This window comes from Pecten maximus, chromosome 2 (genome assembly GCF_902652985.1).
Source record: "Pecten maximus chromosome 2, xPecMax1.1, whole genome shotgun sequence".
Classification (NCBI taxonomy): Eukaryota; Metazoa; Mollusca; class Bivalvia; order Pectinida; family Pectinidae; genus Pecten; species Pecten maximus.
In genome coordinates, this window is record NC_047016.1 from 32,284,511 (window position 1) to 32,356,599 (window position 72,089).

At 35.3% G+C, this 72,089-nt stretch overlaps 5 protein-coding genes and 1 long non-coding RNA gene across 7 annotated transcripts; 3 read left to right on the forward strand and 3 right to left on the reverse strand.

Moving 5' to 3' along the window:
- The first annotated feature begins 7,129 nt into the window (after positions 1-7,129).
- Positions 7,130-10,587, forward strand: LOC117321805. Its single transcript, XR_004531410.1, has 2 exons — positions 7,130-7,221; positions 7,761-10,587. It is a non-coding gene; the product is annotated as an uncharacterized LOC117321805 (long non-coding RNA).
- Positions 10,588-17,215: 6,628 nt separating this feature from the next.
- LOC117321806 (kelch-like protein 24) lies at positions 17,216-21,256 on the reverse strand. Its single transcript, XM_033876383.1, has 2 exons — positions 20,388-21,256; positions 17,216-19,132 (listed from the first exon to the last, which is right to left on the reverse strand). The coding sequence occupies exons 1-2, from the start codon at positions 20,388-20,390 to the stop codon at positions 17,279-17,281; spliced, it is 1,857 nt and encodes a 618-aa protein (XP_033732274.1). The 5' UTR covers positions 20,391-21,256; the 3' UTR covers positions 17,216-17,278.
- Positions 21,257-29,026: 7,770 nt separating this feature from the next.
- On the reverse strand, positions 29,027-32,984 carry LOC117321807 (neuronal acetylcholine receptor subunit alpha-3-like). The gene has a single exon (XM_033876384.1). The coding sequence runs from the start codon at positions 32,550-32,552 to the stop codon at positions 31,353-31,355; it is 1,200 nt and encodes a 399-aa protein (XP_033732275.1). The 5' UTR covers positions 32,553-32,984; the 3' UTR covers positions 29,027-31,352.
- Positions 32,985-49,832: 16,848 nt separating this feature from the next.
- LOC117321808 (glycine-rich cell wall structural protein-like) lies at positions 49,833-52,114 on the reverse strand. Of its 2 annotated transcripts, none has more exons than XM_033876386.1 (4): positions 51,984-52,114; positions 50,671-51,081; positions 50,315-50,412; positions 49,833-49,939 (listed from the first exon to the last, which is right to left on the reverse strand). In XM_033876386.1, the coding sequence occupies exons 2-3, from the start codon at positions 51,071-51,073 to the stop codon at positions 50,354-50,356; spliced, it is 462 nt and encodes a 153-aa protein (XP_033732277.1). In that variant the 5' UTR covers positions 51,074-51,081; positions 51,984-52,114; the 3' UTR covers positions 49,833-49,939; positions 50,315-50,353. The 2 variants fall into 2 exon arrangements, with proteins under 2 accessions (XP_033732277.1, XP_033732276.1); XM_033876385.1 differs by lacking the exon at positions 51,984-52,114 and adding an exon at positions 51,473-51,602.
- A 1,735-nt stretch (positions 52,115-53,849) lies between these two features.
- On the forward strand, positions 53,850-55,968 carry LOC117321809 (ctenidin-1-like). Its single transcript, XM_033876387.1, has 5 exons — positions 53,850-53,978; positions 54,232-54,334; positions 54,825-55,108; positions 55,355-55,430; positions 55,873-55,968. Exons 2-4 carry the CDS (start codon positions 54,240-54,242, stop codon positions 55,396-55,398), a joined length of 423 nt encoding a protein of 140 aa, XP_033732278.1. The 5' UTR covers positions 53,850-53,978; positions 54,232-54,239; the 3' UTR covers positions 55,399-55,430; positions 55,873-55,968.
- Positions 55,969-65,381: 9,413 nt separating this feature from the next.
- Positions 65,382-69,235, forward strand: LOC117321810 (heterogeneous nuclear ribonucleoprotein A3 homolog 2-like). Its single transcript, XM_033876388.1, has 4 exons — positions 65,382-65,636; positions 66,931-67,310; positions 67,686-67,759; positions 69,150-69,235. Coding segments are annotated over exons 1-3 (417 nt in total). The 5' UTR covers positions 65,382-65,634; the 3' UTR covers positions 67,721-67,759; positions 69,150-69,235.
- Positions 69,236-72,089: the final 2,854 nt, after the last annotated feature.

The following is a 72,089-nucleotide window of genomic DNA, read 5'->3' on the forward strand; positions in this document are numbered from 1 at the left end:
TGTATACGTCCAAGTGTGCTCTACTATTGCTGTCTCTTCAGTGTATTCATTCATGGGCACGTATCCTTGCACAGGAGGGAGATATGGAGAGTCGATTTACATCAGCAACGTGTTCCTTGGTAAAACATTTAGCCCCACCCCTCCCCCTCCCCAAGTTGTCGAAAGCCGCAGACTGCAGCAGTAACTCTATAAGAGGTTTTTTTTTTTTTTTTAAATATTCTCTTAGCCATGCCCTTACAATATCGCTTTTCCTCATTTAACAGGCATATGGACTCTCTGTTCCCTGGAACATACATCTTCCAAGGTTGCTGAGCAGAGCTGAGCTATAGACGTCTCCCTTTACTCCTCTAAGGTGTTACACAAGAGGTTGATCCGACCAAGCCATTCTCGGGAGTTTAGCAAAATCTTCATCCTGAAGCGTCCATTTAGAGACAGGAATGGTACGATCCGATCAATACCGTCTTTATGCCATTACTTTAGTATATACCGGTGAACTCTACACATGTCAGCGTTTCAAAATGTAGGGATGGACACCCACATCTACCTTCCAGGTTCTGTGTAGCTTGAAATCCACATCTGGATATAATCTCTCCAACAACGTACATTGGCATTCCCGGTTGTTCAGTTACAGCATTGGAATAGTTATAGACCAGCAACTCCTCAGCAATATGTCCACTATTTTCACCTCAGATAAATCGGTTAGAACGATCAATGTGGAAATAACTGCCGATGAGCTTAGGGACATTTGCCTTCGCTGGTACCGCTGGGTCTTCTTCGTCTGAAATACTCTCATCCACGACAAGGTACTCTTCCATATCTTCAGATAACAATGAAGTCCGGAGACTGACGATGCTGCCGTAGCCTCCTCGCCAACAAAACAACTTGTCATCCTGTGGAATCTTTCTTTGATAGGTGCGCATCACCTACTTTGAAGATTGTTCAATCAATCCGAAGTTTCCTGTGTCATATTGATGTGACGAAAACACGTCTGCATAGCTCATCAACAGCTGTCTTAAGCCAGCATGCTGTTTACGTCTACCCAGAACACGATTTTTGATGCAGGTTCTGCGGATGTTCTGGAACCTCTAGATTGTCCTCTTTTTTTTTTTAAAGTTTGACAGGTACGAAATGTGAGGTCAGATTTACCTCCGGCTGAAAAGAGTACATGTACAGTATGTGTTTTCCTCAAGTGGTTAGTCTGTGACACACTGTAACTGGAGGACTGATATCACAGGTACAGAAACCCGCTGGAAAGTTAGGATCTTTACAGCTGAGACAGCATGAACAGATGTCTCGGCTTTAAATGCCATTGTTCGGTCTTGAATATGGAAGGTATTCTCTTTCATATCAACAGTCGCTTTACATTTAGTCAATCCACAGGGGCATGTCTAGTTTTATATTACAAAAAGTAGTCAGAAATACCTATATATGTCAATATATATAGGTATTTCTGACTATTTTTTGTAATATAAAACTAGACATGCCCCTGTGGTCAATCCAATCAGCATAACATCATCCTCAATATGTGCAACATATTTGTTTAATTAAGAACATCAATCTCCTGGAATGTCAAATCAGATACCCTTTAATTTCCATCCGCGGAAAGTGTACCTACACTTGTATTACCTTCCCCTTAGACCAGACCTTAGTGGCACGGTGACACCCGAGGTTTCCCGAATGGTAATGACATTTCAACAGGAAAGACAACTCTAGCAGGTTGGATTCAAAAATTAAAATATTCCCAAAATCTGTAAAATATGTTGCACTTTTAGTAAGGATTTTATCGTTCATTTTTTCGAGACCAGCTTATTTTCGATGAGTTTTTAGTTGACATTAATCGACGTTCCGAAGTTATAAATATATTACACAGATCGTTAGTAATTCCTATGTTAAGCTTCAAATGTCAATTTGGTGAATATAAGCTTATACCTGAATCAGGACTTGCACATATCATATTAAACAATTCACATTCAATTGATATATGATCATGGTCACCTAATTTGTATCGTGCAAACTTGTCTTACGAATGGGCAAAAACTTTTCCGGCTTTAATATTTTAACGTGTTTCCCCTGTAAGGTATTAAAGCTGCCTTAATTCCTGTCCGGAATATTATTGAAAATTTAGGGTATGTCTCAAAATGAACATACTGAGTAGTATATTGTAGGTTTAAAATTCCGAGTAGGAGTTGATTTCATTTTCTGAATGCTACAAAACGCATGTACTTCCGTGAGAGTAATTTGTAACTGAGCCAATTAAAATAACTTTTATCAGTATTTCACATTATACATGTTGTTTTTTCATAAGCCTTATATATATAGAAGATATAGGGAATGTCCTTTAGGTGGATGGTATGTTTTATATAGAAGATATAGGGAATGTCCTTTAGGTGGATGGTACAAGAGTTTTTGGAGAAGTGGTTCACAGCAAGGCAGTGCAAGTTAACTCGATATCATCTCGCTACAAGTCTTTAGGCCTACCAGACAGAGACAGTTTCCAATCCCCTTTGCTTTAGGGGATCCCCCTTTGGCCGAATGTTTCTCGGTGGGGGTCAATTCTTGTATCCCGAGCCGAGCTCGAGCTTTTGACCCGAGCCCGAGCTTTGGATATTATCGTTTTTCTCCTTAACGGATGGACTGATTAAACCCATTTTTTTCTACATTCGTTTGTGTTGTTGTTTGTCACATAACCGTGTCAGCAAAATTCCATGACTTTTTAATAACCGAGCCGGACTGGCCAGCTGGCCATGGCTCGCCATGTTTACACCGAGCCCATGCTAAGCGCAGACAACTCAACCGAGCCCGAGCTTTAATTTGTATACATATATATATTATGTAGAACTCTTGGCCATAAAAAATGTTTTCAGACTCGAGGACGGGGACGTGGTTCTACAATGAGTCCACATAATTTTAATAGTTATTTAGATATTACAAACATTTTTTTTACATTTTATACATCAATTACATATTTCAACAAAGTATTATAGTGTTATACAAGGCATGATACTGGCTTACCATTTCTATACATATACATTGTATCATACTGTAAGTAAACTAGCCACAAGGGTGTGAACAATGTTCAAAGGTACGCAAAGCAGTCCCCATAATTGCACTCTTGTAGTCTAGCTCTAATACTCATTTATTTATAAAAGGGTAAGCAAGAAAAATTAAAGCAAAAATGTTTACCATCTGAACATTTATATACACAAATTAATTTCCAACTTATTTACAGTTTATTAATTAACTACCTACCTATTTAGTTTCAATTCATTAATAACATTTAATCTTAATCTTAGTTGATTAATAGTATAATTAGTAATGTATTTCGTACCAGCTAATTTTGGAACACTATAATGTAATGATCTACGAACACTTATAACAATGCCAAACGAAACTAACTCTTGGAAAATTGAAATATGACTAATCAATTACACATCTATTGTGAAACCACCCAATGTATTACAACCAGCATCACAAGTTAATTACCATATCATCGTAAACATTAGAAAGGCGGCACCCGTCTGACTCGCAATCGATAAAAATATCATATTTTAGATTTTCCTATTTTCTCCATATGATGAAGTTACCTGCATTTCTAACGACGCTGACAAATGATATTTCTGCTTAGTTTTACCTATCAAACTATCAAGAATAAATACCTCGCTATCATCTACCTCCCGTGCCGATACTACCCAATGGTCCTTACCTGTATGATGGATCTGGGCTGCTGGTGCTGTATTTGGTTTCATTCGTAAAGCATTATCCCATCTACCTTTTTTCAAAACTGGAGCGTAACCCGCGCGTATCCTGCATACCTTTTATATTTGGAAAATGTTTCTTTAAAATGTCCTGTAAAGACATCGTATTTCCACAAAGTTTTCTATCTTTTAGAATATCATCTTTTTCTTTAAAACTAAATGTACTCTTACCAAATACATTTCGTTTCTACTGGCTTACAAATTGACGGCCTATCGCCTGAAAGATCTTCTAATATATCACTTACCTTCGGTTTATGTCTTTTTTTGCAACGGGAGTCTTTTTCTATTAGGTTTAACCTTAGGACTAGTGGTCACAATAGACTCGTTTATACTTACAACATCATCACACGGGATACTTTCTCTTGACTGTTTTATGCTTACATCAGCGTTGTCATCATTTTGGATGTTTTCTTCTGACTGTTTAATACTCACCTCCTTGGATATATCTTCCTTCTCTTCCATAATATTTGATAACTTTCTATGTGATAACGATAATCTAGACTTAGGTTTGGGTTTTTTTGGTAGTCCCGATGTCTGAAATATCATGGAGGGGAGAGGGTTGATCCGACTACAACTTGTTATTTTCTAACTTCTAACAAAATTTTGATAAAAAAAAAGACCGTGTGGATTTTAATTACAAACAAGAATAGAATAATTTGCTTATATGTCGTCATTATAAACTTACATATATTTAGATACCTATCAAAATATATTAAAGAAATTTTAATTTAACTCATTGTCAGGTATTATTCGCGATAACTGACAATACACATATATTCTAGACTGTAGCTCGGTATCTGTTATACACAAAGCTCGTTGAGTTGTCTGCCCTTAGCACGGGCTCGCAATCGGAACTCCTCGGGTATTCTTCCGAGCTTGCCGGAAAGGCCCGAGGTTATCCGATTGCACGGGCTCGGTCAATCTCTCCCAGAGTGCATTGCTGTTCCCTTCATTACAAATATATATATAATTCTAGATCTATTGTAACGTGTAATGAAGGGAACTGCAGTGCACTCTGGGAGAGATTGGGGCTCGGTGTAAACATGGCGAGCCAGCTGCTAGTCCAGTGATCTTAGGCTAGGTTACTAAAAGTCACGATTTCCGATGAAATAAACCGATATTGATGTTGAAGTTGATATAGGTTATGTTTACTGTATATTTACATTTTCACTTCGCTCCGCCTCAATGAACATAGTAAACTCATTTCACTTCATTTCCCGTTGAAGATTTTGGGTCGCGTGCTTCTGTTCTGAGAGACGAATATCACTGTCTTGCCGGCGTGTGAATACATTCACTGAGTTTACAATGGCGATCGAGTTCTGTACCGCCTCAGACCTGAATGCACTTTCACTTTGTGAATTGTGTAACATTGTTATAAACGTATATTAACACAAGTGGAATAGCTGCTTTATGTGCTAATAAAAATGCCAGTATAATGCAGACAGTTTAGAAAACAGGATCTGACAGAACACGGACACTCTCGATAGCACCGAGCTCATGACCTACATATATATGTACGTAGCGCAGTAGGTCTAACGTTAGCTGTATCTCGAATGCCATGCTTAATACCTTTTCAGTGGTCACAGAAAATAAACCTCATTTAAACACTGTTTAACAACACAAAACAGACTGGTAGCAGAAGTATGCTATATCGAGAACAGGGACACATTATTGTCGTAATTTGACTCAATCTAAACATAAGGAGGACACAAGTTTCCGGCCGTCGAATACCGCCAATTTTCAAATCAATGTTTCTTTAGGCCTACTTACTATTATCAGAATTTACATCCCAAAACGCCAGTGTGACAATGAAATCCAATATTTCAAGAACACCATGTACATCACCAGCTAACCTGCGACTAAAATCCACACTTTTTCTCGAGCTCTGAATATCCCGGCTACAAGACTGCATCACATCATTTTTTTAACCGAGTCCCTGTGTCTCGAGTGACCAAATCACACACATACTATACTGTCAACACTGCACTTTAAATTCGTATTTATATGGGTATTGCTAAGTTTTTATTACACAATATCATAAATATTTGTTATAAATGAATATTTTACCTTGAAAATATCGTATCTATGTGTATCAACATCGCAGAGACCTATATACTATAGTAGTATAAATAGGTCTCTGAACATCGTAATAATCAAAACGTGTATGGCACTATATTTTGTGTTGCCTTGGCGACGAGAATAGTTGACTGTCTGCTGTTCCACTACTGTGCACACATGTACGATAAGTATAACAATGTTACAAAGTGACGCACTTACGTCACACTGTTGCGACCGAATTTTGCAATCTGGTGGCGAAGTTTTAAATTTGGTTAACGTAAATATAAGGATTGATTGTCAATTTTGTTGCTTGCATGGACTGATGAAGGGAAGTGAACCTCGTGCAAATGAAGTGAACTGCGAAGCTTAATTACATGCATGTAAGAATATCACCAAAATAAAGCATGAATTTTAAATAATTTACAAAAAACGTGAATAGTCACGCTTGGGATACACAAGAAATGGCCTCCTGAAAAATGAAAATCGGCGATTTCAAGAGTAATATTTATTTTCATGAAAATTTGCTGACACGGTTATGTGACAAACAACAACACAAACTAATGTAGAAAAAATGGGTTTAATCAGTCCATCTGGCTAGAAGTGGGCCCCTACCGGAGTCAAGCGTGTAATTGTGGGAGGAGGGACTTCCATGGCCAGCTTGGCAGCAATAAAAATAGCCTCACCCACTGTATTTGTAAACACAGACACATGCATGGCTGTGCATGGTCACTCAGCTGGGTCTGATGCTAGCTGATAGCTACAGACTATCACAGTGTAATAATATTTCATACCATATGTACAAATACATTATTTTATTTAACAAATAACTGATATGTACATATTCATAAATATATCATGATCATTTAATGATTTTCACATAAAGTAGTAATTATTCATCTTTAACTAGTTAACGAAGGAATAGCACATGTGTACAATAATTTGTAAAGATTTACATATGTAGTATCATTAATATAATAATATTGACACACTAGGTATGATCTTGTAAGGAATTTGATATACTGTTATATCCATTTATCTATTAATTAAATATCAAAGGGATAAATCATATTTCCACTGAGAATATTATGTACATTTACCTACAGTGTCCTCGAGATAAAACATAATTTAGTATGTTACTATAAATAATCATAACTCAATTACACAAATTTACTAAATGGATATAGAGATATAGATAATAAAACATCCATTGATGAGTATTAAGGAGAAAAACGAAAATATCCAAAGCTCGGGCTCGGCTCGGGATACAAGAAATGACCCCCACCTTGTTTCTCTACACATGCGCATTACATGTAACCAAGTCATCGCTATATTCGTATCACATATATATATTTAGCTCCCACTAGTTTAGAACAGATAATGACGCTAGCGGCCATTTGACGAGATCAAGGTAATAATTCAAATAAGTCTTATCAATGTGAAAATAACATAACATACGATATCTCCTCTACCCAGCCTGGCGGGGAGTTGACCAAAGGGATTCTGAGTAACATGTTATGACATCACGTCATCGGTAAACATTCTGAAACATTATAAAAATTCGGGGTTATCGATGTATAAACCCCGATTTTTTTATGAGGTCATATAATGTATGTATGTACGAATACTTAATTCATAGTGTTGTGGTTGTTTACTGATGCCATTAGCCCGAGTTTCCTCTGGCCCTGACACCATATGTCAGACATGGTGTCAGGGCCAGAGGTACTGTACATCTGTACTCCAATAATATTAGAAGTTTACACGACAGGAAACTTTTGACAGGCTGTCGCAATATCCACCAATGTAATCAGGTGGAATAAGACCTCACATACGTATAGGAGTAGGCCAGAGGAAACTCGGGCTATGATGCCATATATCAAATGATAGAAGTATACATATATCACTTGTAAATAATGTAATTATAACCATCATCCATAATTAATATTTCAGGAAAAAATACTGTTATTAAAAGATGGTCTACACATAATTTCGGTAGCTGTGGATAGAGGCACAAAAAGAAATGGAATGTTTAGAAATGGCACTCAAGCTTTTAAGACCAGAAGGAAACCTATTTATGGATTCAAAACAAATGGTTATCAATGGAAAAGAGATTTCAACAGTTTTGAAACTACATGACCTGCTTTCATCTTGCACCAATCCTACACAAGTTCAACGTTTCATTATGTCAGGGGCATCTATCAAGAGTTTGCCTCAATGCATAGGATCATTTGTTAATATCACCTATCTCAATCTATCTGGGAACCGGATTGAATTCCTACCCTGGTCAATTGTGTTGCTTAAAAAATTGGAACATTTCGACCTATCCAACAATTGTATATCAGTCATATGTCCAATACTTTGCTACTTTCCATTGCTACACACACTAGATTTAAGTGACAATACCATAGAGAGTATTCCAACTGAAATGTTGAACCTCGAGGCTCTTCAGACATTAAATGTATTGGGAAACAACACCCTCCAATCGCCTCCACTTCCTGTCTGTCAGGACGGGAAAGTGGCCATATTTGAAGCTCTCAGAATTCGACAGAGCCGTGCAGATGCATTTTCCAACTGGAAACCTTACTATCAAGGAGACAGAACCAACTCAATGAAATTGCAGTCTTTAGTGGAAATTTGTATTGACAGCATCATTGAAAGCAAAATTGATTTTCTGTCGGCCGAAATTCCACCCGTTATGAAAACATACTTGGCCGAGACAAAAAAGCAGGAATCTTCCTTGCTACCAAGTCTTTTCAAATGTAGCAAGTGTGAGAGATATTTTACAAAGAGCTACATATTTGAAAATCATGACTGCCGCATTGTCAGTAAAAATTTGAATCCGAGATGATTATGAAATTTAATTACATGTGTATATTCATTTTAGCTCTGTATATGACTATATACATGTATAATGTACAGAGAAATCATTAAATTGATATACATTTACCTGTGAACCAATGTCATACAGTACCTTTCAGCATTTTCTCCCTGTTTTGGTGGGAAATTCCTGATTTGGATATACAAATGTATTAGTTGCCTTGCTTGTCATTATGTTCAAATTTAATAAATAATCCACCAATCAGAGTAGATTGTAATATGTATAGTTTAGAGTCTATTAGTTTAATTAAAAGCATTTATAAATTTGATGTGGAAATTCCAAAACATTTGCAAGTATGCATATTGTAAGATGGATATGTGTATGATTATATACTGGCTTTTCAAATTAATAGTAATACTTTTTCTACAAAAACATCTGGGATTTCCGATTGTGATAAACCCGGGGCATTTCATCATTTACATGAAATACATTTACAGCTAAATACAACTAGAGCTGTTTAAGGTATTTTGTATTTTTATTATTTTATAATTTTTTTTTATAATTCATTTCTAGATAAATAATATACAATGTACATATGCAAACAATAAGTGTCTGTGATTTATGACCTTTAAGTAAAATCATCAAATGTTGTAATAATATACGAAAACAAAAGAGTCTTTTTTTTTATATTGTCTGGTCTAAATTCAGACAAACAACCAAATCTTTTCTAAGCATGAGCATAAGCATTATAACTCTTCAGATGCTTAGTAACATAGCAACATAATAAAGAAAAGAACAGGAAAAATACTTTATCCAACTGTTTGAGCAAAAATTGAACAGCCTTTTATAGACATTACCTCCCTTTGTAGATTATGATGTCATGATTATGCAGGGGTGAGATACATTATTCTCTTACCCTGGACATGGATATCTGCAGTTTTACCAGGGTGAGATTTTCTTATCTCACCTTAGGGGAAAGACAAGCAATGATTATAACATTATTATCTCCCCATAGATCACTGATTATCAACGATGTAACATTATTATCTCCCCTTAGATCATTGATTGTATCAACGATGTAACATTATTATCTCCCCTTAGATCATTGATTGTATCAACGATGTAACATTATTATCTCCCCTTAGATCATTGATTATCAATGATGATAATGTTACTATCTCCCCTCATATCATTGATTGAATAAATGATGAAACATTATAATTTCTGCTCAAATCATTGATTGTATCAATGATAACATTATTATCTCCCCTTAGATCATTGACTATAGTACATTATAAAGTTGTTACCAAGTCATAAATGGTAATCGACTTAAAATAGGTGATGTACGACTTAAAAATGTTAGCAATAATCAGCTGTATTTGATTTGTTGATTTTTGATGTACACACACACATACACGTATATAATACAATTTCATGTCTTTTTTATACAAAAATAGTATATTTTTATATACACACCTATATCCTATTGTTGGTTAAAGGGATTTGTAATGTATCAATGTTTTGGGAGAGAGAAAATATAGTCGGATCATATCTAAAACAAATTCATATATTCTTTTGATTCTAGAATGTCTTGTTAGATCATGTATAATAATGAAAATTACATTCCAATCACTTACAAAAATAACAATACATTTCGCTAGACATGTATATATACAATGTAGGTTCATTAGAATGATATTTTCTCATTTCGTCTAATCTCTTCTGTCGTGAGTATAATATAGTTTCAGAACAATAATGTACAGTGTTTGTATGACAACCATTACACACTTCATTATTCTAATTAGTCTCTGCCATGTAAAAACAATTTTTATTTTTTGTCCATTTCATTTCTATGATAATTTACAAGAATTGTTTTTGTCAAAATACTCATTTCATTTTATCGTCGATGATATGTTCTTCAAGTTGTTGAATTTATTAAAACTCAATATTACACACATATATATTATTTGCTTATTTTGTTTTATTTTCATTTTTAACAATGTCCCAATGAGCCAGAATGATTAAGCTGTCCTACAGGTTATGAACAGAACAGTATTCAGTTTTAAGATGATATTCATATGAGTTTGTTTAGTTTCTGGTGGTCATTGGTTGAAGGTTTAAAAATTGTTCTGAGTAAATATTGCCCCTAAACATAATTATATTTTCACCCTAGTGTCATAACACCTGATCATATTCTGTAGGTCACCTGTCTGACAAGTGAGCTGAAGATTTTAACTTGGATATCATACATTTGATTTGACCCTTGTGATGAGACAGTAGGTCAAGTCCATTCATCTCAATGAATTCAGTATTCTTCAGTAGGTTTTCAACCCCAGCATAACAGTTGTCTAGCACCCCCCCCCCCCCCCCCCCCCCCCCCTTCTCCCCAAGTGGAAATAGTTTTAAGTAAAAATAAATCCTCCACTTTGCTTCACATCAAAATGAAAATTCCTCCATACTTGCTTACTTGCAAAGTTTTTTGAGTTATGCTCAAGGAAAGCCAAAAGATATCATTTAATTTGTTTCTATGGAAACATGTGATGTATAAGACTATTAGGTGATAGCCAAAATTCCTGGTGCCTGGTAGTTATGCATATATAATCTTTTTGCCTTTTGCCTACCTGTTTCCATGGGTTCTGAACTGTACCTGGCCTGCAGGTAGGGCGTAAGAATTGTACCTGCTGCCCCCATTGCATGATCGTAAGAGGCAACTAAATTTGGGATCTTATCTTTTCTCTTTCTTACCAACTTTGTTCTTCCTTATGTCTCTCTTGACAATACCTCACTTTTGGACATAAGTTGAGCGTTCGCCCCTGTGAGGAAGGTTTTGGGTTCTGTCCCCTGGCCAAGACATACCAGAGTATTTAACAAGAGCTGTTGGAGAACAGCAAAGCTCATCTCGCAAATGTTTGTCAATAAATAATTAAAATATATTTATTGGAATGTTTCGCAAATTGCATTAATAATATCTATATTGTTTACTTGATCAGATTATGTTTTTTGAATTCAAGCAATTTTCAAAACCATACCAATTTATATACATATATATATATAAATTATTTATTGACAAACATTCGGGAGACAAGCTATGTTGTTGTAGATTAAATGAATATATTAAATACAAATGTAATTGCTTTTGGACATATTTCTTCAATTTTTGATGAAATATTATCCTAATGAGAGTTGCCTCCCTTGAAAAATGTGGACCGGTATAAATTGTTTAATGTGAGCATTTTCACATTGTTTTATTTTCAGTTTCACCCCCAAGAAGGCATAGTGTAACTCCATAGGGACCTTTTACCAAATATCAGCACCCTAGTACAATCATAAAGTGATGTGTTAATAGCTTTCAACATTTTCACAAAAATTTTAAAAATGTGTTTTTTCCCCCAAAAAAATCTTTCAGTTTAACTCTGGCAAGGGATAGTTTAACCCCCACAGGGAACCTAATACCATGTATTACTATGCCTTTCAACACTCACAACATAAACTTAACACAAAGTCCAAAGATTTAAAAAACAAAAACAAAAAAAAACACAGATTTAAAAAAGAAAAAATCCATTTTTTTTTTTTAATTTTACTCCAGGAAGGTATTGTCTTACTCCATAGGGACTCTATTGCCAAAAATCGGCACCCTAGTACAATTAAAAAGTGATTATTAAAACCTCTTAACACTTGCACCAAAAACTTAACGCAGAAATATTCTAAGTCCAAAAATTTGAAAATTCTGGTTTTTTCCCAAAAAAATCTTTTAGTTTAACTCCGGCAGGGGATAGCTTAACTCCAGAGGGACTCTATTGCCAATTATCAGCACCCTAGTACAATTATAAAGTGATGTATTAATACCTTTCAACACTTGCACCAAAAACTTAACGCAAAAAATTTCTAAGTCCAAAATTTTTTCAAAAATCTGTTTTTTTTCCCAAAAATCTTTTAGTTTAACTCCTGCAGGGGATAGTTTAACCCCCACAGGGACCATATTACCATAAATTACTATGCCTTTCAACACTTGCACCAAAAATTTAACATTTGAAAAACCAACGCCGACTCCGACGCCGGAGTGACAACATAAGCTCTCACTCTTCTTCGAAGAGATGAGCTAAAAATGGTAGTTGCTACTCCTGCTTAGCGCTCAGCATATTGGGAGTGGGACGACTGGTTCGCCCGTTGTCAGTATAATGTGACCGGATGGGGTGTCATGCTGGGTGTCTTCGGCAGTATGCTTCAGTGAGATAGCACTATAAATCGGCAAAAGTTCCAGCCTATCACAAGGAGACTTAACACAAACATACTGCAGCCTCCCAAAACATGCATACGCACTTAACACATGCATGCATGTCGCACACACGGGAGGCCGTCCTTAAATGACCTTAGCTGTTAATAGGACAAACAAATAAAACCAAACCAAACTGTACATTTTACATTTGCCTTCACACTGGCTATAAATAGAAGGGTAATATGTTTTTATTCAAAATTAGGAAATGAGAAAAAACTGCAATGTAAGAAAAAATATTTTATTTTAAGAAATCATCAGAAATGAATTCAATTATGAATATGAAATCAAAATTTAATGATTCTGACTATGCCCATGTAATATCCATCTCTTTCTTGACCTGTTATCAATGACTAGATTTATTAAATATATACGTACTTATCTTCTTTGGACCTGCACGTGGTAATCTAGAAACATTGGTTACGAATAAAATAATCCAATGTTCAGCAAAATAATTCAATGTTTAAGTTTTACAGGCTGTTGAAATCAGATAGTTGTCAAGACAGAATTATTTCCCTTTACTAGTCACTGATTAGACAAGTCCAGTAAAGACTTAAATTACCCTACATGATATCCATTTATTTGTAAGTTGTATAATTCATATCTTGTTTACCATTACTTCAGCATTTTTATTTATGCTCCATAGCAATTTATACTTGTGGTACGGTGTATGTGATAAGTACATGTGTGCAACATGATTCAGATTGCAACCCTGACTAATTGTAAGCACTTATACAAAATGGTCATTATACTGTGTTTATACATGTATATAGAGTTGTTCAGAACCCTAGCCCGATATCCCTGCTAGGTACACTTGGTGACTCATTACTCAACATCTCAATACACAACTAAAGAACTAATGTCAAAAAGATTTAATTAATATGACTGTAGTGACAAAGAGGTATGGCGCATATTGGCCTGTTTCGACCTAACTGTGACCGTTTTCAAAATAAAAAAATAAATGTTTAAAACTGAGTTTTTGAATACAAACCTTAAATCTATAACATAAATATTCTTATTTGCGAAAAATGTGTTTGTTCATTACAATGGATATTTCATTGAATGACCGTAAAGTTGCATCATCGGGCTATTTGCAACTTTCGAGGGGGGGTTTTCCCGCATTTATATCATTTTTTGACATTGAGCGCATCGGAAGACCAACTTTTACAATGTCTTATTTTGTCTTATTTTATTCTATGTACCAAAAGACAACTAAAATCCTATTCTTAAAAAGTCGTCCTCCGATGCGCTGGTACAGAAAAATTGAAAAAACGTAGTTGACAAAATATTTTAATTCAGCATTAACTAGACTGACTATACGTGATAACATAAAGATCTCATTGCCATATGTCCGCATAGCTCATATGGTAGAACCATCGCTTTGAAACCCAAAAGTTTGGAGTTTGAATCACCAAAATGTATCTTTTTCATATTTTGTTATGTTTCTTAATACCATTTATGTTTTCTTTATCGTATTTTAAAAATATTTGCAACATTAAATGCATATCTACTATAAAATATTTAGTATAAAGATGAAAATGTTGTGATAGAAAATTTTCACTTGGATAAAAAAAAAAGAGTAAAACCTTAACCGATTTACCCCGTATCATACAAAGTAAAATGCAAATGAACTGCAGCGTCGACAACAGGCAGACATGGATGGGTAGTGTAAAATTCATATTAAACATGTCAATTTTACTTTATTTCATATGGTTTTGATTGAGTACATACAATGTAATCCGTTCACAAAGTACAACGCCCCAATGGACCATGACAATCTATTTTGGTCGTGTGGGAATCACTGGGGTCCGTGATATTTTACCTGTATTTTTAGCCCAGACTATCGTTGTACGTAGCCTAGGTCAGGACAAGCGGAAAGGACCATACCTCTTTAAGCTACGTCATGTTCATGTGTCCTCCCCATTAGCCGAAACACAAAAATTACCTCTATCAATATGGACTGCAAGTGATTGGGCATGCAAGTACATATATATGTATTACGGTATATCAATAAAAAAAAACAAGAGGCCCAGAGGGCCTGTATCGCTCACCTGGTTTCATGAGATATGAAACAAGAATGATGCTAAAGTATATTTGTCGCTGGTATTGCTATGTCAATATTCAAATAAGCATTTTATATGGGTACATGCCAAAAAGTGCATTAATCCATGAAATGAAATTAACTTTTGGCGCGACCCCATAGGGATGCTACCACACAAATGTGAGTGATATCCATGCTTAGTTTCAGAGAAGAACTTGTTTAGACCAATTGACCCATTTTGACCCTGCCCTCTGCCCCCTGGGGGGTCAGCTCCTTCCTTTATGCAATTTTGAATCCCTACTCCAATAGGATGCTACCATTCAAACCATTGCTAAGTTTCAGAGAATAAGTTGTTTAAATCAATTTAGCCAAATTGACCCCTTTTGGCCCCACCCCTCAGCTCCCTGGCGGCCCGGGTCAACCCCAACATTTTTACAATTTTGAATCCCCACCCCATAACCATGCTTCCATACAAATGTGAGTAATATCCATTTTTAAGTTTCAGAGAAGAAGTTGTTTAAACAAATTGACCAATTTTGGCCCCAAGGGGGTCAGCCCCACCATTTGTACAATTTTGAATCCCAACCCCATAGGGATGCTACCAGGCAAATATGAGTGATATCCATTGCTTGGTTCCAGAGAAGAAGTCAATTATATGAATATAGCCCTGATTGACCATATTTGGCCCCGCCCCTCAGGCCCCTGGGGGGTCAGCCCCATCATTTGTACAATTTTGAATCCCCACCCCATAGTGATGCTACCAGGCAAATATGAGCGACAGCCATTGCTCGGTTTCAGAGAAGAAGTCGTTTATATCAATATAGCCGGATTGACCACATTCGGCCTGCCCCTCAGGCCCCTGGGGTCAGCCCCATTATTTGTACAATTTTGAGTCCCCGACCCATAATGATGCTACCAGGCAAATATGAGCGATAGCCATTGCTTGGTTTCAGAGCAGAAGTCGTTTATATCAAAAGCGCCAAATTGACCCCTTTTGGCCCGTCCCAGAGGCCCCCAGGGGGTCAGCCCCATCATTTGTACAATTTTGAGTCCCCTACCCATAGGGATGCTTCTGACCAAATTTGTTTAAATTCCGATCAGCGGTTATGAAGAAGAAGTCAAATAAGTCAATTGTTGACGGACGGACGGACGACAGACGGACAGACGACGGATGCCACTGTATGGCATAAGCTCACCTTGGTCCTTCGGACCAGGTGAGCTAATAAGCTGAAGCTACACTTACACATTTTCAGATTTGAAATTAAATTTTCTGAATAGTGATCATGAATTTTATAGAAATCTGTTTTTTGAAATTTGTATGTTGATTCATATAGTTTCTGTAGTAACTATTTGCGTAATAACACAACAAACAGTACATCAATCACACACAAATTGATATGTTCTATATACATGCAACCTGCATTAGAAATCACAAAAAAAAAAAAAAAAAAAACCAATCCAAAATAAACAAAATTTTAAAAAATTCCGAAATTAGGAAAATTAGCCCCAGACTCCAGAGCTGAGATAGATAAACTTCATAGATTTTCATCAACATCAGAATCTAACATTCCAGCTAGTGTGTAGTTAGAATTAGTTTAAATGACTAAAGTGTCACTATCACTTTTGGTTGTATACATTGCTGATTGGGAAAATTTAGGCAGAATTGGGGAAAATACATTTTAAAAATAAATTTTGGTACCAGTATGGAATGGGGCTAGTACCGGATCCTACCAACACCCAGGGATTGACACTAACAGTAGCCCGGCAGCCCTAGGCTGCCTGGAATCTGGTCAGGCTGTTTGAATGTCCAGACCAGCAGCTCTGTGGGCTGCCAACATTTTCAGTCAAATGTATAATATCCAGCTAAAGTTTTCTTCATTTACTTCAAAATCTTATTTTCAAAACTTTTTTCTAATATTTTTATACTCAAAATGAATTAGACTGCAGAAAACTGCATCTAGAATATTCAATTTTTTTCCTCAGTGTTGGGGTAAGGGCTGGAGGGACAATGCCCCCAAATCCCCCAAGAGGGGCATCACCTTTGGCAGCCCGGGCTGTCTCATTCCAAAACCTTGCAGCCCCGATGTCTGTCAAGGTGATTAAGTTAGTGTCAACCCCTGAACACCCGATAAAATCCCTGCACTATAATGTTGATATGAAAAGTGGTCCTATCTTGGTCAATATCAAAACATAATTATATGAAACACTAAAGTTTTGGTTTCGTCTTGGCTCATTATATCTGCCGATCATAATAAAGTAAAGAAACAAACAAATTGAATGTCAGACTAGCCTTAATTTTTAAGGTATATACATATGTATGTGAATGACATAAAAATCTAACTCTGGTCTTCCTCTGCATTTTCATCACTTTCATCATCAGGATTGGAATCATCCAGATGTGACATGAAGTAGGATCTTGGGGCTACACACAAATGCATCCTGCACCTGTCAGCCCTACCCCAAGTGGACAACTCAGGAAAGTTCATCCAGGGATGTTCAATGTCTCCAGACTCTAAATCTATCAGACAATTCTCAGATATTGGCATGAGTTCATAATCTTCATAATCAAAAGCAGAGAAGACTACCAACTTTTTTTTGTGATAAACCAACTGCGTACCACGTTCTTTAGATCTCTCTTTTTTCAGTACTGACTTGATGATCAGTCCCCCATCTCTTGGCGTCCATTGGATTATCTCCCCTGCCCCTGATGCAAGGTACACTGTCTTGTCCACAGTGATAGCACCACTTAAAGCAACAGGCACAGGTAGATCACCAAATACTGTTGTTTGTCTAGATACTGTGTCAAAACACTGGATTTTTAATGAAGCACTATCTTCTCTCGTCTTTCCTCCAAAAATATAGACTTTTCTATCGATGGCTGTCGCACTGAAGGTATGTACTGCACAGGGGAGAGCTCCTTTAGTAACTGGAGACCAAGACTCACTGGTGATGTTAAACTCCATAATCCCAGTCATCACCCTGTTGTGTTCCACCTCGCAGCCACCAATGGCATACAAACTCTCTCTCACACAGACCAGAGCATGGTTATACATGCGTTTTCCTGAAGATGGACACTTCACCCAACTGTTCGTAAGCGAAATGAATTTCTGTAGTTGTCCACGAGAGTTTGCTACCCCTCCATGGACATACAAATCATTATCATGGATACATGAAGCGGTTCCTAGGCCATATGCTGTCGGACTTGAGAAGCGCTGGAACCCCCAATTTTCTTCCTGGAAACTGTATGCATATAGGGATGGTGTATTGTCACACTTAACGCTGAACATGACATTTGTGAGCTTTGATTTTTTCCTGTAATGTGTCCGATGTGAGGAAATCTCATGACGTCTAAATCCAACACAGTGATAAAGTTTGGCCTCATCTAATAAACTTCTCACACGACAGTTTTCGCAGAGAATTGGAAAACGCTCAGTTAACTCAAACAGATACTCAGCTGGCATCAGTGGGAATTTCACATATTCTAGTACACTGTACAGAACAGCATCAACCTGGCGCTCCTCTTTCTTGTGAGTCACCCAGTTCATGATAGCTTCGGCAGTGTTCTCTTCTGCAGCTGTGATTAGACTCTCCATTTTCATCATTTCTATAACATCATCCTTGTCTAGGTTCAAAAAGTCCTCAGTTATACTGAATTTATCAAACTTCTCACCCAGTTTTTCTAGACATGAGTCAGTCAGTTTCTTGCATGAATGTGATTTTGCAAACTTCAATGTTGAAGCACTGTCCTCGAATGTCAGTTTGTCAATAATGAAATTCTCACAATCATACTGAAGAGATCCTATCCCAAGCATGCAAGCTGATTTAAGCAAGTCTTGTACATTTTCATTTCCGATGACTTCATCAAAGGCATATATGTAGTCTAGTATGCACTTGAAAGTTGCTGCACTGACACATTTTAATTCAACTTCCGCCTGGGACTTTTCTTTAAATTCACTTGTGAACATGCTACGGAAAAATGGCGAAAGTGCAGCTAGCACTAGTCGATGACAAGGGAATTTTTCTGACTCTATCACAATAGTAACATCAGTCAGTTTTTTTTCATGGTACAAAGCTTGAATTCCTTCATGTAGATCACGACCAAGATATGGTCCCTCATCTTCTTGCTCATTATCATCCTCATCATCATTTTTGTCCTGGGAATGGTTAGAGGATGCATCCACATCTGCCATCTGTAATGCAGAATAAGAATTGTAAATCAATTCAATGTCATGCATCATGTTTGAGCTGACACATGATAAGCTGTAAAAATGAGTATGTGGTAGCTATATCTATATAGGGCCATGCAAGAAATGTTGTAAGCCGTTAGCACTGAAATGGCATTATGCTCCCAAGGGAGTTGAGAAAGGCATTGGCTGGTTATTAAAGGCCCAATAACCATAGATAATAATATGTGAACTGCTTTGAGACAGCTGTATGTATCTGTTAAAGTGGTATATTAAAGTCCAAATTATTATTACAGAAACAAAAATTCTCCAGGGCAAGAACAACCAATGAATGTACCTCTGTGATGTGCTGATTTTTCTCCTGTTTATGCAACCCTGTCCAGTGTGTGTGTAATGTGCTTGTTGTCTGGAATGATATGGTCAAGCCAGTCTGGTCTGACCAATTCAGCAAGCAGATATATATATATGCATGATTTTAATGTGGCAGTGTACTAATGAGTAATGTGTACATTTGCAACTTAAAAGTTTGTTACTGGGAATTAATTGGTCTAGACCAGTAATTATGACATGATGTACATGTAATTTGTTTGGCAGTGTATTAGTTGTGTTTTTTCGAAGAATTTTCTTCCTGTGTCCAAAAAATGTGATGAAATGTTCAGTATACATGTATATGTAATCTATTTAGTAAACTCGAAAGAAAGATATATTTTGCCACTACATGAATTGGACGTTCTATCATTATCTATCATGTAAATTGTAATTCATGTAGTATATATATATTACTAAAAAAAACTTATGGATGAATATTTCTATTATAGCCATATATTCGTATAAACAAGGACAAATTGTCCGATTCAGGTGGCTTTAGCAGGATAGTAAAATTAGTAGAGAATGTTTTATATCTTTATTCCTCTTTTCAATTTGTTTTATTTTTTTAACCGGCCAGACGACTAAAAACTGTTTCAACATTTTTTGCTTTTATGTATTAAAATATACAAAAAGTAACGTGGAATGGAAACTCAATTAAGCAGCAGATGGGCCTAACACATTACACAAAATTAACATTATTGAATAACTCATGGCCTGTGGATATGACATTCCAGTTATCTCCCCTGTGGCAAAGGACGTACAGTGCTAACGATATTATGACAACACCGTAACGCACAACACATCCTATAACAACGAACAGAATATTCATGTCTTGGGGTCCAGTTGCCTTATTATTCAATATATATACTAACAACACCGTGACTATCCTTACCATAAACCCCTTTCGTTGTTTCCAGCCGAGGTATAATATCAACTTCCGGTTTGACGGAATATTCTAAATAAAGAGTCAAAAAGTAACTTTATTTTTTTATGTTTAGGCCTATGTTTTTTTTATCAAGTGGTTGGTCTATTTCTTTAAAAAAAAAAGACGCAGTATCCGATTTAATAAAGAGACAGTAATTGGAATTATAAATGATTGGATTCGATCTGAATTATTTAGTGATGTACATCAGAGCCATGTCTGTTCTTGTTTTATAAAATTAGTCAGAAATACCTATATAAAGATCATATATATTTATCACTGTCTAATTTTATAATAAAAGACTAGAAACGTACCTGTGTGAACAGTACAGTAGTTTTCCTTGACATATATACTTTGGGCAACAACTTGTACCAAATATCTTCGATGTATTGAATATTTGCTCTGGTGAAAAATTCTAAATTTTCTGACAACTAACATTTTGAATGTTAAGTACATGTATATGATTTTACGTGAATTCTGCTGTTTTGACCATACTTACAACAAATCAAGGCAATACCTTAAAAAATGTCTTATCAGATATGTATGAATATTCTTGGAATTGACAAAACTATCACATTCTATTTAATCTAGAAGTTGAAATTATTGATCTAGTAAATAATATGTTTACCAGAAAAACAATTTTTGTAACCCCTACCCCTAAATTTTGAAGTACCCAATTTTCACCATTTTTGCTAGATTTTTAACGCTTCATATAGGAGGTTCTGCTGACAAAACGTTTTAAAGATATTTCGCTGATAAAATGTTTTTCTAATACCAGTGATGCAAAAATGTTGGGTCAGTGTGCTTACTTTTTTGTCCTGAACTAATATTTGTTATTTTTCAGTTTTTTTTAGGAAAAAAATATTTTAAGTGATCCAGTAACACTTAAATGTGAAAATAAAATGCAAAACCTGTGTAATTCCACACTTTGTTGTTTACTATTTTCATCGCATTGAACGTTGCAATTTTTTACAGCAAAAATGAATTAGAAACATTCAAAATTGCCAACGCAAAATTGGTTTTAGTGAAAACAGTTACTATGTAAGTCAAAAAATGTGAAATTTGAGCCTTGCATTTTCTTTTTAATGCAAGAAACAGCAATTTTTAAATCATTTTTGTAATTCTTCTAAAAACAAATCCACATAAGAAGTCTAAAATTTTGACACATTTTTCAGACACAATCTTGCTAAACAAAATTGCCATGTTCTTGTTTTACATTACAAAAACTTTTGATGCAAGATCGAAACGAGACTTCAACGTGACTGAAACCTCAAAAAAGCAGATCCTTAAAATCCCCTGCATATACATAGACCGAACGGTGGTCTTAGTTTGCCGTGCGTTTATAGCTCACAACCAGTCCGGCCGCACGATCGCCTGATGGTTACATAATTACCATGCATGCAATGATGTAACCGCCTTTCTGGCGTCGTGTGGCTTCAACAAAAAAAAAAAAACAAGACTGTACGGCGACCGGGTAAGGGGTCAACGATTCAAAAATCGTGCAGCAGAGATTTTCCGGTAAAAAAAATCAAAATAAGCCGTGCGGGGACCGTAACATGTGAAGTATATGCGACAGCGGGAATGTTGTGGCGGCCGTTTATGTATATTGAACCGCACGTCCGCTTGAATTTGACAGATTTACATGACATATATCGTCGATGTAGTCTTGAAGACGCCTAACCTTCCTGAGCATCTGGGCTTATTCTCTCGGTACTTTTTCTAGAGTATCCGCGTAAATCTATTGGTTAATACTTTACCCTCGTTTTATCGATTTACTTGATGTTTACATGTCGCTAGTTTTCGTTGTTTGAGTCACAGGCGTCTGCTTCTGGTTAGTATTAATAGGAAAACATATTAACTCCCAACTCCTATTTTAGTAAGAGTAGGGGATACTACTGTTTTTTATAGATACTTACCAGAAGCAGACGCCCGTGTCAACATATGTATTCAGACGAGATTACAGGGAACCTTCGTTGTTATTGTATAACGCCTATATTTTCTATTGACAGACCAGGACAGTTGATATTCGTGCATGTCATTATCGATTTAAGTAAAACATTAAACGGGATAAATTAATTTAATTAATGCCTTTGAACAATTCCCACCAGATAAAGTTGTGTTTTTATTAATCAGTCGTTAGCTGGCGAATATAATGTAGATTGAAGATTGGAAGTTGATATCGGGCACATGGACCTGAGAATTGTCAGTACAGTCTACGTGTTTGGACTTCTGTATATCACTAACACCAGGGATGTTATTTTTACCGAATTTTAATCTAAAATGTGCTATACACATTAGGGAAGGAGACTGTTACCAATTCCCAGGTTCCTGTGGCAAAGGAAAGCTACTGTATGTATGTACATTTTGTACACTGACATGTACAACTCAAGTGAACACCAGGAACTTCACAAATAACGTAAACACTAATTAATTTCTTGATAAAAAGCAAACTGATTTTGCATATCACCTCGAATTTTAGCATGTTCATATGCACTATAAGTTATATAGTCAAACACGTGTTGCAGTTCAACGTTACGTATACATTACACCAATATAGAAATATGACCGATTCCAAATGTTTACCTGATGGTAAATAATAATATACATATCAATTACACGTTTTTTCTGACAAGGTTTAGAACATACAAACACACTAAAACGTTAGCTTGAAATCGAATATTGAAAATCATCAAATTTATCTTTTTGTTTGTTCTTCCTCTTCAGATTTTTTTTTACCTATTTTGATTTTTTTCGTTGTCTCATATGATCTGAAGGGGATATATTCATTTTTATTGCGGATATGTTGATTGATTCAATCGTATTTTATTGTCAAAACGTAAAAAGGGATTTGGCACAAGTTTTTGCAACTTATCAACGCCATTTCCCAAAACAAATACAAAATTACAATATTTGACAAAATAAAGACTAAAGGTCACCAATTCAGTATTTTTGTAATATTTTTGTAACATTTCTCTCCGATTTGTCAAAAGGCAGGAAGTACAGAACAAACAAATATCATGCTTTTTAAAATCTATTGTCTGTTCTTATAAACTTGTGCACATTTCTGAATATGATTAAATTAGTGTCTACTGGCAGATGAACATTTCTACCTAGGAGTAACTGTAAGTTCATAGCTGCATCGATATCTACGTTTCGAAGACTAATTAAGAAAAAGTAATTGCCTCTATTTTTAAAACCACAATTCTTCCATAAAAATCGTCTAGCCTAAATCGTAAAAACGGAGAATTAATCTACAGAAAAACTTAAATATTGAAAGTACTGAAAATCAAAGTATGCTATAGAGCTTATGCACGAAAGTCTTTTTTTTTTAATTTATATTTTGCAAATGTATATAAAAACTAAGCTATCGATACAATAAAACCAAATTGCTGGTACACTTATTAAACCGGAGAACCACTGTACTAGTACTATGTATCGGTTTTAAAACCTTGACCGTCTTTGGCACAAGAAATAGCCACATGGTGTCAATAGTCATTAACATGTCCTTGTCTGTTGAGGACATATTGGTTTTATCTTCCCAGTAGACTTTATCGATGTCTAAGATGTCAGGAACTGTTAATACAAATTTTGCCATTTTCTGGTAGACGACGATATTTTCTAATTGGCGTCAGTGACGTCGGTCAAAACGACGTCATATAGTGATGACGTCACGATCATTGTTCTTCATACCACTACGCCTATGATCTGATAACTTATTATGTTGGTTGCTTAGATTATATAGTGACAATGCAGAGCAAATGGAAATTAAAAAAAAATAGCCTTTTCATCGGAAGCTCCTCTCCGATATCGATGTCTAGGGAGGTGTCCGAATAACCTTATCAAACCCAGATAACGGTTCCCATGGGGATAAATGTATAAGATTACACGTCACTGGAAATTACTGAAACCTTTTAGCAAGAAACATCCCATTTTGGCAGCACACAGGGAGTTGACATGAATTTGCAATAAATAGTCCACACATATATTTATTATCGATACTATGGACCGTGATTGGAAGTTCGTGCCGAGTCCCAGTGTAACAACAATGACTTACTAATGCCTATAAAATACATATAATGACTTAGATCTAGATCTGCCATTTTATCCAGTTCATACATGATATGGCGTCCTAAGAGAAATGACATAATTGATCTGTAAATAGAATCAATACATTAATACAATCGCGATCCTACAAAACAGTACGTGTTGAACAGAAAACATTTAATTGTTTAATGGGTTTGATATCGGCTGATGGAATTAAATCAACAAACGCTGTCATTGCTGAGATTTTTTTATCTCAAAGCCTACACCGGTTCTGTCTATCTCTCCGAGTGTATTGCGGTCCCTTCTATAAAGAACCTTTGCATTGCGGTCCTTTCCATAAGGAACCTTTGCATTGCGGTCCTTTCAATAAGGAACCTTTGCATTGCTGTCCCTTTCATAAGGAACGTATGGAATGCGGTCCCTTCCATAAGGAACTTTTGGATTGCGGTCCCTTTCATAAGGAACCTTTGGATTGCGGCCCCTTCCATGAGGAACCTTTGGAATACGGTCACTTCTATAAGTAACCTTTGGATTGCGGTCCCTTCCAGAAGAAACCTTTATATTGCGGTCTCTTCCAGAAGGAACATTTAGAATACGGCCCCTTCAATAAGTAACCTTTGGATTGCGGTCCCTTCCAGAAGGAACTTTTAGATTGCGGTCTCTTCCAAAAGGAACCTTTAGATTGCGGTCCCTTCCAGAAGGAACATATGGATTACGAACACAGCACAAAATATTACCGCAGGTTTGTATATCCTTTATGCTTTCCATCACAAGGACTTGACACGTGTTCTCAACTATTTATTTGTATCGTAATAATTAAAATCTATATATTTGGACCGTGGACTTGGAATTTGTGCAAAGTCCCTGTGCTCTCCATTTCGATATATTTGCGATATTAATTTGTGATTTACCGTAGAAGTATGTTACCTTTATACATAAGGCTAACCTTATGACGTTTTCAAGGTCACATACCTATACACATATGCTGGCCGGGTGACACAGTGATAACACAATAATTGCCTTTCATCTAGGCGGTCGAGGTTCGATTCCTTGTTCGGACGTGAAATGGCTTGGGGTCAGCTGCCCGATCATGTGTTTTTTTTCTTGTACTCTGATTTCTTCCTCCTCATATAGGTTTTTATTTGTTTTTTTGTTTTGCAAGGAGTCTTTGCTTTTAATACCTTTCATCACATAACTTACATTTATTTACATTTGATAGGTTTTATAGTCAAACTATGTGGACAAAGTCAAACGGAGGCAGTCATTTTGTTGCACCATTCACAATTCATGACGTCACCATCAATTTTTGATCGGCACAGCCAATTAAAACACTCCATATGGTATATTACCAGTGATCTATGCATAAATATTACAAGGGCGAATTCAATTGATGATATGCCGATCATGTGATGATTTTCGATATAATATATCCCTTCTTAAATCATTAATAAAATGGTACTAGAAATACTCACGTGACGGGATGCTAACGATTTATTAACATACGTATCTTGTTCTGATATTAGCATATTTCCTGACTCATTTTGTAGATCGATTGACAACCGAGGGGTAACCCTTCATGCCTCTTTTACATACATTGTATTCGTTTTGCAACCACTAATGAAATGTGCACCTTTTTTTAGGGGTCGTTCAACGCCTGAAACGAACGCCCGTGATACTGATAGTTATAAATATAAAAGGAGGGTAATGTGAAGTTTACTTTCCGTGTAACCATAGGGACCATTAACCATTGTATGACAATGCCCAGCAGGCTCTACATTTCACATAATGAGAAAAACGTATTCGGCATTCATAGTATATGAAATATTGGCAGAGATGATTTTCCGCCGGATCCTTATAGCAGATATCACCTGTTGCTTCATGTAGATACATGATTCCTCCACTGATTATAGACGATAGTTCCCACGTACATCTAATCAGTTTCCAGTTAAACAGACCTACCGACATACACTTAGTAATACTTACCTAGAGTAGTCCCCTACTGCCGAACTATCTCTGCCTATTTAACAGCTGATATTTTAGTTTGTTGTTAATACTGTAACACAATTAGAATTGTTTACAGAATCTTTAATATGCAGTTCCTGTATCTGTATCTGGGGGTTTCTTCCGGAAGCCATGAAGGGACTTTATTATTTACCACTTCAGATCTATAATTACTGATCTATCAGTCCATATTTGTTATTATTTAGTTCTTATAACTTAATAAGAAATAACAAATCAGTCATTATACATAATAAATAATAATAAATAAAAAGTATCACTCTGGAGCTTCAGTATTGTCTGAATGTTCACAAACAATAATTTTAGTTTTTGTATGCAAACACAAGACTATGTCATTGTGGACATGCATATACAGCTCTTGTCGGTGTTTTCTTTACAGAAAAATATTCTTACAGGCACATTACCTTCACTTCACTTGACAAGACAATAACGTTCAGGAACAGGTAGTTAAGGAAGAAAAGAATATCAGAAAATGACACCAGAAAAAAAAATCAAATGATATCAGAAAAAGATAGATATCCAATGACATCAGAAAAAGATATATATCCAATGACATCAGAAAATGATAGATATCAAATGACATCAGGAAAAGATAGATATCAAATGACATCAGGAAAAGATAGATATCCAATAACATCAGAAAAAGATAGATATCAAATAACAGCAGACAAAATATAGATATCAAATGACAGCAGACAAAAGATATATATCAAATGCCCTCAGACAAAAGATATATATCAAATGACATCAGAAAAAGATAGATATCAAATGACATCAGAAAAAAGATAGATATCAAATGACATCAGAAAAAGAGAGATATCAAATGACATCAGAAAAATAGAGGTTCCCCAACGAGTGGAGATTGTTTATCATTTTTATCTAACTCGAGTTAGTTAATTTTCTAATTTTGAAAAGACACGAGCTTTAGCGAGTGTCTTTTCAAAATTAGAAAATTAACTAACGAGAGTTGGATAAAAATGATAAACAATCGTCACGAGTAGGGGAACTTGTTTATCCCATAACTTCTTTACTTACAAATGTAAGCATGTCAAGTTCAAATTCTCCCAACGTAGCAACTAAATTCCGTGAACCAAATCACCACGGGACAAAATATAGGTCGTTATGAACGAAAGCTTATCATCTATTTTAGATGCACGACTCATATCTTCTGTACTATATTTTTAAATGATATTATTTCACAAAACGAAATATAAGTTTGGAAGTCCTTGTATCTGTGTAATGTATTAATAGGTAACTTGTTTAAATAGCTCCGCTCGAAATATTAGAAGACGACACCGTCATCGCGAAGTTGAACGTCACCGCTGAATATTAGACTAATCATTGTCAGATTCAATTATCTGTCCTTTCCTGGATTTCGTAGGTATGCTATTACTGGTTATTATGATGTTAAATGTTCATTCTGAGACATGAGACAAATTTTCCAAGATGATTTTTAAAGTTTTGTGTTTGGGATAAATATATTCGTAATAAAGGTAAGTGGAATGATAAGAAAACTTGTGTTTATTCGGGTTTTTTTCCTGGTCCGTACGAATGACACCCAACTAAAAGGGAAGCTGCCTAACAGTTACGTTAGATGGTGCGACCGTTTCATTCAAATGACTACGATTTAGAGACAGCGATTTAACCATTTTGTATTAGGCTACATTTGTTCATTGTTTTGATAATTCATTCATTGCTATCGGGATCCACTGCATATCTAGAATTAAAGGGGGGGGGGGGGGGGGGTCAGTTTTAATTCGCTACTTGTAGGCCTATAATCTATGCAATATCTCGCTTCCGTCGTCTATTTTACCATCAAATTTTATTTCGTACGACTCAAACCCCAGATTAATCGACATTTCCATGAGGACACCCGGGGACCCCTCTCACCCAGTTTAATATGCTAATGTTGAGCACCAAAAAATCATCAAAACGTGTCCATGCTGATCTTTTGAAGACAGACGGCAAAAAAAAGAGAAGATAAATGAGAGTAGTAAAAATAGTCCGTGGTCAAAGGCCAGAGGTTAGCCAATCAGATTCGTTGGAGGTCACAAATGACCAATCGGAGGCTTAGAAAGTGGTTACACACCGCGGTGTGTAAACAAAAACAATAACACACTGCTACGAATTTTATCACGTGCCATATCAGTTGTGAAACAAGCGTGGTTATGGGATAAATATAGATATCAAATGACATCAGAAAAATATAGATATCAAATGACATCAGAAAAAGAGAGATATCAAATGACATCAGACAAAAGATAGATATCAAATGACAGCAGACAAAAGATAGATATCAAATGACATCAGAAAAAGAGAGATATCAAATGACATGAGAAAAAGATATATATCAAATGACATCAGAAAAAGATAGATATCAAATGACATCAGAAAAAGAGAGATATCAAATGACATCAGAAAAAGATATGCAATGTATATCAAATGACATCAGAAAAAGATAGATATACAATGAGATAAATATGACACTGTAAGGTCTCGGACAAGATGGCAGGAGGAAAAAACAACAACAAAATACACAATACTATTTTTTTCGAGAATTAAAGTTTTATTTTCAAGAGGAAGAGTAGATACTGTAATAAGTACATTGTAATAATTAATAACAGGACGCACATTCAACAGAATTTGTGCGAAAAACAACTGAGTCTCGGTGTTTGGAATTGATACCAAGCATATAAGAGGTCTAACAATATTAATACAGGCAACTGTTCATAAAGAATCTCATTTATCATTACATTGATACTGGGCCTCAAAAAGAAAGCTATTAGTAACACAAAGACATCGTTATATATATTTACTAGGATCATGAACGCAGACAGGTTTTTAAAACATTATAACAATATCAAATATTGTATGTAAAATTGGTTCAAGGAATATAACTGGCACATGTATGATGCAGGTTTTCTTCCATCGCTGGGAAATATTGGCGACGATTCTGAAAAAGTTCACATTGTGGTGAATGGAGAAAATGTCATAAGGACCACTTATATAAAATGTTAACATGAAAGTTTATATGATGAAGATAGTAAGAAAAAAAACATTGTTATATATAGTTGTTTTTTTAAAACTCTTAAAAATCAAATGGACATACAGCCCAATATAGATGACACTGACAATGAACAGCTACCAGTTGTAGTATAAGACAATATGTATACAATGATGACAGGTACATGGAATGTCGCCGTTAGCATCAGGTAACAGTTCAATTCTTATATTTATATCACTGTACATCAATATATATATTTTTTGTGACTGAAGTGAAAATGCGTTTAGATTTAATACCGACATATAGGCAAATGCAACATAGAATGTAGATATATAAATTCAATTTATATACAAATAAGCATAAGACATTTGAATGTATATTCTTATACTAAATATATCGATTTCATAGAAGTCATGCTGTAATGTGTACGATTATCGGTGTGGAAATCACGTGTCTATGGCAAAGATAATTATATACATGTACATATATTTTGCTTTGATCTCTAACCGTGCTTATTATTGTTTACTAAACAAACGAATACATGTTATCATGTATTTTTTGTTGCTTATTTTTGACAATGTCATCAAGCACTTATTCGGTATACATGCCCTTTTCTAGTTCCCTATGCACACTGACACAGATAAGTCGAACCATACGAGTTTTACTATATATACAAATAGGCACGCGCCATTTGAATTTCGAAACTATTCATGACCTTTGAAGTCCATTTATATGTTCCATCCGTCAGTAATGGTGAACTATAATGTCGCTTTACTTTGACCTTACTTGTGTTATTCCACCTACCTGATTATAAATCAAACCTCACATCCACTATCATATTTTGGATGAGGAATTGTATTTTGCACTCTTGAAAACATATACCATTAATATAATTAAAAGTATAAAACCGACGCACAGCCCCTTTTGGAGATCAACCATGCAATACATAAAATAAATAACAAATCTCTTCATCAACAGATGTATATGAATCATTTATGTCATGCTGAATTTCTTAAATTATTCATGCTATGCTGATTAGCATGAATTATATATGTTATGCTGATTCATATGAATCATTCATGCTATCCTGATTAACATGAACTAATCATGCTATGCTGATTTACATGAATTATTCATGTTATGCTGATTCATATGAATTATTCATGCTATTCTGATTAACATGAATTATTCATGCTATGCTGATTTACACGAGTTATCTATGTTATGCTGCTCAACATGAAATATTTATGTTATGCTGATTTCTTTATTGTTTCGTCGATTATGAATAATTCCATTTTGTGTGTGTGTTGATAACTGCAGCCACAATAAATGCAACATTACCATATATAATTTTGACATCAATATCAGATATAGACATTCCACGTCACACAACACCCTGTTTACTTATAGTAGATTACTTGTACACGCAAAATTAGACGGAAAAAATGAATGACTGCTTGATAGTGAAGTGAAGAGGAGTTTCTATAGAAAATAACTACAACTCTCAATTTAGTAATGAAAAGATATCAATAAACAGATAAATAAATGAAAAATTAAAAAAAAAATTAAAAAAAGAGGATTGCTAACTAACAAGATACACAGAAGAGTTGTAATGCTACTCTTTCTTGCATCGGTACATGTCAGTTCAATTACCGTAAACTTGAAATTTTGCTGTACTCAAATTTTAGCGTATAACCATATTTACACAGATTAGCGTCCTGATGAATTAGCTGATTAAAAATACTTTTCGTAGAAAATATAAAAAGAAAGTAAAATTAGCACAATTATGAAATGGCAGAATGTTTTTAGAGCGAAAAGCGCTAAAAAACAATTACTGCTTAAATATCTATTTTTTATAGTATCAAAAATCAAACATTCACAAACAGGAAAAATCCAATTGTAAATGTTAAGTTACAACACAGCATTAACCAACCACACACACAATCCAGTTTCAAAGCGACTTTCCGGCAAATCTCTTCGGCAAAACCTTTCGACGTTTTTGTTTCCACAATGTCTTCTTCGTTCTTAGTGGTAATTGGTCCTAGTGATAATCCTAGTAACGGAGCGACAAAGATGGCGAATCTACTAAAACACGAGTCATGCCAGCAAGGGTTGTTATAAAGTCTCAGAATAAACACCTCGGACGAGATTGTTAGGATGCCAAGGATAGTCTGGAAAACCAAGTAAATACAATAGGCAGGCATATGGATCGACGACTGCGGAAGTGAGTTTCCAACCAACGAGAGAAAGACAGCAAATGTGAGGAAGATAGCCATGCACATTCCTATCTTTTCACCGCTTTCTGGAGGCAACACGAAACATAATTGGTTCAGAAAGGACATAAGTAGGACCGGGAGAATGATATTCGCGATGAAAAATGTTGATCTGCGTTCAATTTTGACAATGAACAAATTCTTACTAAATTTCAATTCCGACTCCAGGCGCGTGGAGTACTTAACATCAGTATCTACAAGCTTCCACTCTTCGCTTTCCTCATAAAAACTGATATCAACTTTCGAAGTATCTGAAGAAATGTTAATCTTGGAATCGTCAGAATACCATTTACCGACTTCCAGTGTACACTCCTGTTCATCAAAAGGGTATTTAGTAGTATCGATTTCACATTTTGTTTTTACTTCCTTACCAGGCCACCAAAACACTTCTCCAGTCGATCTTACTGTTGGATCTATAAAATTAGTATGTTGCATTCCCTTTTTGTTCCCGATTTCATTGCGCAGCAGTATATCCGGTGTCCATATACGATTGAAAGGAACACGACTACTATCTATGCCGCCATACTTACTAGTATTCCAGGCTAGTTGTTCATCAAACCAGCGAAGCTCAATCCAAATTAATGATGACATGGAACGTTCACGTTCATTTAGCTCAATGACGGAAATCAGGAAAAGCTCCACACTGACGTTAACTGGCTTTGTAACATCTGACACAGGCCGTACGTATGGGTCAATACCGTAGAGTATGTCATCATGTAGCCGAGCTTCAGGAAGCTTTGCGCTTGAGCTCTGTAAACAGACACATACACATATCATCCAAGTACTCAATTTCATGATTATAAGTTCTGTATGTATCTGTTCTGTACCATTTTGGAATATCACTTTTCATCCTTATGGAGATTCGGTATTTTCCGACAGTACGCAACTCATTGTCGTGTTGTTTTGTTCTGGATATTTGGTCAAATGTATGAATCTATAGCACAAACTGTTGAATGGTCCATACAACAAATAGTAGCCACGCTAGCTAAGTAATTCTACTCCTTAGTTAACAAGTCACATCAGATGATGCAGAGACAGTTTGTGTTGATAAAGGACTCGTTCTCATATGTGTCATGGGAAACGCCACACAACGGCACGGAACCATATACAGAACATTACCGCCGCAGCATTATCACGCGAACACGACAGCATTACACTCCGGGGATGTAAACTATATAGTGATGTTTTTATTTCTCGTATATAAAGCTTTTGATATAAATTATGTACATAATCAATGACTAGGTCGTCATGCGAAATCTAAACTACAAATATAGCAGCTTCCTCCATTCACATAAACCTATCTCAAATAGGGTACACACTGGTGTAGAAAATATGTTGTGCTTATAAGATATCAAAGTCAAGAAGCATGGTAAATGGTAAACGTAGACCTTTTTTTTTTACCTCATACATGCTACCAGGTTGAATTTATACATAGTAGGGTGTAAACACATTGGAATGTATATAGCGTATAGCACTAGCATGCGTTGAGTGTGTTTGTTTTGAGCAGTAAATTGTTTCTATTAGCATGTAGTATGTGTTTGCTGTCTTTTGGTGAGAACTTTGGTTTATTTTAACTTCCTGTTAACAGTCAGGGTCATTTAAGGACGTGCTTAGTTTTGGAGGTGGAGGAAAGCTGGAGTACCTGGAGAAAACCACCGACCTACGGTCAGTACCTGGCAACTGCCCCAAGTGTGTTTAGAACTCGCCACCCAGAAGTGGAGGGCTAGTGTTAAAGTCCTGAGACACCTTAACCACTCGGCCACAGCGGCCCCGTGGGCGAGAGCAAGAACAATGTTTCTCAAACAATTAAGAATATTTTCGTGGTTGTTCTTGTTGATACAAGCCCTAACAGCAATATTTAAACCGAGGACAAACACACATGGGAAAAAGATTGCAACGTATCGGACAGTACTAGATGATGGAATCCCAGTGCTTTTGGCTACCAGACAAGAGAGGGAAAGAAATTGTTAATGAAGCCAAAATCGTCCGAGGGCTAATTTCAGTGTCATTCGAGGATTAGTTTCGAGGACAGTTTAGATCAAGATATTGGATGATACGCGTGTACCACTGACCAAGGTTTATCGCGGTGGATCAATAGTTGCTCGTATTCATAGTGTATCTGTATCTTTAATACTTGGTGTAAGTGAAAGCGTAGTCCTAGCTGTGCTTAGTAAAGCCAGAAACAAATTTGTTGCATGGCCTTCTGAAGATAGACAGTAGGGAGCAGCATAACGCATTGAGTCATCGCATCATCTGGCAGCCTCGTTGTTTGTACCATACTAAAGAACACCATTCCGGGCACATGCTACCAAACTCATCAGACACGTTCAGACATTGCAGAAATCATATTAAGAATCGAAATACATTAGACTAACAGAGACCCCTGGCACAACTAACTCACCTAGACTGTAGGCACACTATGAAAAAGTTATCTCTACACCTTTTATATATCTACACTATTATAGGGTACATGAAGACGGGAACACAGCTAAAACAACGTGGTTTCATCCCGGATATACTGTCAATCACTTAGATTTTGCGAATACTTTATTTCACGAACTTACCTTTTCAGAAATATCAGCGAATACATGATTACGAGTAGAATTTACTTTTAAGTTAGATATAAGGCCATTAGAGTTTTGGAGTCTGCAAGACTGCTTTATCAGTTATCGATATCTTGGCCGTCATCCAAGGTGTTATTGTTGTAGAAATAATTGCGAAGGATTTGAATTCGTGATTGGCTCTCTTTGCGTATTAATGACAAGTGATTTACAGTAGTCGCAATACTTAACAAATATCACCTAAGATCATATCTCAATACATACCAGCGAGTTCAAGTGTGAAGCCTTCATCAGGGAAGTTATGCGCATCTAATTTAGCGTTACTGATCGGGCGTTGTTACTCGTCCATTTGTCAAATCACCACTGAGCTTTCCTTGCCAATAATATATATGGAGTATTAGAACATATTGAAATCTGATGTGTGCTAAACGTATATCGCGGATTAGAATTCTATGGGACAAAATCAAAATCGATAAAGCGGGACAATATATGAACAAAAATAAAGACTTATATTGGAACCATTGAAAATACTGAAGAGCCTTTCAAGTTTATTCTCTAAAGCATTTTATATGGATGCTGATGGTTTTCATGGATAGTACATCATCATCCCATAGCCCCCTCCCTCTGTTTATGTAATGTGGAGACTGTTGGTGTTTATGGATAGTACATCACAACCCCATAGCCGCCTCCCTCTGCCTATGTGATGTGGAAACTGACGGTGTACATAGATAGTACATGTACATCATAAACCCATAGCCGCCTCCCTTTGCCTATGTAATATAGAGACTGACGGTGTCCATGGATGGTACATCATAATAGTATATCCTCCCCCCTCTATGTAACGTGGTGACTGATTCTGTTTATGGATGGTACATCATAATCCTATATCCTCCTCCCTCTGCCTGTGTAGTGTGGAGACTGACGGTGTCCATGGATGGTACATCATAAACCCATAGCCGCCTCCCTCTGTCTATGAACTGTGGAGACTGATGGTATTCATTGATGGATCATCATAATCCCGTAGCCCCTCTCCGTGTCCAGGTAACTTATGGCGTCCATTGATGATATATCATAATCCCATAGTCAATTATATGATAAAGTCTATATCTATAACGGAGTTACAGGTTACACGTCATAATGAACTCTAATTGAGAGATAGTATATGATAAAAGTAATGCATTTCAATCGTAGGAACATTCAATTTAAACTATTAGAGCTAATGTTTGATGTATGCTACGTCGTACACTCTATCCACCTGGGATTACGTTACGTTCACTCTCTGCACCCCTTGGATATGACATGGCAAAAAGACTGACAATTTTCGAATTGTGACAGATATTAAAACCTTGACCAAAAGTTAAGCTGAGTTTCTTTTTGAAGATTGCATATGAACAACGACCAAGTTCAAAGCCAGTCAGGTTATTATCATGTCGACAAAAAAGATTCGTTTGGTGCAAATCAATGGATAAATCAGCTTTTATGTATTGTAACAGGAATGCCGACAACTTGAAGCCACTTCTCAATAATGACATGACAAAATTCTCCAATTGTGTCGATTTATTAAGAGGAATATATTCAAAACTTTCTCGGAAAGTTGCTTGTGTAGTGGGAGATAGCTCGCATAGCTCTACAGCATTATAGATATAAACATTTGTCGCGCTGACTGGTCAAATGTACCACCTTAGTATATATTACTAGTAAAGGGGAGATAACTTATTTTAGGTTTATACAAAACAGGCTGTTATTCTTAGAAAAAACATTTTCTACTAGTATTCTCTTGATTACTCATTGTTTGTATGGTTAATTAATACTTAGAAATAACAAGAACATTTCAAGCCATCTTAGCTGGACTATGTAACTTGAAGTATTAATAGAGCTGTCGCTGACTGAGCAAATCTGACACAGCCACTTGAATTCAACGACTTTATAAACATTAGAGACCACGTGATCGAATCTGACCAATCGGCGCTTGTCCGATTTAATTGACATAAAACATATGACAATATATATGTGTCCTCTCCAGCATAACAACACAGTGGTACAAAGTCATTTCATACAAAAGAAATGTAGCGTAGTGTAAGAAACACAACCACATCAAGTAAGTTGCATTTTACCGAAATCATGTATATTTTAGGGTTTTCAACACAAGCTTCATGACCACTTGGAAAGCTGAGTAGAGTTAATGATAATATGTACTATAAGACGGTTGTTTTGATATAACGTGACACGGATACATGTTGTGTAATGCTGTTTCAAGTCCAAAGCCACTTGTGAATAAGCACACACAGATTGGTCTTCCCAATCGAGGGCATAGTTTAAATTACAATATATAGTTTCTTTGTTGGCATAATATAGTGTTTATATCTAGTCTACCTCTAAACGACAAAATCATACTAAGTTTTTGATGAATAGTATAGCAGATCTGAAGCGATACTGTTGAATTTATCAAACATTGATATGACGAAACTATTAAAGGAAGTTGGGGGGGAGGGGGGGGGGGGTATTCCAACAGTACGGAGCGGTTAACTATCCATAGTCTGATTGTGATTTTGATTCATTTCTTTCAAATAACGTCAAACGTCAGAACGAAAAATTACCTAGATTTTGTAATGCGGGTGTCGTCGTGACCTAGATTTTTATGGCGGGTGTCGTCGATGAAGTGGAAGACACTTCCCCTTCCGGACCATATGGTCTTTTTCCCCCTAGTTTTCCTAGAGTCTCCACATAAATCTATATTTTTGCTTTTATTTACCCTTGTTATATTGATTTCGAGATTGAAATCAGTTTGTTTACAAGTAGGTATTCAGTCTTTGTTAAACTGTAACAAATGTTGACAGACGATGTTACTGGCGGGGGTGGGGGGGGGGGGGGGGGGACGAAGGGGGATTTTGATGATATTCGTGCATCGCACACGAGAAATCAAAATATCTTATCGTCTAATGGCTTTAACTCCCATCAGATGCAGTTGTGTTTTTTATTCATCTGTCGATAATTGGGGAGATTTAATGTAGCTTGAAAATGACAGCTATATATGCAACCGCGAGTTGATATGAGCTAAGAATTATACTGATGCCCGAGATAATACAGAATAGCTACACATATACTGCGCGCTCAACGATAAACCAATATTCATTAAATGCTGTTAACAATATTAACAATAGCAATAATATAATACAGCTTGTACACACGAAATGGGAACCCTTTCCTATATGTAGACATTAGATAAACGAAATGGTATTCAGGAGTAAATGTGCAGAGTGAGCATCAGGAACCACACAGATACTGTAAACATACTTTTTAATTAATAAACATCAGACAGGCTTCACACTTTTCTAGTTTCTTACCACTGTATGACCCCTCGATCGATACCATGCCAACAAGAGTATTTTAGAAAGATAAGGTGACGTTACTTGTTTCGCACTTGTGTAAAATGAATGAAGTTAACACGCATCTAATCATAATCCAAAATATTTTGTCTCAAAGTATTGATCTACTTAAGATGGATACTAAAGAAATACGAAAGTGACAGAATGTTAACAAATCACGAGGGTTTTTATCATGAAACGTATCTTGTACTTATATAAGCACGACTACTAATTCACATTGTAAAGATCGATTGACAAACAATGATCAATCCCATGCCTCTTACATAGTTGACGTTTTATTCTTATTGTAAAAGGAGCGTTATAGAAAGTGCACTTTCTGTGATGACCATAGGGACTGGTTACCATTGTAGCAGTACCTGGCAGTCTTTACTTTAACGTAATAAGAAAATGTGTTCGGCGTCTATGAGGTATTGAGTGAGTAGATTTTCACCAATTCCCTAGCAGATATCGCATGTTGCTTCCTATATAGTCACGATTCCTTCTCTGATTATAGATGATAGTTTCTATAAACAACTTTTGAGTTTCAAATTAAACAGACGAACACCTACTGGCAGACATTTAGCTTTAATCTCTGAGGCTCTTACTGACGTTGTTTCTATGGAAATATCTCTGCCTGTTACAACAGCTGATACCTTAGTGGTTTCTTGTTAATGTAAAACTCATAATTCATACATAAACAACACTTGGAGAGAGGAAATCCATTTTTTATCTTTTCTACCTATCAGTATACACATATCTCATTTCGGATTATATTTTTCGTCTCTACATTATATCTTCAGAGTATCAAACGCAAATACATATAAATCCAAGGTTATGTCATTGCGAACAGACCAGTTGTTGTTAGCGCAAATCACAAATGTTGTTTTCTGTTCAGAAAAAATAAGTGGTACTTTTGCAAAACAGAATAATCTGACAGACAAATAGAGTTCATTTTGATCAATGGGATTGAAATGTTATTGCCATTTTTTCCGCAACAACTGTTTCGTGTTCTCTACCGTCAATTAACTTAATTATGTCTCTTTTATTGACCTCGTTTTTGATCAGTAAGGTCTCGAGTAAATTTCAGGTCTGATCTGTAGTCCTACAATTGCAATGCCATTTCTAAATGTTGACATTTATGATTTTTTGTTTTAGAATTGTACTCTTTACAATATGACCGTATAACAGAACTGACTTCTTTGAAAAAATATACCAACCTCACATGGAAACACTTTTATTTGATGATCAGTTTAGAATTGTAATCGAAATCATGAGTAAACAAAAGAATATAAACAGATTAAAAAAAAAAAAAAAAAACAGAAAAGAAAGAAAGATGATTCAAAAGTAGATAGCTTTGAGCCCAAAGGTTCAGAATGAATACTAGAAACATTCAATATTGTAAGTTATCTGCTGGTTGCATTAACATCGGACATAAAGTGTACGTTTTCAGTAACACGAAGGCAGCGTAGTTTTACTTTCATCCTATATATTATAAATGTTATGTTGAATTCTATTACAGATTATGAAGATGTAGCCAAGATAAAAGCAGCATATTTCAACACATGATTATTGGACTTTTAGAGCAGATATACACTTTCAAAGTCAAACAACTGCCCGTTTACTTAAATGATATTATAACAATTACAGTTGACAAAAATAAAGTTAATGATAATTTGATTATGAAATGAAAGGAGCAATTTTTTTCAAGAGCAATTTTCACAGTCATTAATATTATCTGTAAAGCAAGAAGATTAAATCGATGACTTACGATGAAGAGATAATGTAAACATGGGAATTTACGCGAGGGGGATTTATACTAAATACAGAGGGCCATTCGGCCTCAAGAAATCTTCCCACGCGTAGTTTTAACGTATATACGGAATAGATGAAAAGAGGAGAGAAAAACCCCCAAAAAACAATGCGTATATTTTACCTATCGAACCGGAAATAACCATAAAGTTCGGTTCAATTATAAAAAATTACACGTTCACAAACAGGAAAAACCCGATTGTAAATGTTAAGTTACAACAGAGCATTAACCAACCACATACACAATCCAGTTTCAAAGCGACTTTCCGGCAAATCTCTTCGGTAAAACCTTTCAACTTATTTGTTTCCACAATGTCTTCTTCGTCACTTCCTAGAGATAATCCTAGTAAAGGAGCGACAAAGATGGCGAATCTACTAAAGAACGAGTCATGCCAGCAGGGGTTGTTATAAAGTCTCAGAATAAACACCTCGGACGAGATTGTTAGGATGCCAAGGATAGTCTGGAAAACCAAGTAGATACAATAGGCAGGCATATGGATCGACGACTGCGGAAGTGAGTTTCCCACTAACGAGAGAAAGACAGCAAATGTAAGGAAGATAGCCATGCACATTCCTATCTTTTCACCACTTTCTAAAGGCAACATGAAACATAATTGGTTCAGAAAGGACATAAGCAGGACCGGCATTATTATATTCACGATGAAAAATGTTGATCTACGTTCGATTTTCACAATGAACAAGTTCCTACTAAATATCCATTCCGACTCGAAGCGTGTGTCACGCTTTACATAAGCATCTATAAGTTTCCACTCTTCGCTTTCCTCAAAAAAAGTTGTATCAACTTTCGAGGAACCTGAAGAAATATTAACCTTGGAATCGTCAGAATACCATTTACCGACTTCCAGTGTACACTCCTGTTCATCAAAAGGGTATTTAGTAGTATCGATTTCACATTTTGTTTTTACTTCCTTACCAGGCCACCAAATTACTTCGCCAGTAAATAATACTGTAGGATCTATAAAGTTAGTATGTTGCATTCCCTTTTTGTTCCCGATTTCATTGCGCAGCAATATATCCGGTGTCCATATACGATTGAAAGGAACACGACTACTATTTATGCCGCCATACTTACTAGTATTCCAGGCTAATTGTTCATCAAACCAGCGAAGCTCCATCCAAATTAATGATGACATGGCACGTTCACGCTCATTTAGCTCAATGATAGAAAGCAGGTAAAGTACCACACTGACGTTAACTGGCTTTGTAACATCTGACACGGGTCGCACGTATGGGTTAATATCGTGGAGTATATCATCATGTAGCCGAGCTTCAGGAAGCTTAGCGTTAGAACTCTGTAAACAGACACATACACACATCATCCAGGTATTCAATTTCATGGTTATAACCAAGTTGCGTATCTGTCCTATAAGTTTCCGTAATATCACACTATTTCAACTCCCCGAAGATTCGGTTTTTTCATTGTTGAATAATAACTGATGATATATAGCCATTGGCTCATTGTGTTTGAACTGAATAATTCCACAAAATGTGTCTGCAGCTCTTGAATGTCAAACGAACTAAGATATTAGATAAAAAAAAAAAGGAGAACTAGCCGCGTTTGCTCAAGGAATTCTAAAACTTGGAACAAAGTTAATAAAATATATAAAAAAAACTACGCTGATATAGTCGTGTGTTGATGAATGATGTGTTCCTACAAAAAGCCAAGCCACGGTAGGATACGATATGCATAACATTACCGCTACAGCGTTGGTAGGCAAACACGGCTGCATAACACTTAGGGGTAGTACATGTGTATATACTGTTGATTCTGTTTCTCGTAAAATATCTACACAATCAATGACTAGGTCGTCATGTGGAATCTAAACTGACAGCTTCCCCTCCCTTCACATTAACTTTTCAATGCGATCAACGGGAAACATAACGATGAATAAAAATGTGTTTTTCTTATAAGATATCATCAAAACAAATAAACATGTGATCAGCTTGGTATAATAACCATTATTGATCCTGTTTGTTAAAATGTTTATAAATTTTATTAAATAATTCGATCTAATTGTCCTCCTTACACAGTATGCATTAATAAGAATACCCTTGTGAAGTACATGTACATACAATCCGAAGGCTGAGGTACGTAGCAATGCTTTATTTTAGAATGATCCAACAGCAATTTCGTTAACATGTACAATGATAAGGAATCAAGTATAATGGTAGTAGATTGAATATGAGATGTACAGGGAAGACGATATCTAAAACATATATAAATAATCAAAAATACAATACTATAGTAGCATATCCTATTTATTTGGTCTTAGATATGACCAATTAACAGCTAATAATACATCTAAGTAAAAAAAAACTATTATATATATTGTATATGTGGCATTGTGATATTTTGCGTAACATAGCAACTGTTCTAATTGTTAAGTTTTATATGTGTTATTGCATTTTTATTTCATTGATTTAATCGGTAATAGAAATGCATGATATATGTCTATAACATAATACGGCAGTACGTTACAACTCATACTGGCCCTGTGAGCGCTACACATGTAGATAACGTTTCTTATACAGTGAAATTCTGATGAGAGTTCAGCAGCAACGTGTATCGTAATTCGATGACTATTTTACAACGGAGCTTTATTTATATTTGGTAACGGCTTCTGTTTTATCGATAGTAGGCAACGCGTGAGGTTTTCGAAGATATTTTCAGATAGATAATACGCATTTTCTTTCATTCTTTGGAACATATATCGCTGTTTGTAACTTCTATGGGAGGTCAATAATATACAAATAGAAAGTTGGACATACAACGGTGACTATCGACATAATAACGAAAGCAATAAAACAAGGGGAAATGTGAATAAAAGGTAATAATTTGTATGGAGATCCTTGTACAACTGTTGGTAACAATTAAATGTGTTTTACCTACGTTTGTCACGCTGTTTTTGCTGTGTTACGGATGGTTATAATTTGATAATACAGTATATGTTAAGTTATCAGTAAAACCTTTATAAGCGTTCTATAAATCAGAGGTTAAGGAGAGAGAGTGACATTAGATTAGCGGTTATCACAGAGAAGATTTTTTATTCATGAATATCTTCTCCCTTTTCTCTTCTTGTTCATTTGTCTGAACTGATTTGTTTCATGTTTTGTTTTGAATGGGAGGTACTTATTATATTGGATGAAATCGGCATTTGTCGTTGAAGAGTTGTCTCTCTTCGCATTTCACCATTAGCAAAGAGAAGCGATTTGTACTTTTCTGAGATGGATCACAGGACGTGCTCTTTTTGTGATTTCCCTTCAATCTTTGTACATTTTTGTATGTTGAAGATCAGATAAAGCCAATTTTTTTCCTGATATACTTACATATGTGTTAGTCTTTTAAGTAAACAGAATTATAACATGCATATAGGGCTTCTGACCCTCGGTTGTGAAAATATGATTTTCTATCGATACACAGTGTGCATATGCGCTAACAGACAAACACTAGTAGCTGTGGTATCGTCATTTGGCAAAGTAAGGGTCACTCTTGTAATACAGAATTCGTGACTATCTAAAATTAACTCAACAAAATGGAATGTAAATTTTTAAGAACGGAATTAACGTCTTTTCATACCAAAATAGTTTTTTTCAACTTTTTCTGGAACATTTTTGTTCTTTACACTACCATATCGGGTAGATTAGGAACATTTCGTCCTTTTTATGGAAACATTCTTTTGTAAGGTGATTCTTTTACCCATGTTTCCCCTATCTATGGAGTATACCCTTTCAGATGAGTCTATATAACAGCTGCTGTCGGCAGGTGTCAGGTTGATCAACACTATGTGCTGGTTTTAGTAGTGACACCATAACCACAATGAGAATAATATAATTTCGGTTTGCGACATAGATATCGACGATTTTAACCAGCATACCAAAGTGTCTTTTTGTTTTTCTTGTTACAAAACTGATTTTTGTAATCATTTTTATTAACTGACAGACAATCTTACATGACACGGTGTCGAGATTTGTAGTTTGACGGAGTCACGGGAAAGAGTGTATGGTCGACATTATATCTCATAGTGTGGTTCAGCATGTTAACGTTCGTTGGTATGGCTGGTGCTTTAATTGTCATTACCTCAGGTTTCATTTGAGAACATGACATCAACTAGATTTGACCTGGATATATGCTTACTTTTCCGAAACACCTGGTCTTATTTTCCGGATAAGGATATTTTATAATAACATATATTCCTTATTTGGAACATATGGATGTTAATCATTTCCTCCCATGTGGTTATATTTTCTCTGATGTTTATCGATTTAGAGTTGGACTTCTTGTTTGTAAACAAATACACTGTCTATTATTGTTTGAATATTATAAATGTAAACACGTTCTTAACCTAACTCCCATACGTCGCTGTAAGGCCTTTAACTCGTCTATAATTCCGTTCTGACATGGAACTCATTTCTGGTTATTATTTGACATTTGTTAATTCATATTCATTTCTTACACAAACTTTTTTTCTCTCATTTACCTAAATAACGTTTTTGTTATATTTTTTATTTAAAACCAAACCAACATCATGTACACCTACTAAACGAATGATTATACTGTAATCGTACACATTTTAAGAGTATACTTACCTCGGTGCTGATTACATTTTCTATACACAATTCCTTGAACATGTATGTTATTGGCGTGCTAATTCATCATCGCGCTGATCTGTTCAAAATTTGCTAGGTCGCCAAAATGAGTACGTTCAGAGTAAACACGGTAAAACAAAACCGCCTTTCACAGAATGTAACATTTCGTTTTTCATCGTATCAGTTTTTGTATAACTCCCCTTTTGTGTATGTCTTTACTTTTTTATAACAGTAAACAACATGGTCCGTTTTGTTCTTCAATCACTTCTAGTTGTCCTGTGTGTCTGTGTGACGTTTGTCTTTGCTGACTACTCAGGATACGGCCACAATGGATATGAGAAAGGAGGCGGACAACACAATATTTTATTTAAGTTCTGTACGGCCAGGGCCGTTATTACCAATATTTAAACCCATCTTCCTATCATGAGTTTAATTAACATTGTAGTACTTTTGATTTGAACAGCGGCAACGGCTCCACTGTTCTCTGTAAATATATGAGGTGGTTAGTAACTTAACACATACTTAAACGTGCTTGATTAATGTAAAAAAAAAAAAAATTATATTTTAATATCTGCTTCCGAAATGGTCTCTCATTTTGTTTAATTTTTATATTCACAAATAATTGTTTTACTTTGCCGAGTACTTATAGCAATGTATATCTATAACACTAATATTTATGTGTGTAACCAGGCTAAGGTTTGTGCTCTTATAATCAACATTTGGGCCACGATCGCTCAGCAAGTCGACATTCGACATTCGACCAATGGGCGCCGTTATAATTGTGTCTCTTGGTAAGAAGATTTTTTATTTATTTTTTATATATGCATGCGACACATGTTGTTCAGAGAAGAAGGCAATATCATTTTCGCTAACCAGTAGTGTTGAATACAATTTGTTTTTTGAATGTGTTCAATACAATGCTCTCCTTTACCAATGAAGATACAATGTACTAAAACTAGACCCAATCTTAACATGCCCCTGGCTGTTCACAGGGCGATTAATACTGCAGTCAATATTTCACAGTCATAAGTTTAAATACATCAGTATTTCTCTAAAAAATATCAATGCTATTTGTTAGGAAGAATGAGAAACATAATATTAGTTGAAAGGAAATTATGCTTAAGAGTTTATCAATAAAAACAAAGCGACATATTAAAGAATATGTTTGTTCATACTTTAATTTTGAGTTAGAAGTATGTTTTTTGTATTCTCTTCTGTAATTCTAGCTAAAAATCGATAGAAGAGGGCAAATATACATAGACGTTAAATATATTTGCTCGGAGACCCTTGAAAAAGGGAGAGCGCCTTCTGCTACATGCACGACAACCGTCGCACAAATCTAAGTTTAAACTGGGTTAAGTCACATTCTCAAAACAAAAAAACAAGGTGATGACAATGGAACCACTAGGGCATTCCACAAGCATGAATGGGCAAATTTAAAAGTATATAATAATCCTGATGGAATATACCCATTTCAATTTGTATAAGCCTTTCTATTAGTTGTCCTCCCAGTGGGCATGTTATCATTAAAATCAACATATTTACGTCTGAAGGCCACCACGTTTGTACCAGGAAGTTGTCGTTCCCGCTGGCAATCACGTTCGTCAATGTAGGTCTTCTGTCACCTATAGAAAATGAGGCTAAATTGCCAGCAATCTAGACAAACGTGTGGTCTTTGAAACTTCGCCGCTGTGTGTTAGTTTAACTAAGATCTTCATACTGATATAGATCATTTTAAAAAGACTGTAAATTGTAACTTTGTTAATTAAAAGATTCGGTGAAAATAATGTGTACCCTATTTATAATATCCCAGTGTACGAACGTACAAGAAAGGTTTGTATTAACCATGTATGCATATACCAGACTAAAAAATATTAAATTGGATTGTACTGTATTCCCTACACACAACAGTGTGTTAGTTATACCATTTACAAAATAATGTCATTTACTTCATTGATAATGTAAAATAAGGTATATCATATACCATAGAAAATAAATTGTAATTTATGCTTTCCAGAATTTTTTTTTAATAGATACCATACAGAAAATAAATTGAAATTAATACCATACAGAAATAAATCGTAATCAATACCATACAGAAAATAAGTCATAATTGTTACCAAACAGAAATAAATTCTATTTAATATCATACAATAAATAAATTGAAATTAATATCACGAAGAAAATAAATTGTAATTGATATCATAAGGAAAATAAATTTCAATTGACACCATACAGAAAGAAATTGTAATTTACACCATACAGAAAATAAATTTGAAATTATACCATACAGATAATAGATTATCAGTGATACCATACTGAAAATAAATAGTGATTAATTGTATTCACTAACAAATTGCAATAATAAAATCACACTGAAAAATTGTAATTGATATCATACAAAAACTATATTGTATTTGATACCATACAGAAAATATATTGTACATGTAATTGATATCATACAGAAAATATTTTAAATTAATATCACACTGAAAAATTGTAATATATATCATACAGAAAATATATCATATTTGATACCATATAAAAGAAAATATATTGTATTTGTTACCATACAGAAAATATATTGTAATCGATATGTCAAGAGTCTTTACGTCTTTGACATATCGATTGATTTTAGATTAATTTCACTTTTTTTTCATTTACATGACGGTAATTTGTATAATCACGTAACCATATTCACGAAGAAATAAACAAAAACCCACAAATCGTTTTCCCTCTAGTTCAGACACAACAGAGACACGTCTCATATGAATAAGGTCATTTTACGATAATGTTGCTGCACAATCGTTAAAAATGTGATATTGTAGAAAGGCGTGTTGTTTGTTGAAATAAATTTATGATTTTACATTCTTATTTTCAAACAAAAAGCTAGATATCAGATCCTTAAATTAATTGTTTTGGACTACAACGGGGAGGAAATTATGTCGGTGCGCTCAAAAGTGTTTTATAGGTATCGTTTTTAAAGCAGCGTCCCGCAGACTAACTTATATGTTTCTGTCAATAAACACTGTTCAGTGGCCTGTTCGTTGATGCGGACAAACCGGTTTGTCAAATTTTTATTGCAACATTTCTTGCATAAATTTTGATAGACCTGCAAGTATTAATACAGGCCTTTTTGTGTTTGAAATTGTCGAGTATGACTCTAGGATATAAGATAAATTGTAATATAACCAATTTGGTGACCATTTTTATGTTTTGAGAATTGATGCCTGATCATAGCTGTCTGACTTACCTAATTTACGAAACAACCGGAATCCACATTTCTCTCTCTTTCTCTTTCTTTCTTTCTTTCTTTATTTCAAACATTGTTAAATTATATATTCATATAGAGTTTCTTGTTTAAATGATTGAAGGTATATGAAATCCATCCACCATCTCGATACATTTGTATCAATTTTCCTAATACATTTGTATCTTTTCTGATTACTTAGGACTCCGTTAGGTTTAAAAGTTGAGTCCAAACACATCTGAATTAAGAGTGTTACATCGTTGACTACGAGCAAAGATCGATTGAAAACAGCCTATAATGTTGGAGTTGATTAGATAAACTCTAATGAAAGACAAATTATTTCTGTTAATACAGACAATTTTAGGCCCTTGGTACCACTGACGAGCCCCCGAAGGATGAAAACGTTGTTTAATGCTAGAGAGGTTATCTTTCGAATATAAGATTTTACACTGAAAATATAGTTGATACCTTTCTAGGAATGACGAGCTCTAGCTCATGTTTGGTCAGAAGCATAGTATGGCGAAGGTGAACCAATTTTGTATAAATGATAAGTCTGGCCCCCTGAGGCCTTAGGGGCGGGGCCCCAATAACAAAGTATTTCAAATTCTTTGAAAATCTTCTGTTTGATTGACAGTATTCGGTCTTAATGTATTCTAAATCATCCATAAGTAAAGGGAATTCAATTATATATAATAACCTCTATGTAAGTATTGGTCTGTAACTGTCTGTCTGCGGACCTTGGGGGTAGGGGCGCAATTCAGGAAGTTTTACATATTCTTTTATAAAAAAAAAAACTCTGAATGACTGACAGGATTTTTTTTTCGCGGGAGCCCCAAAGGGATGATAAATATGTACCAGTGCCTACTTAACACATTTACAGCGACTTATAAAGTTTTGAATATTTTCATTATACTGTTCGGCATATCAGGGTTACCATAAAGTAAAACATTAGCATGGTAGACTGGAGGTAGGTTTCTAAAACATTCCATTCTTATATACTGGTAGTTAGAACACTGCAGAAGGAAGTGTTCTATAGCCTCATCAGATTGGTTACGTGAACACAGAGGAATGTTTACAATATTACGAGGGTATAAATAATTGTTTAGAGAGCTGTAATGTGTCCTAAGTCGTACGTAGTGCAATCTGACAGTGTCAAGTTTTACAATGATAATAGTATAGGTGGAAATTGGGGTATCACCGTTAAGGATTTTTTTAAAGACTAGTAATAGACGGATTACATTTTATGACATTGGGGAGTGCGTTCCATATATATGTCAACAGAAGGGGGTAGGGAAGAGTCTTTATGGAGATTAGCTTGGCATGGAAGTTAATAGCTTTAAAGGTTCGGCTCTTATTGTGTTATAGGAGTGAATGTTAGTTAGGCTTCAAGCTGAATGCATTTTAATAACTGACATTGGCCTAATGTTATATTATCCCAGACAATATCTTCATATTCTAGTAAAGGTCTTGAGGTTTGAAGAGATTTTCTATCAATGCTAAAGAGATTTCTTAGAAAACAAAGTTCTTTTTAGATTTACTAATAAGATGCTGTAAATGATCAGTCCAATTTCCGTTGGCTGATAGAGTGATACGTAGGTGTTTATTACACGTGACTTCCGTTAATGCGATATTGTTCGTAAACAAGGAGCGATGAATCGGTGTTTTTTTTTCGCTTACAGTCATTGTTGCGGGTTTTAAATGGTTTAAGTGAACAAGCCATGTGTTTGACCATTTGTTAGTTTTGTAAGTTTGTCATTTAAAAGATCAGCGCTCAGATCCGGGATTCCGCTATGGCATACGGGGATGTGTCATTCGTAAATTATCTAATGATGCAAATGATATTACTAACAATGCCGTTGATGATCCTTGAGGAACAGCTGCAGTTACATAGGCTAAATGGAATTGTCTACCATTAACTACAACACGTTGACAACAATTATTAATTTAATTTGAGAACCAACTAAAGATATTTCCGGTTATACCGAAAGATTTGAATTTGGACAGAAGACCTCGACGCCGAATCCGGTCAAGCGCTTTACTTATGTCATAGAATACCAATTTCGCTACCTTTATCAATGTAAGAAAATTGGTACCTTTGATAGAGTATACATGTATATATTAGTACGATATACAAAGTAGACCAAAACTGTACCATAAAGCTGTTTCGTCCTTCTAGGAAGTAAAAACTATATATAGGAATCAGGAAGAGAAGACGAAAACAGCGATGGCCTTAGCAGATGTTAAAATACACTAGAGGAGGTACTTTGTAAGTTTCAATTTTTGTTTCATTCGACAGTTGTTTCAGAAAACATGAAACGTGTGTGTATTTAAACTAGTGCCACTATTTATAAGGATATGATATAATCCGCACTTGTCATTTGAAAAATAGACCACAACCTTTATATTTGTTTATTATATATCACGGACGCCCTATTACAAATATGTAGAGTTCCGTACGGTTTTTAAAAATGAAAGACACATATTTTTATAATAACTCAAATAATTTATTTCAAAAATACATAACATCACAAAATATAAAACGGGGCATTTGGTGACACATATGACGGTTTGGTCCTCTTGCGTTAAAAGCTGAAATGATAAATAATTATATTACAATAATAAAAAAAATGAATATATAGATCGGTGAAATTGATAGATAGGTAAATAAATGAATATAATTGATTGTTATCGATAAACCTTCAACCTTTTCATTAGAATATCTCATAAGGAGTATAATCATTATTTTACAACAGAAATAGGTAAAATATGGTGTAGAACATATGCTTATGCAAATACTTACAAATATATTTATTGCAACAACATGAATCTTGATTATAAAAAAGTGAAAAAGTAGTTCATATCATTTATCTTCGGATCAGTGTTTATATGTATGAAAAAATTATATTCTAGGTACATGCATATGGCATTTAAGACATACACTTACAAGTGGAGTTTGATACTTACATATATATACAAAGATAGTGTTGTTCTATTCCATCTTGTTTAACCGATTCTGCTACTGGCGCCGGTGGCAAGCAGCCACAGGAGGAATCCAAAGCCAACTGCAAGGACAAGAATAACACTATGTAGCATCGTCGCATTAAGAGAAAGTACCTTTCACAGTGGAGTATTTGTACATTAGAAATCAAATGCATGTATAACTTACCATGCGTCGTGTTTTTATTGCTTTAAATGTAACTTGATATTTTTCATAATTTATTTTGATATTTTCCTTAATAATGACACATTTTACAGAAAACAGTGTCATTAAAGACTTTCAAAATTTGCTTTGGATTATAAAATTTCTTATCAATACTTACTGACGGCCCAGAGGGAGTCTCTGTTGGTACCGCCATACAGTCCATTTTGGTCTAGGCCAAGGGGTGGAGCGATTGGCGGAACGCTTATGCCATACGGTACGTTCATGGCATAAGCGCTCCCACCGTATCCTCCTCCGCTCCCACCGTATCCTCCTCCACTCCCACCGTATCCACTATATCCGCCTTTCCCTCCGTACCCTTGCATCCCGGTATATCCCTGGCCGTATCCCTGCATCCCGCCATAGCCCTGGTCGTAGTAACCCTGTCCACCATATCCACCACTGTACATTCCACCGTAGCCGCCATAGCTACTATACCCGCTGTATCCACCATCACACGTGACCATCGAGAACAATCCACAGAGGATCGCCCCGGAGGCGATTGCTATAAGTAGCAAACGCATCTCGTGACCTGCGATGTAATTTATAAGACATTATAAAAAAAAGAAAATATTTGTTTGAATAATGAAAGTAAATATTTTGCATTAGTTTTGTTGTTATTTTGACAATAAAATATATTGTTACGAATATGCTATGATCATGTAATAACATGTTCACGCGTGTTAAGTTTACACTCTTGAGCTATAATGATAAAATCTCAGTAACTTGGAACTAAGTGTCGTTTCAATATTAACCACGATAAGATCGTTTCAATAAAAAATATCTCAAGAGATGAAATAGACATTTGAATAATAATTAGCATTATTTACACACCAATAATAAACTATTGTATGACTGGGTTTATAAGAGGTATATAAACTATTGTATGACTGGGTTTATAAGAGGTATACACCGTTACTTACCCCTACGATACAGGACCCTGACTGCTAGATGAGGATATGACTGGGTTTATAAGAGGTAAACACCGTTACTTACCCCTACGATACAGGACCGTGACTGCTAGATGAGGATATGACTGGGTTTATAAGAGGTCTACACCGTTACTTACCCCTACGATACAGGACCCTGACTGCTAGATGAGGATATGACTGGGTTTATAAGAGGTATACACCGTTACTTACCCCTACGATACAGGACCCTGACTGCTAGATGAGGATATGACTGGGTTTATAAGAGGTATACACCGTTACTTACCCCTACGATACAGGACCCTGACTGCTAGATGAGGATATGACTGGGTTTATAAGAGGTAAACACCGTTACTTACCCCTACGATACAGGACCCTGACTGCTAGATGAGGATATGACTGGGTTTATAAGAGGTATACACCGTTACTTACCCCTACGATACAGGACCGTGACTGCTAGGTGAGGATATGACTGGGTTTATAAGAGGTATACACCGTTACTTACCCCTACGATACAGGACCCTGACTGCTAGATGAGGATCCCGTCCTGTTGAGGGATTCTGATTTACTTGATGTGGAGGTCGTACGTTTTATACTCTGACCTTAAACCATTTCATGCAGGATGAAACTGAACAACTTCCTCCTGGTGTATCATCTACCCCCAAGGGCTCATCTTGTCCATCCGTCATCTCTGGGACCATCCGAACTCCTCATATAGTTACTTCAACTCTTGACCTAAATTATTTCCTTGGTAACAGCTAAGCGTGCGTGTTAAGGAGGCGGGACTTAGCTACACTGGAAGATTGATTGTATAGTTAATAGACAGAAAGACAGAGTGTGTGGTGGAATACACAAGGGCATAGCTTTATTCTATTGATATGATATAGGTAATCATATTTTGATAATCAATGAATTACTGTCCAATGAAAGCATATAATGTTAATAATTACCGCAAATTTACAACTATTCTGTTGCATATATTATCGGGTTGAATGTGACAAAGTATTAACCGTTGCTGGTTGGTAACTTCCTACGTCATGTTCTTAAGCTTCAAGTATCTTTGATAACGCAGTGATTTAATTCAACATATTCAAATGATATTCAATACTAGTATATCAAAGGGTTACGTACAAGTTCGTACAACTTACAAAGCCTTTCCCAAACTTTACAATACACAAAAAACAAAAGATAGCACTTGGTGATACAATTGTAAACAAATACAAGTACTCACTATAAATATTAATATTCTTCCTACTGTAGAAAAGAAAAGAAGGCGCTGGAACTGGAGAATAATAAGAACGGGTTGCTCTGGTTGCCTAGGTTGTCCTCTAATTAGTTTCGAAACTTTCTGCTGATTTAAAGAACCTACAGTCAGTATGATCAATTTGACAATAAGCTAAATCATCAATACTTCGTTTATGACTATTCAGTTTTTTGTTATGTTAAATTTTGTTTTTGTTTTGTTTTTGTTTTTTTTCATGCCCCGCATCCTCCCATTGAAGTCCGTCGATTTACAGTTCAGACGCAACGGCAGTGACAGTTTTGTTTTTACTATATAAATTCAGCACACGCCGAAGGTTTTAATCAAAAACATATTTAACACTTTAACACAACAGCTGAAATTGCTGATAAAGTTGCGTTTGATTTCTTTTTGTCAGTCACAGAGTCATTAGAATACGACATCAAGGACTTTATCACATATTCCCATACTGTATTAACGCACAAGCTTTTTTTTCATCTCTTGAAAATATAATTAAATTAAAATTCTTTGAGTTCCCCTTGATTATCACATTTGTTTTTACTCGTATTGCCGAATATACCAATGTTTCACCCTTTACACTCGTAGAAAACATAATTATCTTTTCATATTTCAAGAGATATATAACAAACTGTTTAATAAGATATCGTTAGGTAACTAGTCGGAAAACATAATTTTTTTTTTCTGACATATATATTATGCACGGGAATTACCTCCACATGGATCTTAATCTTGATCTTTAATGACAAGATAACTACACAATTGTTGTATAAAGGACATTTAAGTGGCTGTGAGGGACTATAATGATAATATTTATACTGATTATGTTTGCTTTTTGTTCTGCCTTAACGTAATTCAAATATTGTTGTTTACATATTTTATCAATACAACAATCTTAATGTCACATATCACATCTAGTCATCTATCACGTGGATTATACCACAAAAACAAAAACTGATTTAATGTCAACCATTGGTTGTTTTACACCTTTGATAATGGACCACTATACGTATATACATAATAGCATCGTATTTGGTCTCACGGCCTGATAATCGAACTTGTCACGAACGACTGATTGGTCAGTAAAATGATGGATTATCGGACACAGGAAGGGCTACGCATGGAAATAACAGGAAACTGGTTGACCTAGTTGTCCGCATCCTCAGGGCCGCCATATAAAAGGTCGGTTCTGGCATAGAACAGGGTATCCTTTACAGGCCGGTCTCCACCAAAGGATCACAGGTACATGTACATTATACTATCTATAGCGGTTGAATTGTCTTTTCTTTACAGAGTACTAATAACTATAAAATGATAAAAAGTAATGCAATTAATAATTGAAAGAGGTATACGTGTAATTATTTTTACCTTATGGCGAAATATCCTTTTCGGAACTATAACACAGAACTGTTATGCGTTATGACCAAAACTCCGAAATACAATACAAACTTGTATAATGTTTAACTTTTCTATCTCATAATTCTTTTGATAACAGTTTTCAACATGAGGTTCGCTTGTGCGGTTCTCGCCTCACTGGCCTGCCTCTCGGTAGCGATGGGTGACGGTTACGGAGGTTCCTATTATACGGGCCAGAACATGTAAGTAAACAAAAGTAGGATCTCTTGTAAAGTTTAGAAATACTGAAATATCATGATTTCCTATTACTGTTATAACAATATCGTCTTATTTTATATGTTAATGGTTTATTATATATATGACCGTCTATAATACAGAAACATTATCCCCATCATTTGAAGTATATATTCAACAATTTACTAAAAGTGGTGTTGTTTTTTTATATTTGTATCATCGAATGATGTATATTTTGTTGCTCATTCGTAACATTTGGCTGATCTTTGAAAAGAAAATCAGAGTGAGGGGAAACAGATGAATAGCACTTATTAAAAATAGACAGGAACAAGGCTTCGTGTGTTGTTTTTGATTACAGTTAAATGTGATTATAACGAATTCAACGGGCTCAGAAAAAATAAGTTTGAAATCAATCCGGGATTTTAATTTACTGCTAATAAGAAGAATTCGTATCAAGCCTGTTTGTTTATGGGAAGTGTTGCTGTATTTTATCAATAGGTACAATGGTTACGGAAAGGGAGGTATGGCTCCGGTCTATAATTACGGCGGATACGGTGGATATGGAAAAGGAGGAGGCTACAGCGGATACGGTGGAAGTGGTGGCGGATATGGGGGCGGATATGGTGGTTATCCAACACTACTTTACCCTGTTGCCTCCCCAGAACCAGCTGATATCCCGTTGGGAGCCCTTGGAGGACTGTACGGCGGCGGCGGTGGCGGCGGCTACGGAGGAGGAGGAGGATTATTTAGCGGCGATGGGAGCCTACTTCTTCTTTTGGGAGGTAAGTACTGGTACAAGGCATATACTCGTCCGCAATGCTATCCCATATTTCATGCATTCAATGCTAATTTATAACAATAAAACCACAATGTAAGAAAATTATTTTCCTTTCTCGCCACCGTAGTATTCTACCATAGTGCTGGATATGTAATCAAGAAAATGTTGTATTGCTTCAGTAATTATATTTACTTGTATGTGTTTAAACGTTAACATAATATGTAATATGTCGTTTTGGCTTGATTTTCAGGAGCTATACTGCTAATGGCTCTCTTGTCCAACAACACTGGATAGACAAACACAACGGGAGACATATTTGTATATAGGTAAGTTATTTTTCTGATACCATGTCAGACATATACGTTAATACTTGAGTTGACCTCTCTTGTCGTCATTATGCAATGTGGCATACTCTAGATTTGACATAGATTTACATGGGATGTCGTTGATTAAATCTTTCCGAAACACCAGCTTTTGTTCTAATTAGTTTTTTTCCAATTACCTCATTGCTAAGTATGTATTTTTTTATCGACTTTGAGTTATATTTCCGATTTCAAGTCTATATCATTTATTCACAGTTGGTTTCGTTTTAATCATTTCATTTTATGTCGAATATATGAATTGCTTCTTTTATCGATACCACTTTATATATTATGATCAGCTTTACAGATACTTGCAGCTTATGTATTTCTTAATGCGCAATGTATCAATTTGCATTTATAATCAAATCTTGCCTATCTAATATATATATATTTTACTTATTTATAGGTTTTCGCGCAAGAGGTCAAACACGTCATTTACAGTTAATACCAAAAACCCCTGTGTATTTTTGTCATTAAATTATTCTTCGTTGATACCATCAAATTTGTGTTTTGTTGTTGCTGTAGTCACAGAAGTCTTTCACCAAACATATTTTCAAGCTTCAAACACAGGACAAAAAAGAACTTCACGAAGTATTTGTCTTTCTTAAGTCCTTTCTCAAAATCGGAAAACAGTTTAAATAACAGACTCGAATGAATGCATTACCGTCATTCAGGAAAAAACTTTGTATTCATTTTGCAATGCAAAATATAGATCAATATGTAATACAATGTATAGCAGGTTTGTACATCTGTTATCTGTGGACCACTTGTACCGAAATATAACCAGTTTGTAAATTATGGTATAAAATAGCTGTTACAGAGAGCAAAATACCAGCGTGTATTCTTAAATGGTAACACAATCTAAACGAATTTAGATGTGGTATTTTACAAGATAACGTTAGTTCTCGGAGGATCGCCAAGGGAGTGTATAAAAACACAGAGTTCAGTATAACACCACAACGTGATAAGATTGACGCATTATTTAAAGTACAACATTATAACATATTATATACACTAATGATTAATATATAACTACATCATACGGCTGTTTGTCCTTAATAAGTCTTAGCAATGGAAAAAAACAGAAATAAACAAAATCAAAAACAAAACAAAAAACCAAAACAAAACCTACGACATGTTTTTGTAAGTATCCACGTATATTATTATAAAAATCATTATATGACTACACTATTTACCAAACGCTGATTGGTATAAACAGTCCGCACAGGTTTATGTTAGATGCGATATTAAACAGCAATGACGACAATTTGCACTAGAGGGTAATATTGAAATCCAAAAACCCCGCCGTGAGCCTCGCAGGTTAATAACTGAATCCAAAACACCCGCTGTAAAACGGTTATCAACTTCTTTCATGTGGAAACGAGGATTTATCAACCTGAGAAAGTCCGGTCTCGGGAAATATCACTTTCTCAGGTTGATAAATCCTCGTATTCACCTGAACAAGGTTGAGAATTGTATAATATTGACTTATCAATCGAAGGATTATTACACAATATGGGAACTTTTTGTGTTACGGATGTTTTTTATTATCCTGTTTTCAGCTGCATAGACTAACTCGCTCGTAATGATATACACATTCGAAAAGAATACAAATAACCAAAACATTGAATCCCATTAATATACTTTAACGTGATCAGCTTTCAATTTCCATCCAGCTATCCAGAAAAGCTACAGTTTATGGCGTGATATTAATTATACAGTTTATGGCGTGATATTAATTATCATGTTTTTAGTCGTTTCTGGTAGGAAGAAATCATCTATCTATACGTTTGGAGTGAATTCTTTAAATCAAGAATAAACACACATATCTCATTTTATTTCAAAATATACAATATCCACAACTTATCCAATATAAATGAAATTATGTGGTTACGTACCTTTCTTTGATTGTGACATTTGTTATCAATAATTTCCCCTAAATTCTCGGGGGCAAATGGGAGTACAATGTTACAGTACTGAGCAAAACGTAAATGAGTCTAATTGTCCCTTCGGAGTAAATTGTGTTTATTGAATATTATTTAAAGTGTAAATGATAAAGGAAGTTCCTAAATCATCGCAGTTAGGGAAATGTATTTCATAACCAGAAAAAGGTATGTATTTGCGTGTTTGCAAACACATGTAGGTGAATTTATTGTATAAAAGACATCAATATTGGTATCAAACTCTATGTTCATTTAGTTAAAGTCAACCTACACACAACATTAAAGTAAATTCATTTTATTTTGTAAAGCTACATTCAAGAACCATTTAAAAAAAAAAAACACCAATAACTGGTGTATGCTTGAAGTACCAGCGTTATTCCAAAAATATGAGTGTAAATTCTCGTTTAATTCTATCATTTCTTCGTTAGTTCTACTTGTTTTATAGCTAGATTCCTCTATCCCGTGCCCAAGGTCACCTTGTGGATACGTCCAGTAGTTATTGCTCTTAGTTACATGTCACAACAATAAATTACATTGAAACGTCTCACCAATACACGTGGTAAAAGACTTGACACTCTGCTTTAGAATACAAATAATCAAGTGAAAATAACATAGCATTATTCAAAGTATCCATTTTAATTATTCTGCAGGGAACTAAAATAAAACTCCTATTGCCCAATCCTCTTTTTATTTTTGAATTCATCGAAACAATGTATGACGTAATTTACTGTTTTCATTACAATAACTTCCTAGACACATTTGAATGTTGATTTTGTATTATTTTGGTCTTATCAACATAATATAACATTTAAGGACAGGTTCATTTCATTCATGTTAGAAATGAATACACTATTATTGTAAATGTTATTATTGTCGTGTTATTGAAATAACTATGTTCTAAGTCAATAACTCATATTACATATTAAATAGTCCAATATAAAGTTAGCACATCACAATGTTACATATCATTTTAGTATTTTCAAACAGTAATGGATAAAAGATGAAGTACTATATCTAAGGAGATAGTCGGCGTCTCACATTACGAAATAAGCTTTTTGTATGTTTATTAAAAATCAGATGACGAGGCATACCTATTGAAGGTTTTTATCAGAAATAGTATATTAAAGAGTTTCTCTCAAAACAGATCGTCACCCGAGACTAAGATATTGATATCACACTCTCACGTCATGAAAGAGCTCTTTATTTTTTCAAGGACTGATTTTTTTAATTGTACATTTCATGTAAGAATTTTTGCGCTCAGCTGATTACGTTTGTCTAGTATCAGGAATTTGTTTTGCCTTCCGCATTCTAGATTTTTTTCTGACTTCCTAGTACCCAAAATCATATGCTTCGCAAACACAATTAATAATTAACAATGTAAAAATGAAACAACGTTTCAGAATTATTTCTAATAAAGTACATGTATATAGTGATGAGCGTACTGAGGCTACATAATTTTGAATTTGTGAAATATGGAAATGAGATCATATATATCACTACCTGCCTAAACACAATAAACAAAACAGAACAAAAACAAAAAACAAAAACAAAAACACCCCGAATTTGCCAAACTACAAAACCTTTCTTAAATGAAAAAATAGCGAATATTAAATGATTAAAATAATCTTTTTTTTTTCAACAAAACATTTATTTATTTGATTTTTTCTTCTACAGATATTGGCAGGTGGGCATACTGATTCCGTTATTGCCGTGGGAGTTAACGTTCTTTGCACCGACTATATATTACCTACGCATGATTTAATGTTACCCATGGATAATCAGAATATGTTAAACTGTTTTCGATTTTCTTTTTCAGGACGACAATTTACAATACAGAGGCACAAAATAGTGTATGGAAGATGTTTACAACAAAAGACAAGCTTTCGATCACATTAAATTTATAGACTGCTAATGTCGGCATGTGATAACTTAAAATCAAACAACACTTAGTGTTCATCGTTCTCTGGGAAATTCCTCGTAAAGTATTCATATTGTTTTATGAGGCCATGCGACAAGACAAAACCGTATAGTCGTCCATTAACAGCTTTAAAATTGTTCACACCTTTCCATCCAACACGGTTTATGGCAGGTAAATTTATGTTCTATATCATCATGTCATCATTTTAAAGCCTAGTGTATATTAGCTCCACCCACAAAAGTTCCTTCTCAATGCGGGTTCCACCAAAAAGCTCCTTTTTAAGGCGAGCTCCACCAGCATAAGCTCCTTTTCTAAGTCTTCTTATGTAGTAAATGACCAATCTGTTGTTAAAATAATGAAATGTCTAGAAAGCCAGTACCAACACTCAAACAAATGCATAAAATAATAGAAACACTGGAATAGTTTTAATCATCGATATTGATAATTGTTAAGCTATTTTCCCGCACCGCGTTATGTAAGCAATCTTTTCCTGTATTTCTTATGGAGGGACCTGAATGGAACGTCAAAATTGTTTGAGAATGTCTTCGTTAAATTTCCCTGCTGTGTATTAGAATTGACATATAAATAGTTATACCGCGGTTAAAATATTCTTACTGGCAATAATCTTACTTTCGTTGTACGGGTATATAGATACTTTTCAGATAACCTGCTCTATCACAAGAAATTACTTAACATCTATTTTTTACATTTTAGGTCATATATTTAGCATTTTATCCGGTTACGTGAACGTATACCACAGATGTATAATATTCTGCGTTATCATCTTTAATTCATAAATATGCACTTTGAAATCCAAAAGGAATATTCGAAATATTCGAATCGCCTCCTAGACCTGAACACTTTGTGGCTTTAGCATAATTGAAGAGTCTTAGAAGGACGATGCGGCTGGACGGTGTCCTTAACGTCACTGACAAGTCCTTGAAGGACGATACAGCTATACGGTGTTCCTAGCATCACTGACGGTCGTAGAAGGACGAAACAGCTGTATGATTTAGTTTCATTCATTTTGGCTTTGCTGTATCTAACTCATAAATATCTTGTTTGTCTTTTTAGTCTAGCAGAATGGTGAAATAATTGTGGGATTTTCAGTAAAAGCATGAAACTTGGCATGATTGTAAGCGGTAATATACTGATTGATTTTGGATATGGGGCCAATGAAAAAAATCCAAGATGGCCGCCAAATCCAAGATGGCCGCCATTTTTCATAAATCTGTAAGATATTGCTTATTGCATCTTCCTTATGTATGGTATATGTCTAAAAACAAAATGCATAATAAATGTTTGTACACATTGTTACTTATTGTTGTAGATTTTGTATTAAATGTCATCATTTTATTTCAAATATGACATATCGAGTGTGTTTTCCCATAGGAGTTATCACCATATAAATAGTTCTATTGCACAATAATACATAAATTGCATCAGAGTGATTTAAAAAATATTGTCCATAAACCAGTAGAAGAAGAAGAAAAGAAGAAGAGTGAAAAAAAGGTAAGAATTAGTATAGTGTGTTAAACAACAATTTTGAGATAGGGGTAGAAATTACCGGGCATTATTTTCATGCTACACTTTGATGAAAACAATAGATGATGAGCCAGATTTTGTTCGCGATGAAAATCTATTTGAAGTAAGTAATTATTACCAAATATTTAAACTAGTTATTTTCTATAATCTCTTTAGTTAATGGTTAAAACAAATCATCCAATATTTTTCAAAAAGTATTTGTATCTAGAAAAAATATATGAAAATGGAAATGGAATGCTTCTAGTAAGAAGACTTTGACCATCAAGTACATTTGAAGTACCTTATCTTAATTATAAAATTTGAAAAAGCTATTCCTTCAGATATTGATTGAAAATACATCTACATGTATATAAAAATGGTGCATATATATTATATATAATGCATAAAATTTGTTTCAAACGTAGAATAAACTGTTTAAATTTCCCTCTCTCAAAACTTTTGCTCTCCTCTCCGGTGTCATGGCAAAAATCTACCCTACTAAAAGGTTCCGCTATACTTCGAACCAAGTTGAAGTTTTTTCATGCATTTTTTCATTATTTTTCAGGGCTGTGTATATCCGTAGCATCTGGAAATGAAACATGAATGATAAAAGGAAATCGGTAACAGCTGTGGATTCTTTTCCAGGAGAGATTCCAGCATTAGTTGAGCAATCATCATTAGTGGAAATAGACTGGGGTAAATGCTGTTTATGTCAGCAAACAACAAAAGAGCCGCTAAGATGCCCTTTGAATCTAAAGAGAAAAGACATTGAAACTGGGTATGTATATAAGACAATAGCAGAACATTTGAAGGCATTCAACGAACTTAACTCCTTGCCAGAAAACATAAATTTTGACAGGCTTGCGGCAGGACATGGCATAGAAAGAAATTTAACAATACACAGTGCGAAATACCATAAGAAATGTAGGGACCAGCTGAATGGCACAAAGCTCCAACGGATACGGCAAAAAAGAGAATTCAGTGATGACAATGATAAGGAAAACATCCCACAGAAACTGAGGAGACTACATAAACCGGAATCTCCAAAGCCGACAAAGAAATCACACAAACAGTGTTTCTTCTGCGATGAATCAACAGGGAACTTACATCAAGTCGAAACATTTAATGTTGACCAGCGCATTAAACAGGCGGCTGCCTTATTACAAGATACCTGGATTCTAGGGAAGCTCAGTTCGGGTGATTTGATAGCTCAAGATTCAACATATCATTTAAACTGCTTGGCCACCTTCTATCGAAGAGCTGAAAAACTCAACAACAGTAAAAACACTGATATGACAAAAAATAGACTCCAAGGCATTGCCCTACGCATGTGGGTTAATGTTGCGTCCCGTTTTGTTGCTCATTAGTGTATTCATGTAAAATATACATTGTTGTACATTGTTGCAACTTGTACATTCCAATGACGTCACATTGTTTACAGATCGCGCGTTGTGTCTGCACTGCCTGACACGAAGGCTTCATTCTGTGTTTTTTAATGTTTTTGTTAGTTTTCTGATAATTCAATTGATCAGGTATGATTAAACAACCCCAATCAATATGAGGTGTGATTGTAATTTTAAGTTTAAACCGTATGTTGCGAAAAATACTTCAACTTTCACTTTGTCAGTGCATTCGTGATCGCAGCTTCGATCGGCTGTCATGGCAACGACGAGGACGGTGGTTTCATCACAGTGACGAATTTACAAACTTGCATGTGTACAGCCAAAAACTTCTAACTATACCTTATGTCTTTGGAAATCATCTGTAAATAATTAATTGAATTAATTACGATCCATTGCATTCGTTTATTAACGTTTGTTCGTTTCTATATGCCGATTTCGATACTTAAAACACTGAAGAGTTCCAATATTGGAGAATGAACATTAACACTTGCTCTATGAATCGTCCTAGAGCACCCGACTACCCTAAATCAATACTTATGAAACAGGTACGAGCGTGAAGGTAATTGTATGAGAGCAACGAAAAGTGCTGTACATTCTTACGAAAATGACAAACATCGTCAAAATTACTTAGAAAGTAGTCAATTAATCGGCATTTCTTCAATTAACACCAGTTTATAACGCCTTTATGTAACCATACTTGAATAAATAGAAGAATGTACAGCACTTTTTCTCGGTTTCTTAGCACGATGAATAAGTGTATCATATTTGTTTATACAACAAAATACGTTGGTCGGGTGCTCTGGCCATATTTACCGACCAAGTGTTAATGTAGTCCTTCGTGCCGGTCACGTGACCACGCGAGAACACGAGGAACGACGAAAACATTCCGATAAAGACGTTGGACACCTAACATTAAAATCAGATCAAAAAAACAAACAGAACTAACCGGGAAATCATTAAATATTGAATTTATATTAAAACATGATGTTTTTTGTTCTTTTTAATTATAAATGCAACATTAACCCACATGCGTAGCAGAACTTGTTTCTTTTATAGAGGAAACCTCAGCAGAAAGCAACGATCTTGCTCCGGTTTTTAAGTTATCCGACCTTGCCTCAATATATTCTTCACGACTTGAACAACTTGGGTGTAATATGGAAAGCCGTGTTCACTCTACTGACCTAAAGAAACGAATTTTAGATCATTTTCCATCCATGCAGGCTCACAAGCACGGCCGAGAGGTGTTGCTGTGTTTCAACACTGATATTGGAGATGTGCTTCAAATAGCATGCTGGAATAATTTTGATGAAGAGGCCATAATCTTATCAAAGGCAGCTAACATTATACGAAGAGATGTTATGAAATCAGAGAAAAAGTCATTCAAAGTGGAATTTCAAGACAACTGCCAAGAAAAATCGGTGCCACAGTCCATAGTGACATTAGTTTCAATGATTCTTGAAGGTTCAAACATAAAAAACCAGATGAGAAACAGATCACAAGCTTCTCTCACTATAGCACAACTTTTGCTTTTCAACCTTTCAAATCGTCGTCGTGCTGGGTCAACTGCCAACTTCCATTCAACAGAAAGAGAGCCACCGTTACCAGTGTATCTTGGTTTGAACCTACATGCAGAAACACGAAAAAACGGGCTAATTGAAATGCTTTTTAAAATGGGCATTTCAATTTCATACGACAGAACTCTTGCTCTGTCAACAGACATTGGGAATGCTGTGTGTGATAGATTTGAAGAAGAAGACGTTGTGTGTCCTCCTAAGCTACGTAAAGACCTGTTCACTACTGGGGCAGTTGACAACATTGACCATAATCCATCTTCTAACACTGCTCATGGATCTTTACATGGATCTGGCATTTCTCTCTTTCAACATATGTCACCAGACTTTGAGGGATAAACAAGAAACGTTATTGTGATATCAGACACACAGAGCAGAAAAACTATACATCCCCTCCCAGATGCTTATAGCAGTATTCCTCATGTTGTTCTCCGGGATTCTGAGCCTTCAATACCGGAACGTCAGGGTTCTGTAACATCTGATGGCAACTCGATACCTGGCGCTATCCGAGGACAATACAGGTAAGAAGGTAATACACACAACCCGTAATATTGATTAACTATAAGTAACGGAATAAGTGTACTTAATTAAGAGATTTCTCACTCAAAAGGTATTGATAAGGACTCGATTCCCCGACCGGACGTTGAAAGGTATTTTCTTAAGGAACTCTCGCATGTTTCTATAAGGGTCAGCATCAGTTGATATAGCTAGTTTCGTAATTGTTGTAAATAAATATCTATTTTTGTTTTTTTAACCTTCATCTTGTATGACATTTTTTTTTTTTTTTTAATTTCATTTTATAAGTTTTGTTTTTGATGTGTGTTGTTTGAGCAACTAGTGAGTTGTTAAACTAACATAAGTATTAAAATAATCTTTCCACTCATCAATCAATCAGCGATTAGGGTACGTCATATTAACTGGAACATATACCTCTACAGGTGGCACAGTGCACTTGTCACTCTAAGTGTTGCTTCCTGTTGACCTTAACCTTATATAGAGTCAGCATAACGGTCAGGTATTATGTCAATCAAGTCTATTTCAGAGACAGCTGGGACATTTGTAAGCTATTAATAGGCCTAAATACATTCCGCATGAAAACATTCTTAGCAGAATTTATTTTTATTACATATCCCTGGAAAGATAGATATCAAAAACGTATCTTGAAAAGCTTATATCTTTATGCCACAGAACTTTTTAATCGTGATTAGTAATCCATGTACATGTAGTATTACTAGAATAAAATATTAGTATTGTAAGACGATGTTTTGAATGTTTAATGTATACTAGTCTGCATTTTATGTTGTGATGAATAAATTAAGGGAAACCTTCCATTTTTGAGTAATTAAGAGGAAACACGATTATGTTGCTTAGCATTTAAGTTATCTTGGCACTATATTAAAATGACTTTTTCATTATTTTTTTTTTACAAAGCAATGTCTGTTGTTATTTTGGCGACCGTCCTATGACTCTATATTTATTGGGGAAGATATTGTGATTCATTGATCCTAGAAACTGGACGTGGCCAATTTGACCCGAGAACTGTCAAATCAGTTAATACCAGCAAGTGTTAGCGTGATAAACACAGGTGCGATACCCGAAGGTTATGGTCATCCATCAGTCATTACGTTTGACAGCCATTCACCATATTCAAAGCAAGTCCGAGGCATGCCAGACTGTGCAATTTCACCCAATCTACCTGATATATCTTATTAGCGTATTTATGCAAATATGCAGAGTCAAAGGTCATGAAAATCGACAGGAGTGTATTGAAGTGTTGATCACCACACGTCCCTAAGCCGACCGGGCAAAATGTAAGTTGATTTCTGATTGTGTATTTAAATGTTATATAATCATTATCAAATCCGGCGGCTGAGCATGTGGTTTAATTATACGTGAATATAACACTATAAAATAGGTTCACTGTTTAAATATATTTATATAGTCCATTATTAGATGTCTCTGTGTAAACAAATCGTATTGCAACCTGTCAAATATCAGATTGTATGTATTTATTATAGCCGCTCATTAGTTATATTTCCATTTCATAGATTGTTTGAAAGTCAAACTTAATTTTTGTCTTGTATTTTTAACTGAATATTTGAATAATCGATAAGAGTCTTGAATATGATTTTATAACATATCGGATGACATATTTAGCGTCAACGTAACATAGGTCAATATGAAGTTTAAGTTGTTGTCATGTGATTTAGAATGCATGTCTTAATGCAAGACAGCAGATCATATATATGTTACACAAATCATGATTTTGTATTTTCAAATACCATAACAATACAAAAAAGGACATGTGATACAGTGAATTCAGTAATATATTTATGCTGTATACTTCAATAAGAACATAAGGATAACAAAATCAAATAAACATATTGAATATTTACACATCAAGGTAAGTGTTTATGCAAATGAGTTTATTGTGTCTCTGATTAAAGATTAGTGTTTATAGATAGCGAGAAGAGATATTAACACATACTTTAAATATGTTTTGATGAGTTAGAACTTGTATCGCTTACTTGTTGAATTGGTTATATTCCGCACACTACGGAAACAATTCTCTAATGTTTGTCAGACACATGGCGTTACGTCATCTCAGAACCCTTTGAAATATCGTTACGTATATTACGTCCAAAGGGATATACGTATATCTCGGTGTTGTTGCAGATATTTGTCAAATATTTAATTACTATAGGCTGTGATTTTATGGTATGTTTTCAATCATCGCTTATGAAACTATTGTATTTTCCTATTATGGGTTTGGCTTTATGTTGTTCAACATCATATCAACACCTGTGGTCATGAAAAGACTGCAACGTGCGTGCGTTCGGTAAAATGGGTGAGAGTTTTTTTTTAACCCAATATAATATTTTGATCCCACAGAACATGAATGCATTAGAAGGCTGCCAAGAGTTTTGGAGGTTAACGTTTTACAGATGACTGTGACATTTTTTTAGGCCAAAACAATTTTTGATTGCTAATTAAATCTTTAAAGTTTTTGAATGATCATGGTTTTTATAATAATTGCGATACTATTGCTGTTTATTTGTTTATTTGAGAAATCAAAACACGTTATCATGACTTTATTTTCATTAGGTTGAGGGTGGTCATTTTTTCCTGTGTCCTGGTTGCGGTTTATGGAATGGGGACCAGTATGCACGGGAAGGGAGGCACCTATGGCGGGTACGGATCAAAAGGTGGCTTCTATGGATACGGCGGCAAAGGTGGCTACAACAGCGGATACGGTGGCAAAGGTGGCTACTTCACCGGATACGGTGGCAAAGGTAGTAATGATGGCTACTACAGCGGATCTAGTGGTAAAAGTGGCTACGGAAAAGGTGATGGGAACACAGTGAAGTACAGCTCTCAAACCATTATACCACTGTCTAATCCATCACTTCCCTCGTTCACACTTGAAGGACGGGACACGGATTCCCCGTATGGCTCCGGCGTGGGGTTAATAGCCGCTTTTGGAGGTAAGCATACGTACATGTGTATACTAATGCTATGATTTCCCATAAAGATGAAAATGTCAACTTTATTGGTCTCCTGTACTTAATAAAATGATAATAATGATAGCGCATGAATGATATTCATATTTCTCAGTAGGCAATTTCAGCTAGGCAGTTTATTTACTCGTTAATCAATTTAGACTCTTACTGTTACTATTCAATATATAGCATCAATGCAAAATGATAGAAATGGACACTACTATGTTTTTGTTTTGTTTGTTTTTGTTATGTTTTTGTTTGTTTTTTTTTTTTTTTGTTTTTTTTTTTTGTATTATCTGCATACTTTTCAATGAATACTTGAATGTTGTTGTTGTTTAAACTGTTATGCTCTTTTTTCAGCTTTCGCAATTCTATTTGTTTTAACGAGAAACTGATGTCATACCTAAAACATTGGCTGATGGCTATTTTCAAAGGTATATATTCAGCAAAAACAAAATTATTGAACAAACTTTCTCAAAACTTATAAAAACACTAACAACTAGCGTCGACGGTAACACTAAACCAGCGGATCGAATGTACACTAACACTAATCACTGGGTTCAGAATTACAGACACACAAACCACTGGGGTTTGAAATACAGTAACAACAACCACTGGCTTTTAGAGGTACAGATGCAGAAACCACGGTGGTCAGAGATACAGTAACTCTAACCGCTAGGGTCAGAGGTACAGAAATACAAACACTGGGGTCAGACACACACACTATCCGCTGGCGTCAACGGCACACTAAAACTGACCACTCAGATGAAAGGTACAATAATACTTACCACTTGGGTCAAAGGTACACTAACAATAACCATTAAGTCAAAGGTACACTCACACTCATCACTGGGTCAAAGGTACATTAACACTAACCACTAGGGTCAACGGTACACTAACACTTACCATTTTGGTCAAAGGTAAACCTATACTAACAACTTGGATCAAAGGTACACTTACACTAGACACTAGGGTCAAAGGTACATGTACACTAACCGCTTGGATCAAAGCTACACTTAAACTGACAACTTGGATCAAAGGTACACTTACACTAGACACTAGGGTCAAAGGTACATGTACACTAACCGCTTGGATCAAAGCTACACTTAAACTGACAACTTGAGTCAAAGGTACACTTACACTAACCACTTGGGTCAAAGGTACACTTACACTGACCACTTGAGTCAAAGGTACACTTACACTAACCACTTGGGTCAAAGGTACACTTACACTTACCACTTGAGTCAAAGGTACACTTACACTAACCACTTGGAGCAAAGGCAGGTACACTTACACTAACCACTTGGGTCAAAGGTACACTTACACTGACCACTTGAGTCAAAGGTACACTTACACTAACCACTTGGGTCAAAAGTACACTTACACTGACCACTTGGGTCAAAGGTATACTTACACTGACCACTTGAGTCAAAGGTACACTTACACTAACCACTTGGGTCAAAGGTACACTTACACTTACCACTTGAGTCAAAGGCACACTCACACTAACCACTGGGACAAAGGTACGATAACATTCACCACTAAGGTTCAAACATACAGTAATACTAAACACTTACAGTTAGTAACATCATACATTCTCACAGCAACAGTATATGGTCAGTTGGAAAGGCGTGTATCGGGTAGACTGTTATTACTCTAACGTCACATGGATATCATGAGCCACTTAAATACGTATTACTATATTTCCTTTCGCTCTGCATTACTGCTGTTTAAATGCTTGATAGGTGAATTTACCCTGTTTTAAGACTACGTATTTTTATATTGTTTGTTTAGTCAATTTTTTTCTTGTATATTTTTTTTCAGATTCCTTATCAACAAGAACCTTTGAAGATATTGATCTGATATGTTCTACCGATTGGTAAATTGTTGAATAAATTTTATAGAAGGGTTTTGGTTGTTGTTGATTTTTTTTATGAACTATTTTGTAAAAAAGTAAACACATCATGTATCTTCTACAGTTTCATGTCTCTGATAAATGTTAAATTTATCTAAGCTCTGAGGAAATGCATCTCCTTCCTCCTTCCATAAAATCATAATAATTTTTTTATTCTATAAGAAAGCTCCGCCGACTGGATAATGATTGGAAGAGTCAATTGTCAAGCGCCACCTAGCGGAACTACTTCTTTTTTATGAATGGAATTCCTGTGTACTATTGTTTATGTAAACGTAGTGTGTACGGCTCACTGTCCTTCAATGTTGTAAAAAAGGGAACTGCAGCAACGTTAAATATCTGAATATATTTTAAAAAGGTGGAGAAAAAACAATGGGATTGTCATGATAAAAACATATATTTTAGCAGATGTTGAACTGCAGACTTAACTGGGCCTAACATCATCAAAACAAAACGTCGACTGCTTAAATGTTTGAGTTATGCATCCGACGTTTTAGAATACAGAATGTAAACAATATACGTGGAACGTACGCAATATGCTATCCGGCAGTACCCTTACTTCCACTGACACACACATGTGCACGGCATCCCCGTTATATTCCAATACTGGTCATGACATACGATGTTTACAAAAGACTTGACCAATTCCTGCTCTACGTGAGGGACTCCGGTTAATTCATCACTGGCTACTTATTAATCGGAGTCAAACAATACGAATTTACATCCTCTAGTTTGTTGTGTCTTCCTCGTTTTGAAACTGAAAACTTTTGTTTTGAAAGTGAAGACACCCAGAGTCGCGAGTCAGCTTTCCGTGACGCCACGTACGTCCCACAAGAGGCCATGGAAGGGACATTTGAACGTAGTGACTTGTCCAAAAATAATCCGCAGTTCGATTATTGACTTCGTGGATTTATGCATCGGTTTTTGTTTTTCCGTTTCAATTAAGAAGTTAATTACAAGCATTGACGTCAATATTTTTAAAAGTTTTATAAAGGTATGCACAAAAAATTGTCTGCAAACTTTCGTAAGAATCCGCTACGCTACTGCTGAAGAGTCATAGAGGATCTGATAGAGGCATGGCACAGACTTACTTATATTTCGTCATGATGCTTTATGTAATCCTTTCACTTAGACATTGTCTGAATGTGTCATTTTCGTAGTTACCCTTTGTACAGCCCTTTAAGAAAACGTATCGCATTTTGTTACTCCATCCATATCCATTGTTAAATTTTAATGCTGAAATGCATAGGTACAATAATTCAAAATCAATATGCATGTAAACATATAAAAATATGGTAAAAATCAAAAGAGGAGTCATCGCTGGAATCCTATAATAAATCTATGGTGAAAACACTAATTTATTCTTGTAGATCAGGTCCACCCTTTTCTACCCTATCTCCCGTTCTAATCAACATGTTTATTGGTATAACAATACACATGTTAATTTGTATATCACTAATGCATTTTACAATTTCAAATGAGAGAGGTTAATATAGAATTTCGCCAATGGTCCAATTCAATTGATGTAGGTAAGCGTAAACCTACATGCAACAGAGTATCCGTTTTTGCTGAAAATTCAATTATTCTACTCTTGGAATTAAGGATGCGTTTTTCTTCATTGAAATGGATATTTACTGCCTCTTGATAGTTTTAAAGGCTGCACATCAATCCTAGCCAACAAGATTCACGAATATGACATGGCTTCAATTCTCTTTCTTTTTCACGTTTATTTATTTTTCCCCCTTTTATTTCTTTACCTGAAAGTTGTGGTCTCTGTGTCTCATTGGTTTGCTTCTGTTTCATTTTCGGAAAAAATGACTACATCAGATATGAAGAATAGTCACATAAAAGAAAATCATACAAAGTCATTACAACATAACAACATCTGATACTTGACCATCATCAATATACGATGAAAGAATAATTTAATCAAACCCCTGTTTCCATTGATTGTGTATATATTGAGATAATGATATTCCCGGAAGCACGTCTCACATCATCGATCACCTTGCTAATTCGTGAGTACATGTAGGCGGATGTCTGTTATTAATATCTGTCACACTGTTAGGTCCGTACCTACCTACTGTTTGATTGTTATAACTTTTTTTGTATACAATACTGTATTATTGATGATATTCGAGGGGATACAACTTTGTTATGTAATCGATCAGTAACGAAAGCATTAAACTAAATACAAAGTGAATATTTATACCATGGATTATGAGTATAAATGATCAGCCTTGATACACACAAATGGTACACTAAGTGTATTGGCTTGTTTACTTGTTAATTAAAGTAAGTAATTGAGGCATGCTCCGCGAGTTTACGACCAGGGTAGCAACGTAATATTAGTGTCAGGAAATCAAAAATAAATCTAGAGCGGTTATCTGATGGACTTTCTTCAAGAACCGTAATTTCTTTATAACATTACAGACTATCCTTAATCCTGACATATTCTAATTTCAAACTTTAAGAAAGAGATATCTAACTGTAGATGAGAGTATGCCTAAGGCGATCGGTCAGTAATACATACACACTGTATTAATGATGGTCATATGGCACATTACGGGTATAAAGTGATGTGATCGATTGTCAGATGAGGTAAGCTATGACACGACCGGATCATCTATCTGTGTTTGGTTTCCTGTATTATTCAATTGAAACTACCAATATTTGCAAACAAACATATCCGAATTCAAAATCAACAAAATGAAATCGATGGTTTTATATCTATATCTAATAATCAATTACGTATTTACAATGCACATATGTACATAATATATCGCACAAAAATATGTATACATAACAGGAGTATTTTATACCCTGTATCCCTTGTCAAACGGAATCTTAAA

Bases quoted from the DNA above. Each gene is read 5' to 3' on its own strand.
- LOC117321810 (XM_033876388.1), top strand. The intron at 67,311-67,685 runs GTAAGCATACGT...CTCTTTTTTCAG, and splicing joins GTTAATAGCCGCTTTTGGAG to CTTTCGCAATTCTATTTGTT.
- LOC117321808 (XM_033876386.1), bottom strand. From the start codon at position 51,073: ATGCGTTTGCTACTTATAGCAATCGCCTCCGGGGCGATCCTCTGTGGA. The intron at 50,413-50,670 runs GTAAGTATTGAT...TTGTCCTTGCAG, and splicing joins AGACTCCCTCTGGGCCGTCA to TTGGCTTTGGATTCCTCCTG.
- LOC117321807 (XM_033876384.1), bottom strand. From the start codon at position 32,552: ATGAAATTGAGTACTTGGATGATATGTGTATGTGTCTGTTTACAGAGC.
- LOC117321809 (XM_033876387.1), top strand. From the start codon at position 54,240: ATGAGGTTCGCTTGTGCGGTTCTCGCCTCACTGGCCTGCCTCTCGGTA. The intron at 54,335-54,824 runs GTAAGTAAACAA...TTTTATCAATAG, and splicing joins TATTATACGGGCCAGAACAT to GTACAATGGTTACGGAAAGG. The intron at 55,109-55,354 runs GTAAGTACTGGT...CTTGATTTTCAG, and splicing joins CCTACTTCTTCTTTTGGGAG to GAGCTATACTGCTAATGGCT.